Below are 72089 nucleotides of genomic sequence, written 5' to 3'. Positions count from 1 at the left end.
ATGAATCTATTTCCTGTCAAATTTACTGTGGAAAATCCCTGGGCAAGGTGAACTAAATAAATATATTTGCATAAGCCATATCAGGGTTCCCTATGACTTCCATGTGATGTTTATTCAGCAAACAGGCCCAGTATCTTTTCTGCATTATCAGCAGCAGAGATGCACCCAGTCTGTGAAGCTCACTTTGTAACCTTTCATCAGGATGCAGTGCTCCAGGTTTCCTGTGACTTTGGACAGATTTTTATGTCTGCTTTTAGCTTTGGCTCTCCAACCCTTGCCCTGCTGTAAGCCTAGTTAAACAGCTACAAAAGGTACTTGAAAAAAGGCAAAAATTGCATAACAAAATTTATTGCCAACGTGTAAAGTCTGAGAGTAAAGCTGCAGTCATCAATGAATGGGTCACAGCTGGAACCATACACTCAGGGAACTGAGGCCAAGGAGGTTTAAACTTGTTACAGTTGTCTGAAAGGTGGGTAATATTGCAGAGGAGAGAAACTTGTGGAACAGACCTAGGCATCAGAATATTTCCTGGTTTTATGGGCTACATGAAATCAGAGATTCAGTAGTAATGAGGATAGAACCAATAGTCACATCATTAAAATCACAGATGTCTTACACAGGTGAAAACTGGGTCATCCTTTTTGATATACCCACTGAGTTTTATTAATTTTTCAGTTCAATATGAGCTCTGAAGCTTTTTGTGGGCTCTAGCTCAGAGGCTTGCAATTCCTTTGTCTGTGTGACAGTTTGTTTTGGTATGAGAGGCTGTTGCTGATTTGCTTTATTGTTTGTCAGTCTTTGTTTTTCTTTATTTAATCCATGAGGTCATTGACAATGGATTCCAGAGTTTGTATGAGAATGAAGATCCTCAGATGCATACAGATGTAATGGAAATCCCTTTGAATTAAAGGAATTGAAACATCAGTTGCTTAGTTGAGTAGGAGTAAGAAAGAATATGAATGGAATTATAACAGTCAGGAAACAGGAACAACTGCTGGTCTGGAGGGCCGCCCAGCACTTTCCTTAGATGTTTCCCTCTTTAGGTGAGAATACCCAAAAGAGCTGTGAAGGTCTAGGACATAGTCAGTACCTAAGTGGAAGAGAGAAAACTACTTAAAATCTTATTTTTTAATGTCTTATTTGAATTACTTTTTCTTTTTTTTTCGCTATTGAAAATATTCAGGCTCATCTTTTGAACTTTGTGATTAAAACCAGAGATCATATCTGATTAAGAATTATCTCTTCTCTTTTATCAGAAAATTCTGGGGAAATAATATATTGAGTTCTCCTCTCCAAAGATCTTTTTTTTTTTCTTCAACCCTGGAATTTGAGATCCAGATGAGATGACTTTCCAGAATACAAAGGGAGAAGGAAAGCATATTCTTTCAATACACTTAAAGATGTTTCATTTATTGTGATAAAAGCACTCTGTAAACATGAGATTTTCTTGACTCACTCAGATATCTCCAATTAATACATTTTATAGCTGTAGCTGTATTGTCTGTCATTCAGACCAGATGCTGGCACAATACTGTGCACTCAGAATCTAACAAACCGGTCATTAAAGCAGTAGTTCAAATTGTTCAAGCTTGCTCTTTTCCTGAAATGAGCCTATAAACTTCCTTTTTCCTCAGTGCCTGATAATACCAGTCAAATGAATATAATTTATCTTGTATTTATTTTTTTCTGAAAACTATAATTGGCATAAAGGCAGTTAAAGGGCTTTTTTTTTTTTTTTTCCTTTCTGAGCCATACAGTCATTACCAGTTTTAAAGGAATGTATGTTTAACTTCTAATTGTTTCCAGTTTGATATGTTTATTCTCAAGGTTATAAAAACCCATATTTGTAAAGATAAAGTTGAATGTTAACAGCTGTCTTAATATGGTGAAAAACTCTGTTTTTATTACAACATAAGCCTAGGGTTCTGAAACCTAGGCAATCCATAGAAGAGCAATCCTTCCACATAAACTCCAGGAGAGGGAGGTTTCTAAATCGTGAGCTAAAATCATAGGGAGCTGACTGGAATTAGGCAGGCCTGCTCATTTCTCCTTATAAGCAAACAAGTTATAGACTTGGAAGCTTTATTTGGCATGGTGCTTATGCTTTGCATTCCTGTTGATTTCAGTAGAAATAACAGATCCTTCGCACTACGTGCAGTTGAGATTGTATCACTTAATAGGCTGAAATTCTATTGAGATTTGTATTGTTTAGTGGGATATTCTACAGACTCAGTCTTCATAGTAGCTGTAGCAACTCAGTGAAGTAACATCTCTGCTAAATTATATCAAAATAATATTTTCTGATTTTTTTTCAGTGATCACTTTACATATTTGGAATTAACATTACATAGTCATTCCTTATTATTATTGGCAGTTCTGTGAAGTATTAGAAATGGATAAATCCAAGAATGCTGAAAATCTGAAGATGCCTATTGCAAGAGCCTTTATTATTTTCTCATCATTTTCTAGCTTATTAATATCTTTGACTTTCCTGTCATGGAGAAGTCAGCTTGCCAAAAAACCAATAATACCTTTACAACACCACCTTTCTCAGTGTTTTGATGATGTTATTTTGACTTTGGTATGGGCAATTCTTTTTCTGATGTAAGTCAAGTTTGTGAAGATGGTGTGATGAATGTATATTTTAATGATCCATGCTAATAACAGCATGAATTATGGTATAGACAATATCCTCTCCTTTCTGTGTACAATAACAGTCAAACAATTGAGCCCCAAACATCATTTGGCTTTAATTCATGTTAACGGTTCCTTTTCTTAGCATAATTTTAATTGTGCTATCAGTCTAAGAAATATGAAAATAAAAACTAGGAACTCATATTATGACAACAATTACGTCTGGGTTTTTTTAAGGAAATATAAAATGGGTGTGTGAAGACTGCAAGAAAACTTGTAAAGCATCCTATTTACATTACCACATATGTTATTTTCAGAAAAGTAATTAAATGCAATTAGGTGCAATCATTTGACAGATGCAAATAGCACAGAGTTGTAAATGTTTATGGCTGACTATTATTACATTGTTAGTCAGAAAACAGGCATGACAAAGTTCTTCTGCTACTTACAGAAATTAATATAAAAAAGGTATAAATCTGTTTTAGTTCCTAGTAACACAGGTAAATAAGTTTCTAGACAATGCCCTAGAGTTTTGGCCAGAACTGATTTTTTGTGATAGAATGGAATACAACAGTGAACTCTTGAAGAGCCTGCTCTTCAAGTGAGCAACTATATATCTCACAAGTAAATGGCATCACTTACAAGTAATTCAAATAAATAGTGTTAGCTTTCCGGCACCTCCTTCTACATTTCCACATAGGGTTTCTTGTAACTTCAGTGAAACTAAGAGGGGAGCAGTCTGCTGAGGAAGCACTAGAAATGAGAAGTTCATAATAGTACAAACTTTATGAGAAATATAGAGAGAAGAAAATACAAAAGATAAAGTCTAAAGGAGCAAAAAAAATGTTTAAGCCTGTTCCTGTTTTCAGTCAACTTGTTAAAAACAATAAGCAAAACTGACAAAAAATGCTGAAGGTATTTGATAAAAACTGTAGCGATACTGAAATGGAAAATGTTAGCACTCCATTTTTATGTATAAAATTAATCTTTGTTTCTCAGTCAAGTATATAAAAAAAATATAGTCCCTGCAATTAAAGCCAATTTTCTAGTGAGATTTTCAGTCTCCTCTGGACTCCACCGAATGATTTAACTGTGGGATCCAAGCTGAGTCAAACTCTTCCCATAGTTGTGGGATTTTCTGGAACTTTCCAAAGATGCTGCATACCCCTGCCAAGAAAAGGATAAATGATGTTGTTATTAGAGATCTTTTTCTAGTTTTAGATCACAAATATAGTTCTGAAGATCTTTGTTATTTATTTTGCTAGTATGTTGTTCAAATGAATTATGGCTGAAAGTACTATCTATAAAGAATGGCTGCTCTCAAAGCAAAGATGACACAGCAAACAAAGGTCCAAATTATTCTCAAAGAGTTATAAGAATGTCATTTTGTAAGGATCTGACAGTAAAATTGTAACTTCCTATTATATTATTGCTCACCATCTGGGTCAATGTAACTGGATGATAACCTTCCTTTTCTCAGGGCAAACCTCTGAACGTTAATTGAGCAGTACATCAGGGATGAGCTCACACTTCGTATGAGCATGAGATGAAATTAATCTCAAATAAAAGGCAGACTTAATCAAAGTAATTAAGGCTCCCTTCAGAGAGAGTCAGCACAGAGAGAGAGGCACCCTTGCCATCATTCATCTCATCTTAGCCTGCTGTCCTAGTATAAGCATGATGAACACAATCTGGAAAATTTCATGGTGGGCTCCAGTAAGTCATTCATGTCCTTGAGTCCTGAAGCAGTTCTTCAAACTGGTCTGCAGCCTGCAGGATGGATAATGCCACCAGAACACCTTATATGTCATACAACTAGTCTGATGCTCTGTCCTCCATGTGTCCCTTCAACATTGTATTGGAGTGAACAGAGGTTGTTTAATGAGTTATTTCTGGCATCTGATGTTCTTCCTGATGTCCTCTACCCTGTTATGTGACTGAAATTCTTGCATTTCTGTCATATGGTAGGTACAACCAGACGTTTGAAAGGAGGTATTAATCTTCCCAATACATATGTACTGTCTCATTATGTATTGAACTTCTGTCTCTTGGTTCATCTGTTCTCCTTTGTCTTTGTCTGATTACAATAAGGAAAACAATGTTTTGCCTGCCCACCTTATGCCCAAAGTATTTAATCTTTGTCTCTGGCAATTCTTTTTTCACAATGTATTACCAAGGCCATTCTGGAAAAGTCACAGGACAAGTTCTGATATTTATCAACCTCCCTTTTAAAGTGAAGATGAGTAGCTATTCACGCAGTGAGAAGCAGCGTTGACATATTAGAAAAGCTAACTTGAGAAAAAAAATTCTTCACTCTATAACACATAACTGCAGTGAGAGATTTAAAGCTTGATGAAGAACCTGATGCAGCAGTCAGTGGATGATGTTTTACATTGTGCAGCAGGTCAAACTACATGATCATTGTGATCTCTTCAGGTCTCAAAATCTAGACATCTTTATTCCACTTATTCTTCTCTATTGAAAGTGGATTTCTCTATAAGTGCTTAACCTACCAGACTAATTGAGGTTTAGGTTCATCAAGGAGTTTGAGCTGGTACTGGAAATGGAAGATCAAAGTGATTGTGGCAGCTTGAAGGAAGTTACTCTCAGAAAGAAAGAGAAAAAATATATGAAAAAAAAAGTGAATCACAAGGAATATGTAAAGAAGAGGGAAAAGAAGTCTGACAAGAGAAAGAAATGGAAAAGGGAAAGAGCAGATATTTATTTAGCTGTAGTACAGAGCTTTCTGTGTCAGTCAGACACAATCATGGCTGCACAAGCCTGAAGGAAGTTGATGTTCTGAGTGCTGGACTATGATTTATAATTGATATATATTATTTCTATAATTATTATAGTTCTGGTCTTTATGAAAGGAAGATTTTTTTTTTTCAAACCTGGAAATGTTAGAGATTTTTAGCCTCATATATTTTGTTTTAGTTTCTGAAGATCCAGAAGGAAAATGGTAAGAAAAGCCATTAATCTATCCTCTGAATTTAGCTCTGGTTGCCTGTGAAAAATGTTAGAAATATCCAATAATGTTTGCTAAGAGTCTAGTGTGTGTTTGATTTCTTTCTGCCACACTGATAGCAAGAGTTAACTTAGCCTTGAGAAGCAGCTTTACATATCACTAGGTCAGTAATTGGCTGACGATAGTCTAAACACTGATATCTGTGGAGCACAGGAGTGCCAAGAACTGGTCTTGTCCATTTGAAAAGGGAACACATACCCACAAGATGCAAGATGGAGCTCAGCTTCTACCAGCTTTTCGAACCAAGGAACTGAATTATTGATGAACAGAGCCTGAAGCATTTAAAGTTAAAATATGTGCTATAAATCATTCACCAACAGTGACCCCAAACTGAATATACAGCTGAATTAATTTTGGTTTCATGTGACGTCAGCATGGCCCATTGGATGAGTTACAGCCTTGCATTCATTCTGGGGCTATCTATTATCTAATATATCTTACTTGATTTTCAGTTTCGGGCAGGCAAATTGACCATGTATACTTGCTTGTGTCAGTAGCTAATTTTAGGTAGCTAGTCTAATTGAAGATGTTATGCTCCTTTAGCTTGTCAAATAGAAATTCACACTTTCTGATTAATGTGATTCATTTATATTAGATTTGACTTGACGGGATGACAATGTGTAATATAGAATACAAGGATAACAGGGTTCTCCATCTCCTCCATCACATTTCATTATGAATAGTCTAGTCAAGGCTGCGGCCTACAGTATCTTATCTGCAATATGACAGAATCTGAAGAGTATTGTGGCCATATATGGTCTACACAATATGTTCTTACAGGTGGCGATATACTTTCAGAAGGGTGACAAGTTAAACAGCTTCTTACATTTGTAGCCCTTATATGTAACTGGCTTTGTGACATCCTGATGTGATTGAAAAATTGCTGAGCAAAGGTGGAAGAAAAAGAGAAAATCCTTGAAAGAAAGCTAAATAAACTTTAACTGACACAAAATAAGAAAAGTATTTTGGAGGGGGGAAATACAGAAGGAAAGGAAATACTAAAAACTGACACATTGGTTGGTGGCAGAGAGAATGGGTTAGGTGGAGAAAATGGAACAGTAGCCAGAAATTGAAAAATGTGTCAAGAAATATAAACATGACATCAAATAAAAAGGTGTCAGTAGCTTCAGCATAAAAATATTGGTAAAAGGAGTAGATAATAGGGAAATGGTCCACAACTGGGTCCAAGGAGTAGTAGCATACATAAGCTCACTGGGAACAAGCAGCAGCATGTCAGAGATGCAGAGGTGATCTGTCAGTCCAGCATTTCTTAACTCAGGCAGCAGAGGGAGGCAGAAAGTAAAGGGCAGCATCTCTCCAAGATCACAGATGGTATTAAATGTGTGTTTCTAAGTGGAAAATTGTATATTCTGTTGCTTCTATAGGTCAAGTGCCTTGTACACATACAGCACATGCTAAGTACTCAGTTTTGTGTGCCACTCAATTTCCTTTCTAACCATGTAGGCGATCTCACTACTGTCTTGATAATTGTGGTAAGGATAGGACTCCACCTGCTTTAACAGATTGATCTGCACAGCCAGTCCAGCTTCCCTGGGCCCGTTGGTGCTGCAGCACTCCCATTGCAGATCTGCACATGTACAGCTGTCGTTGACTTACAGCAAGATTCATTTTGGGAGGAGCTTGGAGAAATCTCTAGTCCAATTTCCTGCTCAAATTAGGTTCAACACTGAGTTCAGACCAGGTTTTTGGGGGCTTTGTACAGTTGGGTCTTTAAAGGACAAACTGTGTCTCCAAGGACAGAAATCCACAACTTCTGAGTTGTCCAGGTTAAAAGCCCCTTTCTCCCCTCTATTGTAAGAATTCACTTCAAGCCTCTTCCCTATCCCGTGCCAAACTGGATGTTCTTCCTAGTCCCATGCTTACCCAGCCCTCCTTCTCGTACTAGGAGCGTGTATTCTTATTTCTGCTGGTCATTCCCTCATTCCGTAAGTATTTTTGTTCCCTGCATTTTTGTACTGCCTCTGAGAAGGATGTGATGACCAGGGCAGTAATGTCTGTTGTTTCATAGAGGCAACTGAGTTGGCATAGCTGCTACTGCAGTTTCCAGCCTCGCTCATGCAGATCTCATCTGGCTGACAGTAACAGGGCATGACCAATTGTTTCATGTATTGCATTGAGGAGAACAGATATTTAAGTTTCCAGTGCAGCAGTTTAATAAATGTTTTATTGTCGAGCACAGACTTAAACTATTTTCAAAAGCAGGTAAAAAGACATTTTTGTCCAGTAGAGGAGATTTATAGAAGCTGCTCTGGAAACAGAACCGTTTTTGGCTACACCATCTTATGATGGAGCACCTGGAGCAGCACCTCTGTCAGTGTGGTATCCCCAGTGGCTTTGCACAAACTCCGTTTTCTGCTGCTGTTAACAGAGGTGTTGCAGAGTGGCAGTCCTAGGGACTTGGTGACCATCTTATTACAGCTCCAAAGACAGATGACATTTCTGGCCAGTACAGAAGTTTTGCATTGGCTGACATCTCAGTGATCATGTTATCTGCAGAGAAGAGAAGTTACTGTTTTTCATGGAGTTGTTTCACTTGGACATGAAATGGCAGATAGAAAGGAGCATGTATCTGTCTTTCCTTCCTTGTTCGTTTCTAAGGTCCACAATAAAGCATCCTAACGTAATAAAATGCAAGCAGAATAATAGGCTTGAGGCTTCTTTTATTATTTTTTATATCAAACTTTTAAGACATTTTAGGAGGCAAAATAGATCTAAAATAAGAAAGTTCTATCCCCAGTTCCTCTTCCCTAAGGTGCAAGGTGAGCAGGACTGCTGAGTGGAGTTTTTAAACATTTCAAAATGTTTGAATGTTCAAAATCACCCTTTGGCATTCAGCCTTTTGCAGTGAGCCACAGAGATTTCCGTGTATTTGTGGATAAATTGGAATTATTACAGTAATAATATAGTTGCATATGTCTATAGGTAGGTTATGCTTCTCTGATAAAAGGACACTGTACCAAACTGTACCAAAATTCAAGCTTCAACCTTTATACATTCAAGTTCTGGGTGGCTGAAAGAAAACGAAAAAAAAAAAAAAGTGTAGATCCTTTATCAAGATGAAATTGCAATAACATCTTACAAAGTTACAAGTATAGTAAAAGATATAGAATACAGAAAACAGGAGGAACAATGAAATGAAGCTCAGTCAAGGTGAAGGCTATATTCAAAAAGTAACAGCATTGTTACAGCCACTATGGATAAAAGCAAGGCATAGTATAAGTACTAAAGGAAAAGAATTTACTAAAACCAACTGGGATGTTTGGAAAAATAAATAAGCTTTTAAGTACACTTTCCTGTCAACCAGCATAACACATATATAAAATATGTCCTTCAGAAATAAGATGCTTGATTCAGATTCTTTGTTTTTTATGCACATTCTTGGACTTCCATGTTTGCAATTTTGCTGTTGTAATGTTGTTGCAGCTGTAATGATCTAAGAAAATTTTCTGCAATTATGTTACATTTGAGAATTTTATTTTTGAATAACCATACACTTTTTCCAGCTGTTCTAGCAAAAGATGTCCCCTCTCCCTGTGAACCTTGCCCTTTCTCTACTATGAGTATAGAGAAACAAGTTGTACTTAAAAAGCTAAGACCCATAGCTACCAACTGCAAAAACAAAAAAAAAAAGAAACCTGTATTGTTTTATATGGTGCAGTAGAGAGAATACTGGTGTTTAAAGGATGAAAGATGCTTAAAAATAGACAAATATGTGAAAGTGAGGGACAGCTGCACCACATGCTCCATGCAGTGTGAAGACTGAAGAAGCAAGAAGAGGCTGTTGGGGACCTTTTTAAAAACAAATTAAAACATTTTTTGCATTATCATTTTTTTTTCCAAATAGTAAGACTTGCTATTGCCCGTCCCCATGCTTAATTTTAAAGTCAGTTTAGAAGAAAAGAGGAAAAAGATGTAGGCATGTTTAAAAATAAGTATTTTGTATTTGGTGTATGTTATTTTTCAAAGAAACATTACCCACATTTTAGACAGATATTTCAGTTGGCCTGGGCTGATATTTGTGAATGGTAATAAAGATCTACAGTTGGCTTAAATGCTATTGGCAGTAAACGTTATTTGTGCTTCTGTTTATTTAGAAATAGAGCAAAATGTTGTCTCTGTCTTTTGTGAGTAATATATATGACAGTACACATAGAACTATAGATACAAATATAAGAATAATGTCAGTTGTGTGAAAGACTGAGAGCTGTGTTTTGATGGGTCAAGTATGAGTGGAATCCACTGTTCAGGAATCCATGCATGGGGATCAAGGTAGGTTTGATGTTCAGTGTTTCGCTGTTGCTAAACAAAAGATGCTCCTCTTTCATGAATCCTTCTTGAGTTCTTCGTTGCTAAAAGTACATTTTCCAAAGAGCTGTGATTCAGCCTGATCTTAAGAGCACTTCTCCTGTTACCTGCTCTCAGCTTGTCTAATCAGGGTCCTTGCAGCTTGAGTGGCAAGGACAGTCCAATTTTATCCCTCTATAAAGCTATAGCACAGGTAGAATTATCCCAATTTCACCCTTGAGGTTAACCTTTCTTTAATTTCTGGTGCTTGTATCTTTTTTGACCGTTAACTAAATATGTACCTCACTACATACTGTAGCTTTAGCACTGATTGTATTTATTTGAGAATTCCTGAGTCAACAATCTTATTCCTTCCATAGATATCACTGTGGCACTTGATACAGATTTGGAGGTGAAGATAATGGAACCAGAAAGAGTTTATGGTAATAATAGATCTCTTTCTCTTCATTACATGAGGCATTCTAATTCACGTAATGTTCCTTATTCAGTGGAGAACTGCAGCAGATTGCTCATTCTTGAGCTCAGTATTAATTATGCTTACTGGTGCTTCTGTAGTTGAAGGTCCCATGATAAACTCCTATTTTATTTTTAGGGGTTTATAATTCATCTTTAAAAGCCCACTTTGGACTGAAATATGCCACCACCATCTAACACCGACTTTTCTGACCCAGCAGTAATATATGACAGATCTGGAAGGAAGAAGCTGCACTTTGAATAATTCAAGGTGATTACCTCATGTGAAAAATCATTCTTTTCATGTGCATGTCATCAGGATGGCCATATAAGTATGCACCTAACATTGACAGGCTATATCTCATCATAGCACTATGTCAATAAACATAGGCCAGTACTCTTCCCTACTTTTTCTTCCTGATACATTTTGCATTACAAGAACTGAATTAGGTATTTTTCAAAAGTCAACAGTGGAAAAACCTAAATTTATCAGTCTTTTGACATTCTCAATGCAAGGATACATGGTAGTATGATTTTTAATAGGGTATCTTAATTTGTATGTCACCAAAGGAGAAATCATCTCTATTGATACTTGTATTAATGGCTCTTAATTAATTATGCGGTTATTCAATTTGAGAGCAGAGTTACAGCTTTAGAGGGCAGGTGTGTGCATGACAAGGCCCATGACACTAATGAATCTCTAGCTGAACCAAATCATCAGACGTAGCTCAGTACTCTTTCCAAACTGTAGACTCAATTCAAAATTGAGTATCAAATTCTTTCTACCAAAGTATACAAGTAAAATATGAGTCAATGGAGCACGTAGCTGTCAAAGAAGAGTCATCAGAACAATGATTAAGCTACCCTTTGTATAAAGGAAATTAAGCTCCTACTTAATCAATCTCTATCCCAAGTGATTATGAAGTAATGCCCTCTGTTTTTTTCCAAAGTTCAGTAATGATGGGGAGTAGACCAGGTGCTCACTGAGAGTCAAGAGCCATCAACTCAACATATGATCTACGATATAACAGACCACATAAGATATACATACTCATTTTATTGGTGTATTCCTCTGTACTTATCTGCTAAACTTCCCCCAAAAAAATCATACTATCCACTAGGAAAAGCTCAGCCCTCCAAAAATGCAGGAATGGAAATATGCATGTAGTTATAGCAGTGCAAATAACCATTCTACAGAGAAATAGAGATCTTTTCTCAATTAGAAACAACACATTTTTGCTGTTCCATTTCCTAGCCTTTACTTCACTTAAAATAAGGTAATTTTTGAGTAAAATTTGAATTCAGAATGAAAGTATTTGCAAACACTGCTGCAATATCCATCTCTATCACCCTTTTTCCTATTATAATCTTCACTTCCAATATTTTTTCTGACATTAGTGGACAGGAATACTTCAGTTAGATAAGGCATTTTATATATTGGCTGACCATTTAGTATTGATCTCCCTTTTAAAGTGTACAATGTACTTTGTTCATTTCAGAGTACAACTGTTAGCACCTTACCTTAATCTGTACATATTGCATATCTTTCCCATGTAATTTGCTTTTCAGCTATTCATTGCTCTGATTAACTAGGCCATCAATAAATCTAAACTTTCTTAGAATTTTGGTATAGAAATACTGGGTAGATCTGTAAGTGAGATCTGACACAGTATATTTCACTTCCAAAGCTTTCTGTAGCATAACTGTTGAAACTATAGCACTAACATTTTAAATGTAGCCCCGTAGTATCAGCCTTCAAATAGATGAGGAGGATCTCCCAAAGAAACAATAATGGTAGAAATTTTGCCTGTCCAAAAGAACAGTACGTGTGTGTTAATACCTTTCTGATCAATAGATAGCCATATATTTCCATTTTAAATCCTAGCTTGAGCTGCTGTTGCTCAAAAGTACAACTCCAGTTCCTCAAACTTAACTATGATGAAACACCAGGGAAGGGAGTCTGTATCTCAGCCAGGCACTATTGCTTAAAATATTTTTAAAATGTGTGGACAAAAATTATCTTAAAGGGAGATGCTTCATGATGCTGTAGTTTGCTGGAGTCATATGCAATGTGTACTATTGCATGGCTTCTACTTGAGCCAGTATGGCCCTCATAAACTCTTCTTTAGAATTTAACTTGAAATAGTTGAAGAATATTGAAGAACATTTAAAGAAAAGAAGCTTTAATTTGTATGGAACTGAGGATGAAAGATCCTTCTTTATAATGAGATACTTATATATTGCCAGTAAAATGTGTTTGATTTTCCATGAAGTCTTTCCTTTAATAAATAATTCCTAATTGGTCTTCAAAATGTGAATTTAAGAACATATAGACTAATATACTATAATGTCTTCCTGAAAATATTTCATTATCTCTTTCTACAAAGCTCACTTTTAAATCTTTCTCTGTTTTTTATTTTTTGTGACATTTTTTCACCTTCTGTTCTCATGGAAATGAAGATACAGGAAAATGAGGAAATTGGTTTGTTTTTCAAAACCTGTACCTATAGTGCACAGCTGAGATGACACCATCAAAATATATATTCCTTGATGTTGTGATATACACTGTTCTTTTCACAGCAGCAGATTCTCAAAATGAAAAAACAACACACATCAGACATATACATTCACTTCTGTCTCATATCTAGAGATTCTCAGTATTTCTTCCTGGTTTGTATTTATAAATCTGATTTGTTATTTGTTTCTTTTTCTGAAGTTCTTTTAGTGAACAGTCTAAAAAATGTACTTCAGTCCTTTGGTTTTGTCCTTCAGTCTGATATGCAATGAGGAAAACATAACTTTTAATAAAAAGTACTAACTTAACTTCTCCTATCATTTTTAAACCATAGCTTACAAAACAAACGGTTAGAAATCCTTGGTTATCCCCTACTGTTCTTGGATGATGTACAGAATAGAATCTCAAAAGCCAACAACAACATGTGTTTAACAGTCTGAATTGGTGCAATTTCCTCAGGAATAAAAATAATAGAAATCATTACCATCACATTTTAAAACATTACTGTGAATTACAGTCTAAATATACTTAAAATATTTTAAATAATTCCAGGATCCTGAGTAAACTTAAGAATCACAAATTAATTAACATTTTAAGCCCCTCTCGCCACACTAAATCTGAAAGCTGCGTCTCATTTACTTATTTTTGAAAGGGTGAGTTTATATTTCTGAAAAAAAAAATTATCAGAAACACTGAACAGTACTGAAAAATTCTCTTCAAAAGAGTCCATCATCTCTCTTTGAGATAACACTGCAAACTCATGTATCTTGATTTGTGCTCTTTTAAAGACAGCCTAAATGTATGAAAAGTCACTCTGTTAAAATACAGCTAGATTAGCTGTAAAAAGGACAAATGTCTTGTGACTTCTGTAAGAAATAGTTGGTAGCATTACTATCACTATTATATATTTCTCTGACCCTTTCTCTCTCTTTTTCTATCTGTTTGAAGATAGCTATGTAAAAAAAGCAATAGCAAGGAAACCCACCACTGCTCTCATAAGACAGCTCTTGTTTCCTCTATACATGGAATGAAGAATTACTAGTTCAGTGCGGTGACTTTTCTGACTTAACGAAGATGATAATGGGAAAGCATTCAAAGGGAAAGAAGTTCAGTTAATTAAAAAGCTTATATTAACAGTGCATATATTCTAGCTGTCTATGTCTCTTACATGTTTTGCTTTTAAGGAAATCATGTACGTTTAATGTCGCTCAATGTCATTTTACTGAAAGTGGTATTTGAGAAACTGGTTGAGAAAATTAAAAGTGATGAAGTAGCCTAAGGAGGTAATGTCAGAGTGAATAGGAGATTCTGATGTGAAGACCTAGCTTCCTAATTGTTATTGTGCTTACAAGGACACCGTTAAAAGAAAATGAATGCCTTGCTTCACACCTGCTGTAAAAGGTGCTGCAACTCTGGAGCTTGTTTAAATCATTCTTCCTGAAACAAACTACAGAATGAAACTCAGGCCATTTAATTTCCAAATACTAGTAATTAAAATAAGTCACATCATCAGAGTTTGGCAGGTCTACAGCCTTCTTTTATTTTTTCATTTTCACATAAATTTCAGTGAAGGTCAGATTTGTTGGGGGGAGGAGAAGAACCTGCCTGCTTTTGTGCTCACGGGAGGTTAAAATATGACTTGTTCACAGTGTCCCTCATAGTTCAGAACTTAATGGTCCTTGACGGGGATAACCTAGAAGTTAATTTTACTTTGTGTCCCAAAAGCAGTCACTGCCACTCTAATCCTTCTTGCAGGCTGAAGGGTATCTTCACCACCTGATCAGACTTTCAATAGCGATTGATGAGGAATATCACCAACTAGGAAACACTTCGCTAGAGCTTTCTGGTAAAAGACAAAAAGAAAAAGAAGGAATACTGCTAGCTTACCTTTTCATAACTTTAAGCCTTTCCAGGATTCCTTAGTTTAAATGTCAGCTTTTGCTATTTGTAGAAGTCAAATACAAATACTGCAAAATTAGGAACTGTTTCTTTTTTATTTTCCTCCATATTGCTCGAGTTCTGCCAGGGAGAAGGATGAGTACATAATGGAGATATACACCCTCTTTCCAGTTTTATCCAGAGCAGAGGCATATTTGAAGGCAGAGGCAAGCACTATCAGGAAGGCCTGTGCTCTGGTCTATGGGCAGCAGTGTGTCCCATGTGCAAAGAAACCTCGAAAAAATATATAATTTACAGACTCTGATAATCTCTAACAAAGTCAATTTGGCTAACACATCTTTGAAACACATACACATGTGATTTCTTTTTTGTTTATACTTACCTAGATTGGGGAATACTATACATGGTAGGCAAAGCTTTGACAGCAGAGCTGCCTTCCAGACCCGTTTAAAATCACAATTCTAAGACACAAACAGTACATCTTCTTAAGTAAACAGCTGTAAAAGTATTTTAATATAGGCACAACAGTATTCTTTTTCTCTTCCCTGACTTTTGTACTGAAACAGAAAAATCTAGTTGTTAATTCTTCAAGGCAGGGGGGAATATCCATCATTAAACCATTTATATTTATTGAAAAACAGCTAATGAGAGAAAATGTAAGGTTGTCTTACCAAGTACTACAACTGTAGAAAATAATTTCAGTTCTACTGCTAGAGAAGTTAAACTTGCCTTCTTTTTCCTAGCAGGGCCAGTCTTACCTACTTAAGCAGGCTGGTAACACCAACTTCTTCAGGAATTCAGCAGAGCCCCTGCAGATAGCAGATCATTTGCAAAGCCTGCCAGACCAGTCCTGAACCTGCGCTGGCATTTGAGGAGGGACCCACCTGGCAAATTTTGCACAATAAGAATTGAATGCACACCAGAATTATGTGTTTTTAAAAGCCATTTAATGTTAAAGAAAAATCAATGATAAATATATACAAATGAGTGGAATAGTTTTAAATACATCCTATACTACAAGTCCTCATCACAGCTGATGTCATTACAATAAAAGCTGTATTCTTATGTGTAATTAATAGTAAACATTCAAATCATAATTCAGATTATTTTCTGTTACGGACAGCAGAAGTTTTAGGTTAGTGTAACATTGTCTCCTAACTGTGATAAAACCTTTTGGCCTTGAAAGACAAGTAAATATGTTTCCTGATCCGTGTTACCTTAGTAACTGATAATGTCGCCTCATGAGTATTAGTGACTGGAAAGGTGAAAGCAGTTTGTGTATTTCAAGTGGAAATAGATAGCTTTTTTCCAATTGTATGAAAATAGCATCTTCTGTACTATGATCAGTTTGTATTGTGGGGACTAGCCTCTCTCAATAAGCATCAAGTTACTTGTCAAACAGCATGTGTAATTAGAAAAGTTTTGTATGATAAAAAGAGTAAGCAAACAAAATAACTTGTATACAAAGCAAAAAAAAAGTACTTGAATAGTCAGCTGTTAGAAAATTTCTCTTCACTGAGACTGCTCACAGGAGTAAGGATTATTCAGTTTCAGAGGCCGTGTCCTTGTATTATTTTTTACTGGAATCATCTCTTGTAGAAGGTTAACACAAAGAAGCACGCAGCAGTACCAGGAATAATCAAGTATATTGCCTAAGCTGAAATTTCACAGTAGTAAGAATAACAGACAGAAGGTGAAAAGAATAAAAAAGAAGTACAAAATATTCCTTAAGGATACATATAGGGAACACAGAGACCATTATCATCCTTTTTGACCTCCTCTAGTACTTCTAGTTTGGCTCTTGTTGAACAATATAGATGTCTCCATTTGGACCCTTTTTAGTCTCCTGAACACCCAGAATAGAATTAATATTATTATTACAGAATAAACAGAATAGAATATATTTATTGTAAAGATGAAAAATACCTTCTGGTTTGATCTAAAATAAATGTACACTTATGAGGTAGGACTCATTTCTAGAGGTGGTTTAACACCTCCTACCACGCATTAAACATAAACTCATTTCGTAACAGAGTGCTTCTGCTGCACTGACACTGTCCCCATTGTAGCTACTTGGTTTTATACAATTGCTGGCAGATTCCTGATTCTGGCACTAACAAGGAGCAAATTCAGTAGCAGGCACAATGACAAAGTGTGCCTGCACGGCTGTGATTTCCTCGCGGCTGGCACCGTTACTATGCTGGGCTGCAGAGCTGCCCAGTGCCCCCGAGAGCTGCTCTGGTCTCACTTTCTGCTAGAAGCAAGGAAGTTGGCCATGTGGGACTGGTAGAGTGGGGTCATCTTGTTAGATTAAAGGAATTCACAAGGAACTGGACAATAGGTGGATTTGGCCCCTCACTGCACAGCAGAAAGCCAAAAGACAAAACTTCAAAAGCTAAATAAGGTGAAGAAAAGGGAAAATACAAGTATTTTTCCAGTACGTGCTGGCAGTTCCTTCTTCTTTCTCAGTTAGGCCCCTCATTAAAGACAGGTACTTCCATGAGGTCCTGGTAACCGTCTGCAGGTGGGTATCCAAGCTCCTCTGAAGGAGACTTTCCCAGGAGCACTCTCAAGCCCTGTCAGGTGTAAGTTCTCTGATGTCTGCTGAAGTGAGGTCACATTGCTACCTTTTCTTAAGCACTTGTTTAGAAGTTATTTATAGGAAACTAATTGTCTTTGAGACCTCTGTCCCCAGACAAATTTAGATAAAATTGGTCAGCGAATTCAATGCTGTTACAAATTGACATGTAAGGGTATATAGACATCTACAGAGAAAGAGAGTGCACATGCAAGCCTTAAGAAACTGAGAAAAAAAAAAAAAAGTAAAATGAGTCTGTGGGATGATGAACAGAAATGAAAGGGACATGTTTGCCTGTTTAAAACAAGATAAACAAGATTAATTATTCAGTTTGGGAAAAGAAAGCACAAAATAGATATGATCCAGTTATACAACAGAATGAAGAGAACAGAGAGGGCCAACTGAACCTTCCTGTTTTGAAGGACAAGAGGGCACTTTGTGAAAACGCAAGGTAACGAGCAGAAAATAGAAAATACTTGAGGCAAATGACTTAGATTTTTAAAAGGCTCCAGTGTACAAAGAACAGCATCTGCAATCGCTGTAATTGAGACAGCAATTACAGTAACTATTCATCTTAATACTTTGTGGAATAAACTAATTGCCATGATCCAAAAAGTCAGCCTTCTCACTATGATACATTGTAGGCTAACATTAGCCATATTACAGAATAAAGCACTGGACCTTCACCTCAAGCACTTCTGGAGCGAGCTATCGTCAGAGCCAGCACACTGGTAACGAGGGGGAGAGCTGCACGTTGCCATGCTTTGCAGCTCCTCTAGTTCGGCTGCCGTCCTAATCGACAGCAGCACTCAACAGTAAATTTTAGGAAACACCATCTCCTTTCTTAGTTTGTTTGTTAACACCAGTAGGCACATCCTGAAACAGTATAGTAGCAGCAGTGCTTAGTAAAGAATTTGAAAGATTTGAAAAAAACAGCATTTCTCCTTTCCAAGGAAGGGAGGCTAGGTTTGATTGCTTAAATAATAAATATTTATTATTCTTAGAACTGCAACTAAAAACTTGGTTTTATTATGGATAATACATACCCTTAAAGATAGCAGAGAAATATTGTTCCAACCTCTCACAGGAGAGGAGCATTTTGGAAAAGTCATTATAATATTTTAACTAGCCTCTAAAATGTTCTTGTATTTACACTAGGATTGGTATTATCTTATTTCATGCTTTAGTTTGACCTTGTTCACCTAGATACCATGAAAACAAGCTTATTATTTTTTTCTTCCTGGCAAATATGCTAAGGCCGTATTTAATCAATTACAAGTGCTAGCAGAACTCCTTCAAATGAAATTGTCTCTAAAACAAACCGTGATTCTTCAGTATATTGTGTCATTTGTTTTATGCTTCTGCATTGAGGCCTCATTTTTATGTAATCTGCTGTTCATTAGTCTCCTGTGATACTCCAGACTTTGCTGTGTACTACTTGAAGGAATAAATAAACTGACTTTTGTATTCCATTCTGCACATTCATCCAACCCAGATTTACCTTCTAACATGTACGAGTTTATTTTATCACGACACAAGTCCAAATTCATTTTAAATTACCTGTGGTGTTACAGAAAACCTTACTTTAGAAAACTGAAATTGTATTAAGCTCCTTCTAAATCTTGATAATTATTTTTAAATTGCAATAAAGCCATCTTTCACATTTTATAGGGATGAGGGAAAGAAAAAAAAAAGGTATCTTTTTTCCACAGGTTTGAAAACCCAAACCTGTTGTCTTTTTATGGAATTTGTGCTCCCAATTTCTTTACATGAAGTTGAAACTGTGAAACTGAGGTTCATTGATTTATTAGGTAATCACCTCAGTGCTTTTAAAGAGTTAGTTTCCTCCTTAGAAAACAAGATATAAATTCACCTGCCAGTTTACCTTCATTACCCATATAATCTCTGTCCACTTGAAGCATCTCAAAATATTTAATGTATTCATTCTCACAACATTCTGTGAGCTACAGAGTGCTATTATCTTCATTCTACAAGAGCCTAAGGTCACAGAAGAAGTGTGTTTCAGAGCAAGCAACTGAATGAGTCTCCAAATCACAGGCTAGCCTACTGCCTCAAACATTTGTATCTGTATGATTTTTTGTCCTCTCTTAAGATGAATAAAAACTGTGAAGCAGAACAAACAAAAAAAAGCCACCTGATTAACACTGTTATCAATTCGGCTTTGGTATTTCTGTTCATTCACTTCTGGTTAATCTTGTAAGAAGCAGGAGATAATTAAAACTGAACAGCTTAGCATAAGTGGTAGAAGGAGCTGATAATGCATGAACCTTTTACTTTTTACTCACAATTTAAACCAAAGCAAATGTTATTCTGAAGGAATTCTAAGGTCACTAAATAAAACATTATTTTTTTTAAAAAAAAAGAGGAAAGTCAGTCTAACATCCATGTCATTTTGCTTCCAGTACTAAGATATTGTGAAGCTGCTGTTAAGTTGCCATAAGGTGAGGGGAGCTATGCAAATGTATATAGCTATTGACATGAACACCAATAGTCTGCGTGTGCTTCTGTTCAGCTTCTTTCAGTATTGAACTGTAAAATGTAGAATTTATTTGCATCTAACAAAATCATTGTTAGTGTTTAGTTTAATAATAGATGACAAAAAAGAAATTCATGGTCTAAATAGCCACGTCCTATCTTCCTATTCTTTAAAAGTTCTACTCACAGAAAGCGTAAGATAAATACAAGCCACTAAATATGAACCTGGATTTCAAGATGCAATCTGATGGATTTCAGCATGGGATCAAGGTCCTCAGATAGTATAAGGCAGCTTTTCTCATCCCAGCTCCATCCTTTCCAATATCAGTGATGTGCACAGTTTAAGCTTAAGGCTCTTTTTATTTGAGTTTTTGTAAAAATAGGGATTGTTTATCATTCTTAGATACAGCTTTGATTTTAAATATGCACAAAATTCAAGAGTATTGGACCTGGGAAAAAGGGAAAGAGTTTCAGGTCCATCTCTGCCTATACTTCTTTTTAAAAATATGTAAGTGCAAAACAGAAACAAACAAAACAAAAGAAAACAAAACCGCTTAATTCATCACTGTATTTCCATCTCCAGAGAAAGACTGGACACACTGAAAAATCAGAAAGAACATTTTGTTATTATCTAACTATACACTTAGCCTCCCACCTGCTTCTACTGGCCTACATGGTAATCGGAGTGACAAAGGACAAGATAGGATATAACAGCGTCTATCGCAGAGAGGAGAACATATGTCTACCAGAGTATAACAGTGCGGCATGACCCACAGCACGTTATCTCAGAAAAATGCATCCCACTCGTGCAGTGACATCACGGGCATTTTCAACACCTTTTAAAGTGTACACAGATCCTCTGACCTTTGACTTTGTGTGCTGCAAGGAAGAAGATTTAACTTGGCAGACAGACAAATATAAAAATTTTTTGTTGGACATACCTTGAAGTCGGGGAAGCACTTCAGAGACTTTTCCAGAAGCTGCAGGAGAGACCTTCAGATCCAGAACTAGAGTAGTCTTTAAGCATGTTAAACGTTTCTTAAGGCAGGCAAAAGGACTGAAGTAAAACAACCTTAAGTTATGCCTCAGATTCAGTCTGAGTCATGGTTCAGCATGTGAAATTCTAAAGAAAAAAAGACCAAGATCAGAAGGTACTGATTTTAATTCATAAAAACTGCCAAAGATGTCTTAAAACCTTACACAAAGTTAGAGGATCTATTTAATTTCTTAGGTACTTGAGAGCGTGAAAGAGCACATTGCTATTTCCTAACTTGCCATGGAAGATCACCTGAATATTGGACTTCCAAGTCTTGGTCTCACAAAAGTGAGATGAGGTGAAATCATATTGTCCCATTCCATTATCACGCTGACAGGAAAAAGAAGTCACTCCCAACATCCAGCAGTCAAGCCTCAAGAAGTCTTTCCCAGACAAATGACTCTCAACAAAAACAGAAAATAGCAATAGTAGAATGCCAAAAATGCTTCAAATCAGCAGCAGTAAGAAAAATGTTTCTGGGACAGGATGACCCAGCTATCACCTTTATTTATAACTGCATAGATTAGGCTAAATGGTGATTATTTATATCGCTTATTGCTAGGCTCTGCAAACACTGGACTCCAAAATAGTTCTCATCCCAAAGAGTTTGCAGGCTAAGAGCAAGTAATTTATAAAAAAAACCACAAGATGATTGGGTCAAACCTACATGTGTCAAGTCCCTATAATTAAAATTAATAATTCTTGCAAAAGGCATGCCTCTCTTAGAGGTAATGACTGAAAAAGTTTAAACATATTCATTATGTTCACACTTTGATTTCTTAGAGATAATCATTAAATTATTTTCTTCTTAATTTTCTTGAATTTACTTTTTTTTTTTTTTTTTTTTTTTTTTTGTGTAGTAGCACTAAGCAAAACAATCTGGACTGCCTAGAATCATAGAATCATAGAATCATAGAATGGTTAGGGTTGGAAGGGACCTTCAAAGGTCATCTAGTCCAACCCCCCTGCAAGGAGCAGGGACATCCCCAACTAGATCAGGTTGCTCAGAGCCCCATCCAGCCTGGCCTTGAACATTTCCAGGGATGGGGCCTCCACCACCTTTCTGGGCAACCTGTTCCAGTGTTCTATAACTCGCATCATAAAAAATTTTTTCCTAATTTCCAATCTAAATCTAACCCCCTTTATTTTAAAACGATTACTCTTTGTCCTATCGCAACAGGCCCTACTGAGCAGTCTCTCCCCATCTTTCTTATAGGCCCCCTTGAGGTACTGGAAGACCGCTATCAGGTCTCCCTGGAGCCTTCTCCATTTTTTTTCTTTCCTAAAGACTTGAATTGTAATAAGATGGGAGAATAAACAGGTGAAATAATAACTTTTTTTTCTGAGGTTTAAATCAAGACTTCTGATTTGTTAATTTTACAAAGCTCTATTTATGTTCAGTAGAGAAAATACATTATTCAAGATTCAGCCACACACAAGATAGAGCTATGAGTCTACCACCCTAATAGAACATTAATCCTATTCACGTAAGTGATATATCTTTTTTCCCACATAATAGTTGGAAAAAAATATTATCACTGAGGGTTTTTATTGCTATTTTCATGCCCAGAGGACCAAGCTTAAGATGCTAACGGTTGTCCAAAAATGCATTTTGAGACAGTCCCTTTCTTGAAAATCTTACCATTTAAGTAGACAAGACAGAAATTGGAAGGGGACATCTGCCAATAAAGACTTATTTGCCCAGAGTTTTGCCAAATTTTTTGGTAGTGTTTAATTATTATATTTATTGGTATCTAATCACAACAGCAGCTCTGATCTAAAAACAGGGACACTAATAATTAAATCATATATTTTACATTTCACTGAACACTGAAAATAACTCGAACAATGTGTGTGTGTGTAAGTGTGTGTTTGTGAGTATGAATGTCCAAAATTTAAAAAATTATGCCGAGAGTCTTACAGAATAGCACATGTGTGGGACTTTTCTTTTTTGGTCTCATTTTAGGAAGAAATGTTATAGGAATGTCATTTCTTGGCCCATATCCTGCTTGAGACCAGTCAGAAATAATAGCTTGGAACAACAAAATATGCTGGCCAGAGACAGAAATGGAGCCATTAAATCCCTATCAATGTTGTCGAAATTGTCCAACATTTTAAAAATTATTAAGAGGGACTAATAGATGGTAAACTCACAAAAGCTTTGTTTATCTAGGAAACTACGCTGGAGAATTTAAACGATGTACCAAACTCTAGTGTCATGAATGATGGCTATTTTTCCTTTGGTTTGAGTTTCAATTTAAGATGTGATAGGAGCTCAGATCTCACTCAAGTCAGTTAGCTCATTCTTAATCAGTTTATAATCCCTGCATGGGACAGCTTTTAGAGGTTTGCATATCACAGTTGAGATTATGTTGGGCTCCATAGTGCATATCTTAAGAAGTTGCAAATGACTCAGTCTGCTAATCATTCTTCAAAAATTTTAAAAAATACTATTTTTAAAATCTTTTTGCATTCAGAGCCATGCACCAGGCACAGCCTCGTGGCTGACAGGCGTGAACTTCAAATAAAGCACTAGCTCATCTTAATAATTTTGCATGCTGTGGAATTGTCTCCTGAAATTTTAGCAGTACATTTGAAATGCCTAAAGGGTATGATATACATAATTTCAATAAGCCGGTACTATTGTAGAGCTTGAATTGGAAAGTGATTCACTCCTGGATACCATTACTGTACAGCACACTGCTGATAAATCAGACATGAAAGAATTTGTGATTCAAATTAAAACTTGTTTCAAGTAAAAGATACACTTTATTGTTGCTAAAACCTGAAGATTGGTAGTTTAGCTATGGCAAGCCAGCCAGATTGTGTTCTAAAACATATGCAATAATATTAAATAAATTATGGACTCATGCTGTGTATTCCTGGTTCTATAATAGAAGTGAGGGAGGGAAGGGAGGCAGGGGAGCAGATACACATTTAGCAGGCATATACCGCCTCCTGCAAAACAGGATGCACACCAACAAGCTCCCAGAATAGGAAAGGCCAAGAAATTCAAGCATGCCTAATCAAACATCAAAGGAAAACATCTAATGTCAAAGATTTTTTCTCTCTCCTCGTACCTCTCAGGCAAACAGCTAAGGAGAAGATATGAGGGTGAAATGTCATTAAGATCAATGCACCACCAGAGTTTGCTAGTGGATTCTCTGCTCACTTTTTAAAAACCTACATGGACAGAATTGCCTTGATTTCCCAAGGCAATGTGCTTTACTGCTGCAGTTCTCCATCTTGTCTTTCCACCATTTTTTGGGACAATTTAAGCCTGTGACTTCTTGTCATTTCCAGGATGGACAATAATGCTCCCATTTGCTGTGTTTTTCCTTACCAGCAAGGTAAGAACCACTTTGATCATCCTGTTACTCTTCTGCACACACTCTATACTTCTGGCACAGTGGTCAGAGCTGAATACAGCTGAGTCCTCATTATGCTGAAAAAAGAGGAAAGAGTATTTGACATGCCTTAAAAACAATAGCCTCGTTTATGCATCCTAATTTGTAGTGTGCCTTTTTCACAAAAACAGGACATTGCTGACTCACATTCAGTTTGTCACCCAGTGTAGTCCCCAGATCCTTTTTGAAGGACTGGTACTAGCCAGGTGTTCCTCATGTGAAACATGGTCTCTTCTCTCTTTCTTCCTCTCTCTCTCCATTTTGGGTTTGGTTTTTTTTGGGAGGGAGGGGCAGGAGTCATAGAGGGTCACAGGGGATGCCACAGTGTTTGATTTCAAAGATTAGAAGTTCAGTTCTTCAACAGAAATTTCAGATTGTGGAACACAAATGACTAAGACACCTCTATACGCTGGAAGTCAGGAATTACTTACCAAGGTCTCTGTAATTGTAATGCTTCTCTCACACCACTGTGTTTTGAAAATAAAAACTTCAAAGGGTCTGGAGACCCAAAGGCTTTGCTGAAGCATTTGGTGCCCTTTGTGTAAATCACCATTTCCGAAATCACAAAGACTGGACTTAGTTATCTGCTCCTATAAGGATAAGACATATTGTATCCTATAGGGATAAGAAAACATGTGAGTTGTTTTCAACTCTGTTCACTGAAACTTTACTGGCACAAAGAGAATTGCCAAAGGTGAAGGTCAGAAGAAAACCTGCATTTAAAAGAAAAAAATATATACACAAAATCTTCTGGATCGTCTGACATTTCCCTTTGAAAGAGCCACATTTGACTCACTATGAATGCTAGTAACAGATGCCTAGTTGTAATGAATGGTAAGTGCCCTGTTTGTCTTTGACGTGAAAGTAAAATAGACTTTGAAGTGTTAGGAAGCAAGCAACATCAAATGGCCTGAGAGTTAAATACCTTACTGCAATGGCCTGAAATGAATGTGACCCAGCAAGGCTTTGTCAAGAGCCAGAGGGTTTTTTTGAAATTATAGAGCTATTCTTGTGCACAGTATGCACACTGTGTGAGAACCTTGCTACCCAAAAAAAAAGCCGTCTGGAAGCGCCTTTGTTAGCTTTTTACAGCACGCTTTCTTTAAATACTAACTGGAGAAGCTCTTATCCTAGCAAGGGGCATGCCTGGGTGAGGACACTGACAGTTTCACTCTTTCCCAGGCACGGGGACAGAAGGGGACAAGCAGGAGACAGGTCCTGTCCGGGTGAGGTTGGGAGGATGGCCGGATACTGCCCCAGGAGGGCGTCCCTGCGGGTGAAAGGATGGCAGGAATCACCCATCTTTTCCCTGGGCTTCTCTCTGCCTTCGGCCTCCAATGTTACCACACAACAGAGAAGCAGAAAGGATGTAGAGCACATTGGTCTGGCCCTGGTTTTGAAGGCACTGGAGTGACTTATTTTGGTAAATCTCTGGTGTTTTGGAGTTTGGGCGCTCTGACAGCAGCTCTGAGGTGCGCTGGCACAGCTCACAGCAGGTCTCCTCCATGCTCCCTGCCTCTCCCAGGTCACACCCCTCCTGAAGGCACCCAGTCAAAATAAAGCAGCAGGTTTTTGGGTTTTGGGTTTTTTTTGTTTTGTTTTCTTTTTAAATGAAGCCAAGAGCTACGGTGATGTGAGAAACTGAGTGGGGACTGAGCCATGATTTAATTAAAAGAGTGAGGAACAGTGTACAGAGCGGACATAAAGGCTTCAGCAGTCGCAAGCTCTAACTGAGTCAGCATTCCCTGGAAAAACATTTACCAAAAGGAATAGAGATTGTTTAGAAAATTAGGCCAGTGAAGGAGCATGCCAGTAACTTAGGGTAAACCAGCACACATATAAGAAGAAAGTGGAAACAGGAGCTAAAACACTAAGGCACATGGCTCAGTTTGCACATCCATGGGGCAGCAGGGCCAGGGGGCTGCAGGGTGCTCGGGTAGGAGGAGGCCGTGAGAGGCCTTGTGCTGGTTCTAGCCAATTCCAGCCAATTCCAGCTGGCTCCAAGACCCACAGGGGCGGCCGATGCCAGCTGGGGAGCACATAGGTCTGTACAGGCACTGCTGGGGTGAGGAGAAATGGGGGAGGTGGGTGGAGGAGACGTTGCTGGGGACACGGCCAGAGGTACACACTTTTACAGGGCAAGGCACTGGGGCCAGGCACTGCCCTCACATCCTGCTGAAGGGAGTCACTTCACACGCAGTTCAAGTGAGGGTGCTGTTGGTCCAAGTCAGGATACTTTTTTCTCACAGGCCACAGTAATTTGGGTGTGTTAAAGCTGTGATCATGTTTGAATAAAGTTTTTGAACAATCCTACCCAGAAGCAGGATGCTGGCCACAACTTTGTTGTCAGTGTAGAGCTGAACACAGTGAGTTTTCTTATGATTCAGTCATTGAAAGTTCAAAGAAACATCCCAAATTTTAGCATTTATCAATGTTGAATAAAACCTCTAAAATTTTTCAGTCTTCTATCTCTAGATACATGCAAAGGGACCCACTGGAGTCTTCAACTGGTTACTAATTATTGGTGAGAATGTGAGCAGTAACACTAACTGCTTTAAAGTTGCTGGGAGCAGGAAGGAGAAGGGGAAAGAAGACCAAGGGTTTCCATGATGTCTCATGCACTTTCATATACACCAGAAAAAATTAAATACTGAATGCTGTAAATCCTGCCATAGTCCCATGAGGTACTCCTGTTACATCCATATTGCCAGCTGATACTGTAGAAAGAGTTAATATTTTTTCTGTATCTCAAAGTATCGTGACAGTCCAAAAAGTGACCACAATTATTAGCCAACTGGCATGATGCTAATGCAAGTTCTCCAACTGTGCAGCTGCTGCCTTGGCATCCTCTGCTATTTAGATAGCAATACTTGCATATATTAATTACACCAGCAGGGAGACCGCCAGTTTATGACAGTGCTTAGAGGAAATCTGAATGCACATGGCATTTACACAGAAGAGCAGAAAAGGTAGTGTGCAATGATGCTGCCTTTTTACTGGTAATTTAAACAGTTACTTTTGCAAGTTGGGCACTCTGGCATATGATGAGGCGAGTGGAAATGTATTTTTAAGTTAATGAATAGGTTTAATGCCTTTAAATGGTTTTAATTATCTCCCTTTAAAGGTTTTTGGCATGTGTCAGCTTGCATAAATAATTTCTGCAATGTCTCGCTTGCTTGCATCTCTGTTATCCTGAGAGGATGTTGTGCAGATTTCCAGACCTGGCTCTTCGGCTGTCATAGACCGGCAGTGACTACCTAGAGTACACGTAGCAAGAGACTGATTAATATTGACTGCAGGTAGCGCTCCCCGCCGCACCACTGCTGTGGAGGCCTTGACAGCTCCATGACCCTCGTCCCCGCACCATTCCCTCCCTCCAGCTCCCTCCAGTTTTGCTACTTGAACAAAGCATCACATCAGCATTGTTTACTGCAGGAACTCAGCCAAGGAAGTCATAACAAGACAATAGACATATAATCTGATAACCTTGTTAGCTTGGTTGAATCAGAGCTCCTAACAAGTAGAAGAGTTTACTAAAGTGGAATAAAAACATTACAATATTTGTTGCCAATGGCTTTTCAGCTCTGTCTTTGAAAACGTAGGATTTCTTGTGCTTTTATTTAAGATTAAAGCTAAGCTCAAGGACACTAAACAAAACAACATGAACAAGGTCAGACATGACTTAAAAAAAAAAAACCCACAACAAATGCTAACTAGAGCAGGCAGGCAGACTTCTTCATTGTGTTCAAATAGCAGCAAGTAAAACTATATAAAAAGATATGAATATACCAAAAATTTCAGCGCAGTAACAATCTACGATTCACTTACATATTTTCTTAGGACTAGGTTGTAACAGTGCCAAAAATCCTAAATGAAGAGCAACATGTATTAGCATTTCCATGTTAGCAACCGAAGAGGAAATCAATGACCCCAATCATGACAAAGCAGCTGTGGCATCACCCACTGCTCCTCTGGGAAAATAGTGTGAATTTCCCAAATACCTCCTTCCGACAGCAGCTCCCCTGATCTGACTGGTGCCCTGTAGCGGGAAGGAAACAGAAGGCAGCATTTCCCACACTGCTGCCAGTCCTGGGCCATGCTTCCCACTTGAGAATATGTGTGTGTGTGTACTGGTTAGTTATCAACCAACAAATCATAAATAATATTTTTCTTCTTCTGACTACTAATCTTCTCTCCATTACCTAGCCATAATGATTGTAACTTTCATTTTAGAGCATTCTGGGTTAAGGTTAATTGAAGAGATTTATAAATACTTGAAGAAAAAGTTGTATGCAGTACTAAATAATGCCTATAATAGACAGAAAGGGAGAGTGTATTATCTGTGATCTCGACTTTCTTTCCCTGGAGGAATAATATATCACATGGAATAGGAATATCATTTCGATTGTACCATTTCCCAGATGCTAGAGAAGAGTCATAATGTCAGGTGCTGTTTCTTAAAAGTGTGGGAGTTTTGTTTTGTTTTGTTTTTTTTTAATTAAAGGAATGAAAATTAATGAAATTGGTAGCACTTATTCTATTTTTAGGCAAGATGAACAGAAAAAAAAATACCATGTGTAAATAGTTGGAGGAAACCCTGCAACCCAGATTCTTCTGTCCTGCAGTATTTCTGAAAGTGGCAGTAGTGACTAAAAAGTGAACTGTTTCCTGGAGAATCTGCTGAGCGTTGAGCACTTCTGAAACTCATGTCACTCGTCTATATGCCAGAAAATAGATTAGGGATCTAACTTCAGGCAACCAGTCTTGAAAGTACAGTGAAGAATCAATTTTGAGGAAACTTCCCACTCCATCGGTACAATTATATCAGTGTAATCTCTTTTCCTAGAGTAAATTATCTTGTTTATCTCAGGGAAGCTATCTTAGGAGCTGCTTTCCCTAGCAGAAAACAGCTGCACTTATACTGGTAGATCTGTGTATTGTTTCTATTAGAACAGCCAGCACAGTAGAGCCATGAATTTTGAGTACAAGGAGCTATATTTTTACACAGCAGTTTTGGCAGTGTAAGCATAACTCACTAGGAAGTCCTGCTGGCATGACTGCATTGGAAATCTCATTTTTTACCATTTCAAGCTGTGCTGCATGCGAGTGGCAGGACAGGGTCCTCCGCTGCGTCAGATGGGGAGGGGATGAGGCGCTCCAATCTCTGTTTCACACAGCCAGCAGAGACAGAGGAAATATCCTATATGAAGCTGTAAGGGGTGGAGACTTTGTCTTAAACACTTAAACTTCTCTGACCCTTCTAGGAAAGGGTCCCTATACATTTCCTGAGAGGCTCCTTCAGAGACAGCCTGGGGCTATGGTTAAGAGAGGCTGAGTGCTTGCCCCACTCCGTCCCTGGTGGTGCTGGAAGGCAGGTGCCTGGGGACACAGTGAAATGGGCACTCACAATTGGACCAGACAAGGCTTGAGCAACCTGGCCTAACATCAAAATCGGTCTGCTTTAAGCAGGAGTTTGGATCAGGTGGCCTCTGGAGGGCCCTTACAGCTTAGTGTACTTTAGGACTGTGTAGAGACCCAGTTCTAGAGAAAGAAAGAAGGGAATCAGCTAGTTCCTTCTTCTTCCCCTCTCCTCCATCATATGAAAGCTACGCCAATGTGCAAGCAATTATTTAAGGCTCAGGAGATTATTCTGACGTATAAAAAAACCCAGTTACATAGTAAGCATTTTCCTTCACATATTTCTTCCTCAGCCTCATAAACAAGGCCTGAATGCTCTTCACATCTTTAAAAAATCTTATTGTTTAACAGTAACCTTTTAGTCTTTTTAGTTATGTCTAGTGGAATACTCAGAATGTTCTACGCTGAATACATTACTGAAGCCTTATTTAAAATCACAGTACCTGGGGCTACCAAGAAAAAGACTCTTGGAGGAGATTTCTGGGACTTTTTTTTTTTCAAAGATCACAAAAGACTTTAACAGTTTTGTTTTTTTTTTAATAACTACAACCGCCACAAATTTGATACTACTTCACTGGCACCCACTTCATCTTATAACTGCAGGTAGTTTGCTGCTATTCAAGACAACAAAAGGTTTTACTTTTTAATTTACATTACTTTTCTTCTGTGTAGAAGTATGGCTGTGGCCTTGAGAGCCATCCAAATGTGCTGCAGTGGGTGAGATATTAAGGGTAGCACAGCGTAAATAGGAATTAGCACTAATTCCTGGTTGCTGTGGTTTTCCACAGAAACGTGAAAGCATGACTGACTGTGAAAGTGATAAATAGGATTGTAGGGACTCATGCTGCTCTTGCAGCATTTTGCTGCAGGCATCTTGGAATACCTTTCCTGAAGGCTGAACTCCTCACCGCCTCTTGTGCTGTAGTAAACAATTTTATAAAACAGCTAAATAAACAGTTTACTGTTTTATATTTGAAACACATAGCATCATGCTCTTGTTTCAAGCTACCTTCGTAGCTACAGCACTGTTCTGACAGTGCCATGCCCCGTGTGTAAAGCTTTAGGTGCACTGTGCTCCTTAGCAATTGCAGAAATGCACAATACGTACAGAAAGAGCATTACTTACAGAAAGCATATTTCTATGAACTCCGTGACATGCTGAAAACACACCTTCTTCCTTTAAAATGGTGTGTGGTATCTTATCATACTGTCATTTAACATTTGTAGTGGTTATTTTCATGTCTTTGTTGATTCCAGGAATTATATAATTTATTTAAATATTTTTCTTTAATTTGAGAAGTTTATAATCTTTCCAACTGAGGTAATTTTAGAAATAACTCTTCATTAGGGAAGGATAGTGTTCTCTTCTGCTAAGCAGTGCAAAAAGTGGGCTTGATTTTTTATCATTTGTGGGATTTTGTTAAACTTTTAAGCTCAATGAAGAGAATTTTTGCATGTTGCATGCATTGCTGCTTGCTTTTTCTTGCTTTTTCTCAGTCCATAGTAACATGGGTTCGCAACCATGGCACAGCTTTCCTCTTTCTCATAACCAAACCACAATTAGCTGAATTGGAGATGGTGTGCAGTCCTCGGTTGTTTCCGTCACTACCATATTTCTGAAGCCATTTCCTCTGAAATCTCTTCTGACTGGAACAGGCTTTCACAGCACAAGTCTTCCTATCTGAATCTAAATGTGCCTCTGAGCAATAATCCTCTGCTGAAGACCAAGAAACCCAACCATGGTCCTGATCCAGCAAACAATGTAAGTACAGGTCTAAAGTGAGTGTTATTTGCTAGTGTCTGAAACAGAAAGGATTAAATTTCTGTTCTAGTTAGCAACCTTTTGAATAGCAGAGTTGAGATCTGTCTGAAACCATGCAGCTTAATTTCTGCTGCTGGAAGGTGTGCTCTGGGTCTTCTACCACTGTGCTCCAAAACCTTGTAGAAAATGAGAGGTTTTAGTTCTGCTAATGATGCATGATATGAAAGATTAATGTTTGGATAGCTTTTAATCCCCTGAAATTTCTATTGAGAAAGAATAATTTTTCACTGAAGTGTATTAAATAGTATCAAAATAGTTTCACCTTTTAGAAAAATCTCATAGAATTAAAAGAAAATAAGCTTTTTTTCCCAAGTAATTCTTTAATAGAGCTACAATGTTCTATGACATTGTAGTATATATTTTTAAGATTACAAAAAGTATGATTTATTATCCAGTTCAATAATATTTGTCATCCTTTGTTTAATACTAGCAAAGAAACAAGACTATTTCTAACCTCTTTTTTCCAGTTAGGGAAGACATGTGGTGACTTGTGGTATACCTATGTGATTTTCACGAGTTCTGTCTTATTGTAGTCTCTGGTATTTGCAAATCCTGTGTGATTTGAGGAAATTGTTGGTTTTTTCCAAGGTGAAACTTGAATAAAATAACATTTACTATGTCCTTGTTTAATGAGCTATGTTTGATCTGTTAATTAGCATCTTAATGAATTTGAGATGAAGAAAAAAAGTTATTTTCAGCCTTGAATAGAATTACTGAAGCTGTAAAGGTAGATTTTGGAAAGCATTTTAGAGTTACTTTACATCACCAGAAGTCTATTGCAGGTTGTGTCATCCCCTCTGGACTTCAGAAAGGTGCTGAGCACTTAAATATTTGGTGGATTTAAAGAGGAGTTGGACATACTTTGCACAATCTCTTGCCTCAAGACATGCAAGCTGATCTTGTTACCACCTTCTTAGGAAGCATGTAAATATGATTTTTGCATACAGTAGCCATTTGCCCCATTAATCATATTCAGAGGGAGCTGATATTTTGTAGTTTCTCCTTGACATTTCTTCACATTATTTTCGCCCAAGGTAAAAAATCAGGCAGTCCAGAATTAGCTGAGATTTCACACAGGTAGATGCTACTCTAGTCATTACCAGAGAAACACATGTCAGCTTTTGACACTATTGCTTCTACTAGTCTGAGCAATGTTACAGGTACTTCTGCTTAAGATAAATACAGGAGCTCTAACCATCTCCTCATCTGTCAATATCTATCAGTGCCTCCTTGAGTGCTTCTCAAGGCCCTGTAGCTCCTGCGTGCCTCAATCTCACAATGTTCTGGTTTACCTTCTAGATATCTTACCATCGCAAGCCATTGAACTTCCTCTGTCAATTGCATCCTCAGATCCTCTGCACTTCATACGGTTCTGAGCTCTAGATCTTCACTCTGACTTTCTGTTTGCTAGAAATTGATCATGTCTGCCGCTGCAGATTTCACATAACAGTGTGATCTTTCTGTTGGTGCCTATATGCAGTCTTCAGACACACCTAGAAAATAGCATAGGTCGGTCTGTCTCACTAATAATAATGCTACTGGCTTCCAAAAGTGGAAAGCAGATTCACTCTCCCCGTGCGGGAATCCTGACTTTTCTCTTTGTTTCAGATTTTTTTTTTGTCTTAGAGAAGTCTATCTTTGATAGAAGCAGCTCCAGCCTGAGGTGCCTTTTACATTCACAATATATGTATACACCTAAGCATCATGACAGCTCTATTGCAGCATAAATAAGAACTGCTTACTCTGCCTGAGCTTTGAAGGGTTCACAATTGTTATGTCTGCTTACAGCCACATAGCAAGTCAAATAGGGCAATAGGAACCGACCCATAGAGTGAAACCATTACAACTGGAGATTTGGCGTTCACCCTCTGGGTGCAGAGTGTGCTTTCTTGAGACAAACTGTAGTCTAGCCCATTAATGCCCGTTACTGGTTGGAGCATAGTGAGTGTGCTCTTGGACCACTCCTTTGGGTTTGGTTTCAACTGACAGGAATCCAGTCCACACAGTCTGAGACTGTCCCATGCTGCACACCAAAACACTACAGGCGAGAAGGGCTGAGAGAACCACTTCAAAAGTTTACTCCAGATCTAAATTATAATGCTAATTTAAGCACATCCAGTAGGCTAGATGAAAGGTGACATCCCTTTACTCTTTCCCACAAATTAGAGTTCCTAAATTTATATTTAAACTGCAGCGCTACAGGACATGCATTTTCTGCACTGAGAACTTGTTACTTTCCCACCTCTGAAAGTATTTGTCTTGTCACTTGCTACTCCTTTCTGGGCAATCCATCAAAGCAGCAGGAAAAGGATAAAAGCAAGCAGATTAAAGGCAAGAAAGCTATTTGCAAATCTTCTGATTAATTGAAGGACTACTAAGAAGGTTATAGTAACTCAGTTTAGGGATATGTAATCGTGTTGTAGCCCACGCTAAAAGGGAAGGAGCCATGTTTGCCAGCCACTTTAATGGCTAGGGTCTGTGGTTCAAACCAAGATAGAAATTTTCTGAGTTAGCAGGAAATCAATTATTTTTCTCCATCAAAATTTTCCTCAGGATATCCTTATTTGGACTTGCAGGAGACACCACTGAAACAGAATGCAGCTGAGGGAGCAGCTGGTAACCCAAGGAGCAGCAACGTGATCCATGCCTCCCACACCTCAGCCCACTTCTACAGAGGTTCGGCCCAGCTCCCACTCCTGGTTATTGTGGTGAGAAAATAAGGCCATAACAAGTACTAGAAAATAATGAAGCAAGGGATAGAGAATTTAACAATGCTCTTCCTTGGCTGCAGTTGCAGAGATAAGTCCACACTAGCTAGTATCCCACTCAGTCACTCATTGTCTCTCACTAGAATATGAGTAAAACTTATCACTGTCGTAAATTCCCATGAATTTCCCTAAATACTTACAAGTAGGCTCTGAAATCTTAGTGGAATCACACTTTAGGTAAACACTGAACAAAGCATTATCTTATCTGAAAGAATATGGGGAAGTACAAAGAATTTGGCCTGCTAGGACTTACGTTTGCTACTGAATATTCATCCCAAATTACCAGTCTTGCTACGGCATCTCCAGCATACTACAGATAAAGCAAATACAACAGGTATTTTTATTCTCCATGAAGAACGCCTAAACCAAAGTATTCAAAAAGGGGCAAGGCAGACTTTTAACCTGCTACTGAATCTCTCCTTTATTAATAATCTGGAGACCTGAATGTGTCTTTGGCCTATAGTATCTTCTGCTGCTTTTTTCAGTATGATACACAGTTTCCTTGTGTAGTGAAAGGAGGCTAGGGCAGGTTGAAAGACAGTTTCTAATCTCTTTGTCTTTGCATTAGTGAAATGCTATGCATAAAGATTATCAGCAGGAAGCACAAGAAAATCTTACCTAGAAAAAAAGCAGTGTCCCTGGAGCACGTTGCTGGTTTTCCCCTATCCAGTGCTGTTTGGTATGTATTTGACCATAGATTTTACTGTAGAGTTGCATTCTGTCACATTTCAGTAAAAACTGTGATACATTCAATGTTCATTTGAGGAAAATGCATGGCTTGCTTACACTTTCCAAACAGAAAATTAGGTTTTAAGTATCTATGATGAATCTGAGATATTTATGCCATAATTAAAAATGAAAACCAAGATTTTATCATTGTAAGCACATTAAGTAAACCCATTGTTAAAACTTAAGAGTAGCAAAAATCTGTAATTGGCTTCCTAAAAATAGATTGAAGGGTTTAATAAGAGGGGCCTTTAGGAAAAAATCTTGGCCTTTATTTAAAGCAATCCATTCTTCTGTGGTAGAAAACTAAATGTTACCATATTTGTAACATCAATTCTTTAATTTAAATGGATAAAATAGCTAATATTGTTGTTGTTGCTGTAGACGATCTTATTATTACAACAATTGCAAGTATATAGTTATTATGATCATTACAATTGCAGCCATAATAGCAATAAGAGCAACATTCATATCTTGGAGAAGTTAAGATAATATTGTCTAAGATCTTAGAAACAAATAAAGACAATTGTTCCTTCTAACTAGTTTTAGGCACCTACTGTATGCAGCTCCACTGGAGGCACAGCTTCCAAATCGCTGTAGGTGAGGTGTCAGTTGCTCTCAGAGGAACCTAAGGAGAACATGCCACTTTAGATGGCTGAAAATGGTTGGCTTGAAAAGATCTCTTGGTGACCATCTGAGAATCAAATGGGGTGGGGGGGGTGTCAGAGGACTTTGGAAGCATCCATAGCAGAGCTGAGCAGGAAGGAGAATAAGCAGTGATGGGCAAGGCCTGCCAGGGACAGTGAGCAGCAGCCACTGACATGAAGGAGCCGGTGGGAGCTGGAAGCTCCCTGACAGCACTGGGATGGTCACAAGCAAATATAACAGCAAGATAGTGGGAGAACAAGATACCAAAGAAAAAGCTGTGAATGGGTCATCCCTGCATCCTGGACAGACGAACAGCAGGTAAGGAATATCACCACTCCTCACATGCCAGGGAACAGGGAAAGAAAAGGGAGATCTCACCGAGCCATAAATAGTAAGGTCTATGTTTCCTGTGCATAGTAAATTCTCAATAGTGATCCTAGGATTTCCATACCCTTCTGAAAACAAATAGATTCCTTCCAAAGGGTGAAAATAACCAAAAGATATATTGAAAAAAAAATATATTTAAAGATTATATATGGTAAATTCCCACGATCTTTTTATTAATATGATGTTTGACTGGTGAGGATTAGCACCCCCATATCATATTCTTCAATAGCTTCTCTTTTTTGAAATAGCATAGGACATTTTGTTTGCCATAGAATATGGTTTTGTAAAGTCATATGGTTTGTAAACCCATAGCATAAACTATTGATATGTCTGAAATATACTTCAGGGCTCCTTTACCTCTCCACAGCTACTGTTATTTCACTAGACTCCATATAAAATACATAGAGGGTAGGGAAGGTGTCTCAGTGCAAAGAGATTAAAGTCATTCCTGACACATTCTCAAATCTATTGTGATTTATAGCTTAATTGCTTTTGAAAAAAAAAGAACTATTCAATCTACTGAGATGAAATCCAGTAAACCAGGATGGTTTTATAATATGGCAAAAAATAGCCTATTTTACCCCTGTCTATACAGACATTTTTGTATTATTATCTAGCAAGTATGTCAAGGGCACACATGCAACATTCATAATAAAGGGGAACATTCATATTAAGCATTCAGATTAAAGGGGAACCCTTATTAAAAACCAGGCAAGTGAACTTACTTTCCATACAGAAGTCACCAAAGTTTATCTGGTGGTGCAATGTTGCTGTGCTCAACAGCATATATTAAGCAATAAGATGTGACAGAGAGTACAGTGCTGAAGGTCAAAATATGACTAAAGGTGCATTATGACTCACAAGGCTGAGGGAATAGAGATTTCAGTCTGGGGACCAAGGCAGTCATCTCCTGAAAATGGACTGCCCAAAGTGACTTATGACTATTGTATAAATACAGAACAAACGTAATGCTACAGTTAACTATGGATTCTCAGATCTCAAGTCACTTTATTACCTGGTTGGAGGTAAGCACCGACAAGGGAGGCAGCTGCCTGAGGTCTCTGAAGCTCTGTAAGCTGCTAGCTCGATCTCAGGCCATGATTATACACAACAGCTTTGGAAACTGGATTGGCAGTGTTTCATGGCTAGCGATATCCAGAGGCATGTCTTACACCATAATAAAGCTTACTGGAGATGCAACCAATAAAGCTGTCAAGCAGTGTAATGGCTCCACAGCACGTCTCACATGCTGGAGTCCCAGGAGCTGCCTGGCAAGGACCGGCACAGATGCCACCACAAGCCAAGCAGAGAGAAGGAGGGAAGGGGACTCCGTTCTCTGCAACAAGCCCACTCAGTAGCTTTCAGCCAGCCTCCATGCAGTTTCTGACTCAGCTGCCGCTACAGTTTCAACAGACTTGCACCGTCAGTAAAGAGGTATGACAAAGTCCATATGTACATATTGACTAAGAAGTATAGATTTGAGTTCTTAATTTCTTAAAAATTTCTAAATGCTTGAAGTCCAACTCACTGAACAACCTAACTCAGTTGATAAGCAGGAGCCTCATGCTCTGCCCCATATTTTCAGGTATTACATAAATTGTACTATTTTGGAAGCAAAGTTAATATTTATTAATGTTTAAACAGTAGTTTGAATGTATTCATTTCATAAATATAAAAAAAATAAATTCAATTTCTGGCTTAAGATCTGGAACAAAGCCAAAGATGAAGTCTTATTTTATTTCACTGTAACATATGACTTATTATAGACCCTCATTTAAAAAAGAAAAAACAACCTGTTATTAAATTATAATCTAGAAGATGTCAGTAAAATGAAGCTGTTAGCTGTTACTTTGAAAATCAGAGGTTTTGTTCTTTTCCTTTTGAATCAAGCCTTTTGAGAATGTTCTTCTAAGCTCTAAATTGATAGAGAAATCTAATTAAGACAGTGTCTGGTATGTATTTCAATATTCTGAAGTCCATTTCTTGTTTCTCAGTGATCAGTATATGTTTCGGAGTGTATGAATAGTTGGTCTTTTTATTTATAGAGTTGTCAGTGCTTTGTGTTTGCTTATAAGAGCTGTAGGTTAATTCAAAGCTGAAACAGACTCCCTGAGATACGCTACTTCAAAAGATAAGAAGCTGACACCTGCCCCATTCATGACTAGTTCTTCAAAAACAACAGAAGCAGCTTCCGAGGGGAAATTTCTACTTATGATTAAGCAGCTTAAAGAAGTACTCTGAAACTAAAACTTAAAACAAAAGTTTTGCCAAGTGCGTAAGCTTGTAAAGACCAGTTCACATTAAAAAAAAAAAAAAACCAAAACTCTACCTCATTTCATTGTTTTAAAGGGTGAAATAGATCATGTGCTAATTAATTTATGGTGCTTCAGTACAGGTAGAAGTAATAACACAACCTAACCAGCATCACAATAACCCCTGGTGAAGAGACTGGTCCCTAGGCTTTGTTCCAGCAACCTAATGGTAGAAAACAACTCTTAAACAGCAACGAATTTCCCAAGAGATATTTGTCCTTGCATAACAAAAATCTCTTGCTTTAACCTTTTCCCAACGCTGTGAACTGCAAATCCCGCACAATAATGTAGAAATGTAATTTATAAAAAATGTTGATCTTTGTTCTTCTCTTCCTATGATCAACTGACTTTCCCTTTAACTGCACTGTCTTAGCTGAAGTCCGCAATGCACCATTTCTTAGGCTGCTTTGATGAAAAGACCTCGGGCTCCTCTTACTCATCTCTCAGGTTAGGAGCTTATTTTGCCTTCAAAAACATCCTATAGGGCATTTATAGTTTTACAGACAAAATGGTCTTAACTAAAAGTTAATTTAATTTAAAATGATTAACTACAAAAAGAAATAGAAGAGCGAAACAGTAAGTATAACAATTCATAGAAATATTTCCTACCTCTGCATACGTTCACCCTTGTAGTTACATGCAATGGATAAAATTAGGTTAAATACAATCTATTGTTCAGAGTCAATAACATGCTTCCAGGCCTGTGTGCACATTTCCAGGATTTTTTCTGCCTTTCTGTCTTTATTCTCTTATCTGTCTTGCTTCTCCTCTCATTGTTCTTGTCATTATCAGACATTTTGTGCTTAAAGCTCTCACTATTATCCGCACTTTTTCCCACAGAAAAGTTCAATTTATAAAGAAGAAAATAGAAAAAAAAAAAAGGCTGTGTATAGTAGCACAGCAGACAAGCCTCCTATTCAACTATAGATTACCATATTCCTAGGATAAATCAAGCATTTTCTCTCCTAAATTTTACTTAGCTTTACAATCAGACATTTTTGAGCTTCAGAAATATCCAGGTATGGATGTGAATGTATGTTGTGTATGTGTGTACGTAGGAGTGGAAACAAAGGTGAAAAACAGCTTACTAAAACAGGTATGACAAAGACTCTCTGGCTATACCTGAAGACAGTGATCCCTAAGGAAATGGAAAATTAAAGTTTTTGTTTTCATATTAAAAGGCAAAAGAAGAAATTTGTTCTGTGCTGAACTGGGAGACCAGTCATGATGTGGTGATGCCTGAAAACACCAGAAGGAAGCATGAAACATCAGGCAATTCTTGCATTTTTCTGAATTACAGGGCTAAAACTATCACCAAGGTAGCACTGAATTGGACAAACAGAAAAACTGAGAAAGAGTGGTTTCAAAAGAGACCACATCAGTGATTTGAGGTCCATTACAGAAAAGAAAACGGTGTGCTATTTAATGTGTGATGAAGAAACTTCTGGAAGCCTCTGTGCTGGTTCTATGTAATCCACAGAAGGGAGTAAGTTCAGAAATTCTTTAACTACCTTTCTAAAAGGTTGTGCATGTGCACTGAAAAATGGTTATATGTCCACAAACTGAGAAAGGTTGAGCCATGGATTACGAGATTCTACAATGCTTACCCATGTAAAAGGAAGAAATACTCCTTTCTGTTGCAGAAATGTCTTGTGGCATGACAGAAAGAAAGATTCAATTGTCCTAGTGATCCATTCCACTAAATTTTTCAACTTGTTAGCCGTCTTTTACTTTGTCAAAGAATGATCCATTGTTATTGTTATATTGAGTCTTCAACTATCTGTGGAATGTAGTTAATTTTCATGTGCCTCTAAAAATCAGATGTGCACATTATGATTCTTTAAATTACCCAAATCCTTAGGAAGGTTTTCCTGTCTTTAGAAACCATCTCTACGTACTCTTATGAAGAATAGACTTTGGATGTGTACACTGCATTCTGGTATTGTCCCTACAGATGCCATTATAAGTATCTTTTTCTACTCTTAGTATGTCCTCACTTTTTTCATCGAAATATAATGCTAGTCCTTTTTACTATTATTCTAAGTTAATTCTTTTAAGTGTTGCTGCTTCCCAGGGTAACCTCATAAACATTGTCGTATATTCTTTGTTCCTATGCCCTAGCTGAATTAAGACATTCTTTCTTGGGCACTAGCAGCTTAAGCAATCCAGGAAGCTTTGTACGAGTGATCTGCCTCTTTTCATTATTTAAGGATCACTTTCATGTTTGTGACATTGACAACCAACATCAGTGAAGGTTTATATTTTCTTCCCGATAAAAGCACTGAATAACACAGTGGCAAGCAGTCATCCCAGTGGGAAGACCTGAGGCAGACTGCTGCTATTCAGGGGTCATTTCCAATGGACAAGTGTGACTGGAGAGCCAGGCATGGTTTTGTCCAATTCATATGGACTCACACTGCCGTTAGGTGACATGATCTCAAGTTCCCCACTTTGTAAAGATATTGTGTTCATTCCCTTTCTGAAAACAAGAAGCCTATTAAGCCCTACCTAAGATTAGCTGTTTTGAGACAGAACATAAAATGGAAAAGTAATGTAAGACAAAAGCAGTATCTTTAAGGTCACATCACTGTGTATCATCTGTCTGTATTGCAGCCTCGTAGCCTCCCTGTCCAAACATCATGAAATAAAATGCTTCAGGAATCTTTCATTAGGAAGGCTCATCGTAAGGCCATAGCCCTTTGTTACGTTACTTCCGCAGGTAGTATGTGTTCTTCTGCTACCGTGTCTAAGGGGAGGAATCATGTAGGCATCGTTATAGTTATTGTAGTTACAATGTTATCCAATCCAAATGTAACTGGAGTATTAAAGCCTACACTACTTGTGTGAAGGACAGTCTGTACCTTAGGATTTTTTTAAGAACTAGTAATAGTCAGGCTGTTTAAAAAAAGATTAAAATTAAATGTGTATTTTTCTCTATTGTGCGGCATCTGTTTTCTGTCAGAATGAATCCTGCTGATCTTGGTTTCAAGGTTTCCATTCCGTGTGTTTTTAAACCAAGGTCAAGCAGTAGGCAGCAGAGGGACCTTGAAGGTGTCATTGGCTAGAAATACATAAGCTTTATAGCTACACCACTAATTATTTATCATTCATAGAAAGAAATATAGATGGGCAAAATTATATAGATACTGATGCTTCTGCAGTTATATGAGCATCAGAATGGCAAAAGACAGATGCTTAAGATTATTTGGCAGGGCATATGAGTATACATGTATGTTTATGAGTCAGTACAAATGTCTGTATGGTGATATGTGTTCCTACCTCTTTTTCTGTGTCCAGAATGAAATTGTTTTCTGTATGTGCTGTATTGCTTGTACATACAGTCTAAGAAGCCCGAGAAATCTATGAAGGGAAAAATCATTTAACAAAGCTGTCTGTCTACTATGATTATATACTACTATGTGTTTTTTCAAGGCTAACCTTGAGGTGGTTTCTTTTCATTAAAAATAAAGCCCTTGGAATGAGGTCTTACACCTGAGAAGGCAGACATTTTATTTGAGTGAAAAAAAAAAAAAGAAAATATTATTTTAGTAAATTGAGTCCTTACCTGTATTCTCTGATGCGTTTTTCCTTAATTTTGTGATTGCCTTGAAGAAGGTACAACATTCTTGTACACATTACCAGTAATTTATGGCTTCTCATACATTACCTATTTAATTCAAATTTAAAGCAGAGTTTATAGGAGCGGTCAATGTACGTTCAGAACAGATACCCTATTTGTCTAAGGCAGCTGTGACTTGTGAAGAGCAGCAGGCACAGAGCTTTACATTTGTCAGACAGAAACCATGCAGAATGACAGGTGGGACTCTCAGGAGAAATACTTTCACATAAAGACAAACCTTCTGGCCCCAAATAACTCATTCTCTGTGTCTCCAGCTCAGCGTAGGAGCAGTTATTTCTCATCAGCTGTGGCTATGCCTCTGGACAGGGGGTCTCTGTTAGCATAGTATACCAAACCGTCTTGACTCTTGTGTTTTCCAACCCAGGTACTTGCTGAGGTATACTAGACTTCAGCCCCTGGCCGTGGGTCCAGATCTCCCCGTGACGTTGCACATTGAGGTCTCAACGTGACACACAGAACAAATAGGACCAGAGTGGGCATCCAAACCTGGGAACTGGGAAATGCACTTTAGCCCCATGGGTTAGATGTTCCCTCAAGCACTGGGTGCTTGCACTTTTAAGCTATGTCTACACTAGCAAGTAATGCAAACCAATAGGAGCGGATATGCTGATTGAAGCAGTTGATGCCAAGCACCTGTCATACGTAGCATAAGCATTTCAGAAGGGGTTATGCCAGACTAGCTTTACTCTGGCTTTATGGATTAATTGCTCATTAGCAGCTGAAGTGCCTCATGTACACACTAGGACAGTATCTGCCAGTTCACTTTGATCAAGGAAGCTAGTTTGTGTCCTCCAAGAGAGTCCTCTGATGTGAGGTGCAGTAAGCAAAGACAAAAATGCAATCTTGGTTCAAACTAAAATACTAAAGTGGACACATAGTCATTTCATGAGTGTGGCACATTGATCTCCCAGATCTGCATGGCTTTCTGCACTTCCTGTAGTCAAAATATGGAAAAGTACTCAGGCTTCACAGATATAGATGCTTTTCATAGGAAAAACACTCAGTGTTTGAAAGAGAATATGAGTTTGATTCATACAGTATAGGGCTTTTTTACTTAAACTGACACAAAACTTTGAATATATGTTGACTAAGTAAAAAAGCTGGAAGAAAAATTCCTTTAATGAACTTCCTTCTCTTCTTTAATAAATGATTGAAAAGCTTTCAGTTCATCTATCAAAATCATCACTGATCTTGGCAAACTCATATTTCGTGGATTTTCCAGGGAACCATGACATTCCCTGATTAGGAAATAAAAATTCAGAAATACATTTTCTCAAAGAAAAAAAAAGGATACTCAATTTAGGCCACATTACAGCACACTGCTTTTCGTTCTGTTATTGCCTTGTGTCTTCCAAACAACTTTGTGAGACAAAGATCGCCTCCAAAAGTTTCTCCTTGTATAGGAGAAACACCTACATCTACATTAGCCCACCATTAGTGCTGTGTCATGCTTTAGTACCTTTCTCAGTTTCCCCAGGTTCTTCCCCTCAGATGAGGATGACATTTCCTCTCCCTGCTCCGCCCACCCCCCCCCCCCGCCCCCGGCTTTTTTTTTTTCATGATTACTTCCCATTTTTTTATGCTTTAGCTGTTTGCTGCTTGATTTCCTCCCACTTTTCCAGAGCAGTGAGATGCTGAAGTAACATTCCCATTGTTGATAAGGACAATAAACCCTCATTTTTTTAAAGATTGATATATGATGCCTGCATGAAGGTGACAAAGGACACAGTTTTTGCAGACAGGCATGATGCTACTTTGCCCCTTTTTTGTCACAAGCCAAAAGCTGTATCATCTGTCACCTTCATCCAGCCATCAGTGTGGCAGTGACCCTTCCAGCAGGCAGGCTTGTTAGCTTAGGGACACTGGTGGACCCAATGGAGCCACACAGTTCCCAAACTCCAGAGCGCATTTTCAGAGCACCCTTATGTCTACCTGTAGAAGGCCACAATGTCTTATCTGCAAAAATACAGGAATCAAAACGCATTATTTCTACTACCAGCCTTGGAAAGGCTTTAAAACAGAACATCACCAATACTATTTGTTCTTTCCTTTCTCTTTTTCACATCAGAGTCAAAGGCAGAGTTTTCTGTCTTCCTTCAGCCCCTTTCTATTTCTCTGGCCACAATAGCAGTTTTGAAGTGCATCACCTTCTCTGCCAGATGACAGGAGGTGAATCTGGCAGAACAACTGTAATCAGTCCTAGGCCTGCCCAAATGTGAAGACTGCACATGAAGTAATGCTGCACTCCCCACATCTTCTGGATCATGGGAATCAGAAAGAAGAAGCAGTTCTGGTCTGGTGTCATGGGAGGAAATGGATATTTCTTTACAGACACTACACAAAATAAAAGACAAATTTTACCACTCAGGCTGTTCTGCATCAATCACAGCAAAGCAGTTGGGACTTCAGTTTCTGGCTCAAACTCTGAAAATAAAATATTTTGGATCATAGTAAAGAAATAAAAAATTGGAAAAAATAGATTTAAGTGACTCTACAGAAATATTTTTCAGTATTCTTCCTGAAGTAAGGAAGATTGCATTTGAGATTAAACATTTGCTTTTATTTTCAGGGTATTTACCTGTGGTGCATATGGGGGTCACGATGAGACAGAAGGAGAGATCCATTTAATCTCAAAACATCATTTGACACAAAAAAAGTTAGGAAGTTTTATTTAGATTCTAATGCCATGGGGACTGGAACTAATGAAATTTGGTTTCTAAAGGATTAATTTCTTATAGTTGAGTCTCTGATGACTAAGGTGATGAGGCATTAACTCCCCCTGAAATGTTTCTCTCCTTTGGGACATACATTCTGTTTTGTCTGTGTATGAAGCCTCAGATATTTTACACAAAGTGAATATTTACTTCAGTCTTTTTTCAAAGTGAGCCTGTGCAGAATTTTCCTTACCTAGCCAGCTCCCTAATATGTTAAAATACAGCAACTGAGATTTCCACAGCATAGGCAATCTGAAATATCCAAACAGATCCAGGTTTATGGTGGGAGAAGATCCAGGTAAAAATAGATTTTTAAAAATTGCAATTTGGTGTACAAGTTAGGGCGGAAGGAAGATGTGGAAGGCTAAACCACTTAGAAACACAGCACACACTGACAAATTATTTTGATTTATCTATAGACTCATTTCAAGAGAGTAATTTATTAATTTGAAAAATTCCACATAGCTCCATTTGTGATTGCGAAGCTTCCTGAGCGGACCCCGTACTTGGGCCTTCCCCCAGCAGTGCCACAGCTTCTCGCAGCACGCCAAGTGCTGGGCACCATATACTTCCTATACTGCGGCCAAACTGCAGCATGGTTTTGCATAAGATTCTTTATAAAGGAAAAATAACTCAAATAGCATGTTTTATCAGAAATGGTTTTTGAGCACTCCGCAGGGAGCACATCTAATGCGGAGCTTTCTCCACAGGCTCTCTCCTTTTATGCATCAACAGCATCTAAAATGGAAATGAGATTCCTCAACTGCTACTTTTAGGTGGAGAAAATGGGAGGGGAAAATTAAACCGCAAGGCAGTTTCATTAGTCAAAAGGCAAATGGATGTATATAGGCTTTCTATAACTTTTTAAAACTGATCATTGAGCTTGTTAATGCCTTGTACTACTAAGTGGATGTAGATATACGACATCGGTGTTGCTTTAAATGTTTTGGGAGCTTCTGAGTATTGGTTCTGCCACCGTTAACACTGCTGGCAAATTGTTGCTGATATGAGGTCATCATAATCCTGGATATAAATGTCAATACTTGGGATTACTTGTATTTCGTGGGAATAGCACCACCTGGACAACTCTTAGGGTGGGCCTGTTCCCTGACACGCTTTAGTTCACAAAAATTTATTTGCTTGTTTGTTGTGATTTTTTTCCCCGACAATTAGAGTGAACACACTCCTTTCTTTTATTGTCTTTTATATCATCTTACGAACTAGCAGCATGTCAAGGTTGCTGCATTGTGCAAAGAGAGAGAGAGAAGTTAATCTATTTCTTGTCAGGAGAAGTGTGGTAGCTGTGAGGGATCCCAGCTTCTGTCCCCTTCGTGGGCACTGGTGCTGGTACACTCTTCCAGCTGGAATTCCCTCCTTCCTGTTCCTTCCTGGTGCCACTTCCTCCTCCTGCTGCAAGTACCTCCTTGTTCACTCTGTTTCTCTACCACTAAATCAAATTACGCTTCTTGAATAAATGGAAAGTTAAATACAATCATCTGTAGCAAATAATTTCTCTGTCGTTAGCCCATTTGTATGGGCTTTTTCCCAGTCATACTGAAATAAAGAGCAGTCCGGCCACTGAAATTGCTGCAGGCCCCTTACATCTAGCTTTGTGTTATTATTTCTACTGTGGGAACTGCAATTTCTGTAGAATTTCACTCTATAAAACAGATTGCTGGGTTTTTTCAGTACAGGGGAACCAATGAATGACTGAACTATGAACCACAGACCCAGCTAGGATGGTATCTGACTGCTGCAGATGTGTGCTGGAAAATTATTGCAGCTGAGTTGAGCCAGGCAAAGATTCATATATTTTAATCCATGCTGATTAAATAAATATTTTTCCAGTGACATTTTACATTGCACAGGCAATTCGGTCTCTTCGAAGTTCCGAGAAACACTAATTGTGAAGGGGCTGTAAGAGTCTTTATTAACAATTTAATTTCTCTAGGGTATTTAATTCAGAGGTTTTTAATACTGTGTTTGACCTTTCCTTTCCTTTCTTGCAAAGTTATTTAATACTGCTCCTAAAACTGATTTTTGGGACACTGCACTCTTAACATTTTTTTTTTCTGACTGTGGAAGGCAGCTTATTCTCATTCTTTGTTTCCAGAAGCCATCTTGGACTTCACAGACAAGAGCCTCAAATCTTCAGAATTCTCTCCAGTTTACTAATGTAGATACTTAAGCTCCAGTCTGCCTAGAGAAATACAGTCAGAGTGAACTAAAACACACAAATGAAATTACCTACCATTTGACATTCCCTATGCCTGGTGTTTAAATGAGGTCATGTGAAATTTAAGCTGTAGTAAAATGTCTATTTATATAATAAACAGAAAAAAAATTACATTTTCTCCTCCAGATTTGTTTCCAATAAATTTCATGTTTTTACAACACCTTGCAAAAAAATTGTATTTTATACCATTCTGTGCTGGTTTTAGTACAAAGAATTTTGCTTAGCAAATGAGCCTCCATTTCCTCTTATATTGTAATATACTGTGGGGAGAAAAAAAAAAAGGAAAAAGCTAATATTCAAATAGACAGTAAAATGTTAAAAATATCTGTCAGTTTTCATACACTAAGTTGTGCTGTGACTATTTTATCCCTCCTGTATTTTAGCATGAGTTCTGCCTCCTGGTTCACTCTCCAGGCAAGTAACAAGCTGGACACTCCCAAATCCAGGACCAGTTCCCAAGCCAGAAGCCAGGCTGGAATCTAAATCCATCAGCACGCCAGAGCATCGAGGCATCCCCTCCCACCTCCTGCTCCTCTCTATCCCTCTCCATCTCCAATATAAATTGTGATCCCCTGTTTTTCTCTTGAAGCGAGGTACCCCAGGGAGCCCCGAGCTGTCCCCTGGGGCAATCCTCAGCTTCCAGTCATATTTTTTCTGCTGTACCACGCTCTGCAGGGCCCGGGTCCTTGAGTTCCAACTATTATTTCTTAACCCTTCAAGTAGCAAATCTCTGAAATCATCATTGTTTCCAAATGCAGACAAGCATTTCTCTACTTATCTCCTTCCTTTCACACAGTGAAATGTATCCCTTTTATTACAAATAAATGCAAATATTTATTAGTAATGTGTGCAGCCATTATTATTGTTCTCCTGATTAATGCTGTCTCTGAGGCAATGGCATGTGAAATATTGCTTATAGCACCCCCAAGTAGAAGTAAAACTGCTCTTAAAATGTTCTTTGCAGAGTTTAATACAAAGAACGAAAATAAATAATGTCAGGCCCTTGCCAGGATCTGCCCATTTTAAACTTTTCAATGGCACAAATCATCATTAATGAAGCACTTAACATTACACTCCCGACAGCACAGTATAAAAATTACTGCAGTCATCCAAAGGATAAGAAGAAACATGGCAGATAACTTCTGGAGGGGAAAGATTTACACTCTTTTAACGAAATTTTATGAGTTCAAGTTTACATTAGAATAAAGGAGGGGGAAAATGTTTATCTCTTAAAAGCTTTTGGGGGAGACATTTGGAAGGAATTTTTTTATTTTTTTCCCCAAATGAATGGACAAAAGATCAGAGAGCAAGGTCTCAGCAGTAGTGAAATCTGGTCTGCATTATCAGCTCTTTTTATATAAGATACTGTGGCTGGAGTCATAGGACATAGAGATTTACATTATAATGCAGAATGAAGAGAATTCTATTATGCAAGTCCCCCTGTTACATAGCTTTAGTCACAGTTTGTTCCAAAAGTAGCTGATGGTAAGCTCAACAGCTGATACCTAATGCTTAATTTCTTTCCTGTTTATTTGTAATAGCAGAATACCTTGCTCCTTGTATTAAATTATGCACAGAAAATAATCTCAAGTTCCTATGCCTGTAAGACATGGATCAGAACAAGGATTGTTGGTTGTGATACAGGATATGAGGAGAGTCCGGGTAAGAGTTTGTGAGAAGCAAGAGGTTTCACCCACCTCCACTCAGCCTGATGGCAGCACTTCTATGGAGCTGGGATGGTGACTGAGCAGGTCTCAGTGTTGGAGGGGGACGTGCCTTGTGGCACCAGTTACTCAGTGCCATAAGAGAGGACCACTCAGTCCAGACTGCTCCCTGACGGGAAGCAGGTTTTAAGCCAGTACTCAGCCAAAGGGGAGAAGGAAGAACTCTGCAGACGATAAGTAGTGTTTGTTGTCAGAGGACAGAGAAGTGTAGAAAGGACAGAGCAAATATTTAGGAAAAAAAAAAAAAACAAACCGAAACTAAAATTTCAAAGTCCCATTTCTTGTGCAATGACTTTGAACAGAACCAGCAGAAAAAAAAAAGAGGTAATCTTTGGCTTTGTTTCATAATACATGTAACTGGAAAGAAAAGACTTGGGTATGATGATGCCTTCCAGACAGAAAAAAAAAAAGAAAGAAAACCAAACCAAACCATTATTCGATAGTGCTTCACACTATTCAGTGCAGTGAATGCAGAAGCAGCTAACGTTTCAAAAATTAGAAACTCGACAGAGGACATTTGGTTGTGTTCTCATACGGGAAATGTTTTGAGGAAAACTGAAGCAATATGCTATATGGAGAGAAGAGTTTTGCTCTCCTGAGCTTATAAAGATAGCTCCTATGTTCTGAAATTCAATCTGTTAGCTTATCAAGAGGAACAGTTACTCTCCTCATTGAACTCAATAGATTGCAATCAATCTCTACTCAAGTAGCAATGTTAAACCTGTATATTTTTCAAGCTTGATCTACTCAGTTGAAAATTTGGGATTTACCTTTGATTTATTAACCAAAGTATTTCTAAACTTTCTGTCTAGAATAATTCACCGATATATTTAGCTTACCCTTTGCAAAGAACAGACTGGCTTTGGGGAAGGACCATAACTATCTTTAAAAATCTTCTCTGCTCTCTCTCTCTTCTATACAGTAGTTCTCTAGAGCATCACAGATTCTCTCAAATGCTTCTGTGATGAAATAGCAACAAGAAAAGCAATAGAAAGCTGTAAGGTATTCACATGTTACTAACCAAAGATAATGTTAAAGAAGGCTGGCCTAAAATTAAATTCCTATCGTTGCTAAATCCACATTTTGCTGTTGTCTGCACTGTAGGTTGTTTTTAACTGTCATGTTTATACTCTTTATGACAATGCCCCAACCAGGAAAATCAGAATTAGTTTTGGGCATGTTTCTAGAAACTACAGCCATCTTCCAGAAATAAGACTATGATACTTCTGCCTACTATTTTGCTGTATAAGTTTTCATTTTAGCCATTTTCCTTGAGGATTCCTGATGGTTGCTGTGGGAAACCAAGACAATCTTGAGCTTCTGTTAAGTTGAAAAGTGTCCCTGTGGTTATTAATTTTTTGAAATATAGCGCTAACACTTGTCAGCACAGAAGCTGGAGAATATAGGGATTATTGGGGATGTGATAAATGCTGAGCATGAAGGACTGCTGGAAATGTATTAGCTATCATGGGAGGGAGATTTTCAAAGGCAAAAATAGGAGTTAGGTCCCTTTGAACATTAGTGAGAAGTTGGTAGATGGGCATCTGTATTTCTTTTGATTAACGTAAGGACAGTGGGAAAGAACGAAAAATAATTTGGTCACTAGACATCTATTTTTAAGTGGTCTTCAGAAACAGCCTCTTTATACTTGAGATGAGTTATTCTAAAGGGTCACCTAATTTTCTCTTTATCTTTTCCAGATTAAAATTGCCCACTTGACACACCTCTCCAGTTAAGGAATACAGCCTGGCTGGAGCTGAAAAAGCAGGTTATATCTAGTGAGTGCAAAACTTGACTATTAGGGCAATCCCCTCTAGTCTTACTTACTTTATCTTCCACATGTTGAATTTAGCTTGTATCCCACATGTTTCTGCACTCAGTGTCCACACAGATCTTTTCTAATATTTTGCATGACGTGATGAATGGAGTACCCAAATTGGGCAGATCCACTGCTCCAATATTTCTGTTGTCGTGCCACTGTGACTCCTGCCAGCCCTCGCCATGGTCAGCAGTAATGGTACATGGATACGTATTTCAAGAGCAAGATCTGACTGAGCCCTGCGTGTTGTCGTTGTGTGGCGCTGGAGGCAGCCTGTTTAGCCTGGAAGGACTTTGAAAAGACAAGTAATACATTGATTTTTTATTTTTTTTTTGTCCTTTCTTTGATGCGTGACAGCTTGACTGTACTCAGTGAATCTACTGAATATCCACTGTGTAAAAAGCAGGCTATACAAACCGAGTACACGATAACACACTGCCTGGAAGGTATTCAGGGACCAAGCTGTGCCTGCATAAACAGCTCCTGATCAGCTACTGTAAATCTGGCAAATGCAAAAAGCTTTTACGAAATGAGGCTTGTCAAACCCTGAAAGCAGCGCGAGCAGTTCTTTGCCTTGCTGCTCTGAATGCCAAAGAAATGTTTCCAGCAAGGCTGAAGCAGCCCTTGGGCGCTTGGGCTGTTCTCCCCAGGGCTGCAGGGGAAGAAGGGCCGTGCTGCGACCTTCGGCCAGCCTCAGACAGTGTCACCGGGAAGGGTGCGACTGTGCAGCTCTCTGAGGTCCCACTCCAGACATCCCCACCACACCGGCACAGCCACAGCTGCAAATGGTGGTCAGAGCCACCACTGCCACATCTGCACTGGCACATGAGGAGCCAAAAGGACAGGCTGTAGTTTCACCTCTTTCTAGGCCGAACAAATAAAGTGCATGGTAGAAGCTCCTGGTTTGGTGGGGTTTTTTTACAATGGATGAGACATTGTCTTTGTAACTACCAGATGACGTTTTGAGCCCTTTTGTGGAAGGCAGTTCCTGTCAGAAATGTTATTGCTATTTATTATTTTCCACTTGGTTTGAGGTGCAGTCTATTCAACAAAGCAAGCTATCTACCTTAAGGGAAATAGAGGGCCATGGCTCGTGTTTTGGACTGAGAAGAGATCATTAACACAGTGGCATTTGGGGAATCATTAGCAAAGGTGACAGGCACCTCTGACAGCCTGGGAAAAGATTTTACACAGCTCAGAAAGATCCTGTGTTACCTCCCATCGCAGAGACATGAATCATGCTCTGTCTGCCAGTACGAGATTGAACTACCGCTACTGTAAACACTGTTTTTTGTGGAGACTGATTTGCAGTTTAAATGCTTAATAGAATACATGAGTTCACTAGTGAAACCTAATGAAAGCAGCAGTAAAAGCAGGGTGAAATAGCTAAACACACGGGAACCTGCCTGAGAAGATGTGCACCTGTGTGAGCTGAAAGCAGGACCAGGTGAGATGGATGCCACACTGTTCACCGCTGCTGTCAGCAAGCACTGCATGACAACACCCGCAGAACCTCCTGATAAGAGATACTGCTTAAAGAAGTGTGGTTTGTTGTGTGTATGACACCAAAGACAAAAAAAATGTTTGGTACATTCACTGGTAAGAAAAGAAAAAGCAGGAGTCACAGGGAGAAGAATCTGTGTGCTTTTTTTACTACTGACTTTTTTTGCCATCAATACTGAATTACAGAAAGGATCCTCAGTAAGAGCTTAGCTCTCTGGCTGCTCAATAAAATCTATCTCTCACTAACCAGGGCTAAAATTCACAAGAAAAGTTGAGGCAACAGAGCCATATTTTCCTTTCCCTCTGGCAATCTGAGTGATACTGAGAACATAGCCTAATGTCTTTCTATAATCCAGCAAACTCCTGGAGATAAATTCCTTCTTTTCCACACTTGAATGCTCTTCAGAGAGTGTCACCCTTTATGCACAGAAAAGATAATGATTGAGACAGCAATTGCCAGCAAGCTTTTCACATGCCATTCTGTCAGGAATCTTCATCCCAGGGTGAAGAAATGTTTCCAATGGTTTTGAAGTTTTGGAAGGTCCACTGAGATTTCCAAGACAGATTACAAATGAAGGATCTGCTCACCATCTTTAACATCCATTTTCAGTTAACAGTGATATGATTTAATGCCTAGGATATCTGTTTTATTTTATTTTATTTTATTTTATTACAGCAATAGGTTGCTAGCTTTGTAATCTATGGATACACACAGGATGGCTGTATCTGACCTTCTTAACTCACAGCTCATCATCTTTGGTCTCAACAGTGAACGCCTGTGTAATATACCAACAGGTTCCTAATAACACATCAAAGTTTTTTATTCAATCATTTCATGTAAGGAATCTCAAATGTCCTTTCCAAGGTCATAAGTACCTGGGCAAAAATTCCAAGCAGTATCTTCTCATCCACTGTGCAACGTTCCCTTACAACTGCCTTGCTATATCCCCTTTTGCAGTGCTTCTTCCAGCCTTGCAAGCAAATGCCAGGTCTCTCCTGCAGGATCTGTGAGCCAGCTCATCTTGCTCCCTCCTTTTCCCTTTCTCTTTCATCCCCTAGCTTTTCTGAAGGTTTTTACGTAATGAAATTGCCTTGAAACAGTGTTTCTGACTGCCCTGAGCACAGAACAGAGTGATGGCTGAGCAGCTCCCTTTGTGGTTCTGATTCAGAAGAGAGGGGAACTCCTTGCTGAGCAGCCAGCTCCCAGCACTGCACGAGGCAAGCCCTGAAGAAGTGATGGATATCCCTCCATAGGCTTCCTCTGAGAAATTTAGCTGTGATTTGCCAGGTAGGTATGTATCTGCAAAATTTCCTGAATAGATAAATATTTTAGGGGTTTTATGTGACTGATGCTCTTGTAAAAAAAAATATTGTAGCACTAATGCTCAAGCCCATTTCCTTCCTATAGATGCTTAATAGTAGCATTTCTTCTTTACAGTATCCTACCTGATGTCTGTGTAACAGGCTCAGAGTCATACAAAGCACTGTGTTAGCAATACCAGTACAACTACACAGGTGCTGGCATCAAGCTCACCCTCTCAGGGAAAGCAGCCAGGCGATGGGGAAGCAGCAGCTGTGAACCTGACCTTCGCCTGAGAGGGACAGAAACCTGGGTTTGTCAAAAGGCCACGTGTCATCCTCCCAGCCATGGAAATAGAATTAAAATAAAATTCCTCACCACATACTGAGTTAAGAATGGCCACACGGCATGCCTTTACACAAGGGAGGAAAAAACAAACCAGCCTGAAGGCCTTGAAACTCGCTGGTACATTAATAGGTGTCAAGGAGATCTTTCTGATTTAGTCTTTGACAGGTTGCCATTTTCTACATTCTTCAAGCTGCTAAAAACTAGATAATTATCTGTATATGTTTCCAAGTTCTTAAAACGCCAGCCGAAGGAATTTTACATTTTTTTCCTGTAATGTGGATGTTCATGTGGATGCTTGGTAAAACAATGACACCTTGTGGCACAGAAGGGCAACCAATACATTCAACCATACAGCCACACAGCTTTAGATAAAGCATCGCCAATAAATAGATGGCATTCCCCAGAACTAGTTTGAATTATTGATGAGTTAAGTTTCCAGCTACCAATTTTTCCTTAGATCTTTAACCTAAAATTGTTCTTGATGTTTACAACGTTTGTAAGCATCTTTCCAATGACGGGAATAATTTAGACAATCGTTATTCAGGAATATAGCCAATGTCCAAGTTAGTTCTGTAACTGTTCTTGCAATGAAAAAATAAATGTTTTCACTTATCTAATACGTTTGTATTGTTATAAAAGCACACAGCATAATTGTTCATATTTTCAGTCTTCCTGTCTTTACTTCAGGCAACCAGGTGCTTTAAATTGCACTGGCAGGAGAAGTACTATGCAGAATTGCTAACAAGAAAGATGCGATGCCTGTTAGTTTTATGCAGGTTAAAGGGAAGACTCCAGCTGTCCATAGTTTTATCAGCAAGGAGGAATTTCTACTATAATTATTTTAAATAGGCATAATTGAATGGAACAGATGTGGAGCAATGTCATTTTAGAGCTCTGATCAGATTTTGGAAGGTTTGAAAACACTGACTTTATATGAACTGTATTACCTCAAACTGGAGAGCTAACGATTTGAAGATAGCTCTTCCTTTAATTTGTGGATCTGTTCAAATCAGAAAGCATTAAGGAGTGCAAGTGGATGAGAATTCACAGGGACAAAAAAAAAGACCCCAAGATTGTAGCAGCCTCTCATACAAAGTATTTCAAGCTTTCTATAGTTCGTAATTATTGTCCCTTCTACTGAGTGCCAGCTTTCAGCATCAGCACTAACTGCTGACCTTACCAGTATCTTCTCTGACCTCCATCAGACTGGAGGTATACTGCAAATTATTGGGATTTTGAGTGAATGATGATCTGATTAACATGACTGGTGAGCTATTCCTGGTATTACATTATGCAACTAAAACATTATGCCTGTATTCATATATTTTATAACTGTCTAAAAGTTAAAATCTTTTTGTCAGCATAATAACACTGCTGGGACAGCACTCCTCAGTTTCAAGGGTATTCTGGGGACAAGAATGAAACCCACAATGTTATATAAAAAGCACATCATAGTCAAAGAAGTGATACACAGGAACAAGGTATATTTGGTGCCTCTGTCATTTATCACTAGGAAGTTTCAAATCTTGACACCCTTTTTGCATCAAGAGGAAATTTTTTTTCCAACCTGATGGCAACAAACTATATGTTTTACATTGGCATAGTGAAAATTACAAAATAAATCTTAAATAGTATCCACTTCAAACATTATACAACAAACAAGTCAAATAGACCAGCAACGGCATATGACTAATTGCACACTTATATAAAATGTGATGCCAGAAAATCACTTCTCCTCTTGTAGAGGAGCCCGTACTAGTCAATTATTGCAAAACCTAATGGTGCATTAAGTGGTTGCTGCTGTGGGCAGCACACATCCAAAAAATCACAGGGCTTGTCTAACACACATTAAACCAAAAACACCACCCTCACGCAGTGCTCGGGACAGCAGTACGGGCCTTGGCATGTGCTCAGCCACGTGTCCTGCCTTTCAAACCTCACAGCCTGACATGGGGTATCCTATACCTAATCACCAACGTGGGGCCAGTAGGTAGAGCACTGCTGGGAGATTTCTTGTCTGGCAGGAGTGGTACTACTGGTCAGCCAGGCAAAGATGTGACAATTTACACCTCCCATTTTCAGTCCCTGTAAACTTGCTCCCCAGATAGAGTCTAAGCCAGTCCTCAGTGATATCCCTGCTTTGCTAGCTCTGCTGTAGGTGCAGAAGAGCCAAGGGCAAATTCATCACAGCCAAGCCTCTTCTCATCTCCCACTTATTTATGCCCACTCTTGCCCCACCTCCATCCCAGCTCTCCCGAGTGCTGGAATATTTCTTGCATCCAGCAGTGCTACAAAGTTCACAGGCAGGAGAGTTTTCCCGCAATCACGGTACACGTGCCTTACGGCCATTCTGTAGCACCCTGTATCTTGGGTCTTCAAGTTGTTTATGCTCTGTATTTATCTTGATTTACACCAGTTCACTGACTTCAGCGGACATTTCCGGATTTGCACTTGCAGTAGAAAAAATGGAGCTCAATTGTCTGCATGCCTGTGTTAAGAGAACACAAAAACACTGGAAAATGACAGAAAATAACAGTTATTACGCTTATGTGCAGTAAAAGAGCCAGGCAACTCCAAAGAAAGAGATGTGCAATGCCTCTTTCTTATAGTGGCATGGAGATAGCATATTTATGTCCTGATCTGCAGAGCAATTGAGATGCTTTTACTTTCTTGCTGTCTCAATGAGTCCATGAGAGAAAATGAGTTGATGAACATTAATTTCTACAGAGGAAAAAACCAAACAAATGAGTCTTTCTTTCTTCGCTTGTTCTCTCCTTCTGTTTGTAAAGTCCTAGGAATGAATAAAACCTGGCACTTTCACAGCTCACAAATTAGAATCAACCGCCCCTGCTGTGAGTTTGGAGACTAATTTAGCCTCCCTTTGACCCTGCTGTGAACTACATCTGTGGCATTTTTAATGTTTTACCACCTTAAAAACAGGAGTAGATAAAGAAATCCTGAACACGTTAAAATCCCTTAAATGTATTTTTTCCCATTTCTGAGAAGCACCCAGATACTTCTGTTTCTTCTGACCTTTTGCTTCCTTGGGTTCTGTATCTTTTTACTTGCAGACACTTCAACCCTATGGGTAGCGCTCCACCACATAAACCGAGGGTTCAGGGAGGGCTGGGTTTGGAAACATCTGGAAGCTGCAAGCTTTAGGCATCAGTGAAACTGTACGTCATCCATTCAGAAAGCCTCAAAATCTGTCTGCCTAGTAAAACTCCTTTTTAACATAAGCAATGTGTGACCTGCATGTCAGGATGATGATGTGCCCTTTTACCAGCCTTTTACAATTCATTTGCTACCGCTCCTGCCAAATGTGGAATCCTGAAGAAAAATAATGAGATCTTTCCTCTCCATGGGCTCCCTAGCACTAATATTTGAACTAGAATTAAGAGCTGCTAGAGCTCAGAAATCCTCACATCAAAATACAGCCACAGGAAAAGCTCCGGAAAATTATACTGGATGAAATTAGGTGGCATGGGCTCAGATTTCCCATCTTGAAGTGGGACAGAGAAATTGTTCAAAATGTAATGGGCACTTTTTTTTCTCCTCCGTTTCCACACTTTTATGTTCAAACAGTCATTCCTGTTTAAGCAGTCACCTTGCCCGCCACCCTGAGATGACCACAGAGCACGTGCAGCCAGACACCCTTCTGCTGATCAAGTGATACTGTGAGTTACCTGGACCTTGTTGAGGTGAAACTAGTAAGAAACAAAGGTGGGTATGCTGCTAACAGATTGGAAATGTGGACTAGGGCAGCTGGTGGAGGTACTGCCTGAACCTCCACGTAGCAGCAGCACTAAAGCTGGGCTGGCTTCTCCAGGTTTGAAACAGCAACAGAAGAGATTTTGTTTTGCTGATCTCCTTCTTCCCCTCTTTTTTCTTCTGTTCTACACATCAAAAATGAGTTTCGCAAATGGCTTACACTTGGCAAGTGTAGCACTGGCTTCTTTGCTCAGAGCCGTTGTTTCAGACTCTCTGCAGACGCAGAGAGATTAAGAAAATGAAGATTATGGTCACATCCAGTTTCAAACTTTCCTTCTGTCGTAGTTCAGCCCCACTCAGGACCAAGCTACGCAGTCTCTCGTTCACTCCCCCCACCCTCCAAGAGAATACAGAGAGATATTGCAACAAAAAAGGACAGGGGGAAATCCTTAAAGTTACCGTTATGGGCAACACAGGCTCGACTTGGGGAAAACTATTTATTTATTTATTTTTAAAACCAAAGCAGGATAATGAGAAAGAGGACAAAATAATTTCCCCCCACTCCTTCCTCTTCCGAGGCTTAACTTTACCTCCTTCCCCTCCCCCCAGCGGCACAAGGCAGGAAGAGGGAATGGGGGTTATGGTCAGTCCATCACAATTTACTTGACGTCACTTCTTCCTCCTCGGGGGAAGAACTCCTTACATTCCTCCCCTGTTCTAGTGTGGGGTCCCTCCCACGGGCTACAGTCTTTCGTCAACTGCTCCGGCGTGGGTCATCTACTCCACGGGTGCAGTCCCTCCAGAACGGCTGCCCCAGTGAGCCCTCCACAGGCCACAGCCTCCCTCCGGGATCCTCCTGTCCCAGCGTGGGGTCCTCCACGGGCTGCAGGGGAATCTCTGCCAGGAGCAGCATTAGTCCTCCCCCTCCTTCTTCACTGACCTTGGTGTCTGCAGCCATTCCTCTCACAAGAAATTCTTCACAACAGGTAGGCAGACACCTCTCAGGATCTCTTCTCATCTCCTCTCCACTTCTTGCAGCCGGGCTGGGCCGAGTTGGGCCCAGTCGGCTGCCCAGTGGGAGGCCAGAGGGTGAGGCCTGCAAGGCCCACAAGGCTCGCGCCTCCCCCTCTCTGCCCCTGCTCCAGCTTCTTCACGTCTTCTCTTCTTTTTTATTTTGTTTTGTTTTTATTTTTCCCCTTCTTAAATACATTATCGCAGAGGCATTAACAGGGAATATTCTGCTAGCAATTGGATGGGCCCTGGCCAGCAGTGGGTCCACCCTACGCCCGGCCAAGTCCACTGGACAAAGGGGGAACTTCTAGCAGCTTCTTACAGAAGCATCCACTGTAGCCTCTCCTCACTAAACAAACTCAACACACCTTCACAACTAAGTTGTACAAAAAATTACTTTTTCAATTACCTAGCTGTAATTCTTGCATGATCACATCAGGGGCTAAGATGTGTTCCTGTGTCTCTCGTTCTACATTCACTTCAACCACTTACTGCTCATTTTCAAACATTTATTTTAGTTTCAGTTAAACTTACACATTAATCAATAAATAAATCATAGCAAAATGCCCATTTCTGTACTTTACAAACTTGTGCATAATGAAAAGCTATGTCAATTCACACGGCTCTTTGGGAGAATGAGAGGTTTGTTTTAAAAGTGTGATCTAACTGAGATTAAAGCTCCTGAAGGAAATTGCTTTGAATCAGATCTTACAATCAGGACATGTCTAAGCCAAGAAATATTCCATCTTTAAAACCGTGTTATGCAATGTGTTTCAATTACATGAGCTGTGGACTAACATTACCACTGTACAGGTCAATTTAGCCAAGACGTTCCTAAATGCATTATGGCTTAAACCTTATAAAAGGAATTTAAAACCAAATTGCTTGAACCATGAGAACTAATACATTTTTAGCTATACATTGAGATATATTTTCACTCCTCTAAGTATAACCACAATATTAAATCAGACTGTTAATGTGAGGAAGATTATTTACATATTTCCTCAGAATTAGTCATTTTGCTCTCAAATTCAATTGGGGCTGTTGCATATATTAATGCTAAAATCCCTTAAATATATTTTTCCCAATTCTGAGAAAATTCAAATATCTTTGCTTCTTATTAATATTAATCCCCTTTGTTGAACTTGTTCACCAGGCACAAATGTTAAAAGATCAAATAAAGAAATCTCCCAAATCTGAAAAAAAAAAATCAAACTATTTTAAATACTCTGATGAAAAGACTTTTCATTTTGCTTTGCTTAGCCTTCAATCTTTCACAGACTAAATGCTCACTACTTCTCCAGTCACTCATAAAATGGGAAAGATAAATAACTTCAGTTGTTTTGCTTTTGTATTTCTTTTCATAAATATTATTTAGATTTTTACACAGAATTCAGTCATTTAATGTCTTGTGTGCAATGATACCTCTACCATTGCAACAGTGTGTACACTGAAGTAAAACTGGATCTAAAACTAGCTTTTTTGATGCAAATTTGGGTGCTTTTGACTTGCAGGTGAAGCAGGCATATAGCAAGTGAAGACTCGCTCTACAGCTTATAGACACCAAATGCAAATGAAAAGGAAGCAGACGAGGTTGAATAAATGAAATGTGTCCATTGGACCTACCAGTCTTTCAGAGTTCATTCATGCTGTTTTGCTTCTGCACCATGACTTCATACGCAGCACCATATTTTCTGTTCATAGATGTCTTAACATATAGTTGTTCACTAGTAATGAAAACCTTCATGAATATAAAGCTTTTATTGAGAATGTGTTTATTTCAAGGCTAATATCTAGCTACTAGAAGAAGAAAAACTAACTCCAAAAGCTCCTATTTGCTCATTTTTAAAATTATCTTACACTGTCTGTGCTTGATCCTTTTTATTTTAGTTTTCTGCAAACATCAATGGTTTTTCACACAAATATTTGTGGAAAGCGAGTTGTCTGTTCCTATGTTCAACCATTCCCATAAGAAAGAACGTAACTGGTATGACATAGGACACTGCTTAGTACATTTTTGAAGCCCCTCAAAGCCCTCGATAGTTAAATCACACTCCATTGAGCCCACCCTTGCATGCCTGTATCACTGAAGATGTTGAGTAGGCTCATTGAGTTTAAGGTTTTGTGGAAGCTGGAAACCCTAGAGGGGGAAGCAGCCCAGCCACTTCTATGGGAATTCCTTTCCTTTAGGTGGAAGGGGCAGAGGAAAATTAAACCTAAACTCTGCATCCAGTCAATAAATCTTGACTCTAATTTGTTTCTTTCTAGGAAAGATACTTCACACAAGGCTTGCGTGGCCAGAAGAGATTTGAAATATTCTAAACTTGCCTAATCCAATCTAGCTGGTAGATCACAGCTGAGTGATTTGATGTCCTGATAGCTTAAGGAAAGCCTCCAAACAGGGCAAGAAATCAATGCTGTCTGACTCCATTTATATGGCCAATTGGCATGCATAGCTTGAATTTCAGCAGAGTACTCACAGTGAGCTATTCAGAGTCAATTCACAAAGGAATGGGGCCAATAGGAATTCATTAAGATATATTTTTAAAGGAATAAGTGCAAGAAAATAACATTATCCTCCCTGGATTTTCTGCAAGCATAAACAGAAACAGGAATAGCCAAGATCGTTATTTATGGTGACTATGGGATACATTTTTATTGGTTCAGACACTGAATACTGTCAAAGAAAATATATCTATACTTCTCTAAAAACTCTTAACTCAAAAAATACAATTTAAAGGTCTAGTCTTCACAGGTTATTTTACTCCTTGATGTATACTTGCCGTAGATGTGAAATTCAGCTTCTGTCTCTCATTTCACTTGCAATATTTGTTTAAAAATTCACCTGGGTCTGAATCAAAAGCTATGCAAGGTATACACACATTTTATTGTACAGACCCATCTGTGAATAAATAATCATAATAAAATAAGTTATTTCTCATCCTTTCAACCATGCTTTGCACATCAACTTAACAATTAGTCTAGCTGTTTGTAAATAATCATAGAGTCTATATTTTCTGGCTTTAAAATGGAAAATAAATTCAACATGTAAGACTGAAAAGTTCAAGAAGATATTTTTTGCTTAATCTGCATGTGGAGGGGTTCTGATGGCAACTTGCTAGATTTTTTTTTCCATCTGTGTTTCCTCTGCATTACTTAAATATCACTCACTTTTAATTTCATTTGAGGATTTAAGCCTGTTTTCATTTCTGTGATTAGGCAAAAAAAAATACTTAATGGTTACTGCCCATTCACATTCTTCACCTTATAATCATTTTTTTTAGATTGTTGTCCCTCCTTATTTCTTGTAAAACAAAACTTCACTCATGACTAAATTTAACGAGAGTCAGAAAAAAACATGGAGGTCAGTTAATTTAAATTATGCACTTTCCATACTGCAATACACGTCTGAAGAACTGCTTAACAGAATGGAAGGCTGTCAAAGCCCTCTTGTGGTATTCCCATACCATCTTGTATTTAACTTGTATGAACAATTTAATTGATACTTCTAAAATAATTATTTTTTAATGAGGAGTTATCTATCCTTTTTTTCATAGGGAGAGCTGGAACAGGAATATACAATTAAGAGACGACAGTTCAGTGATCCAAAGTCTTTTTATTCCCCAAGATTCTGTGGATCAGTTCGAGTTCCTACTTGTTTCTATAGACACTCTAACAGGTCTTCTTTTTCTAGAGAGTATTTTTGAAAAGTTAATTCCATTCTGAAGAACTGAGAAGCTTTCCAGTTGACATTTTACACTCATCAAAGTATGTCATGCTACATGTGGTAGGGCTTTCTTCTGTTAATTTGCAGACAAACTGAATGGGGATACAAAATTAATTCAAATTAGATCTAAAGATGTGCCTCAGGAAGTCTTCAAAAATTAAGGCTTAGGTCAAGACATGGAGAAGGACCAGTATTAAATATGGCTTCAGTATACTGTTCATATTACACAGCTTCTCTGGAGCTTACATAAAAATGTATCCAGCTACAAATTCAGATCAGGGAGAAAAAAAAAGGCAAGATTCAGTAACTTCTACATACTCTCTGCCTACAGTGCTGCATACCTATTCTTTTCCCTTAGAGCTCACAGCTCAAAGGCAGTGAACTGTCTTGTTTTCCTTCTTCAGTATCTACATAAGGTATTTGCCAAGGTAGGGAGCAACCATGGCTTCTAGTTTTATTAAAATGCAGAAGTACTCAGCAAAATATCTGTTCCCCTTTCAAGGCTTGGCATAGAAGGAACACCAACATTATGACCTTTCTTTCTGTCAAAGATACTGATCTTTATTTATCAAGTGCTGTGAAATCTCAAAATGAGGTTAACTCATCATTCAGTCGGAACAATGAAAGAATATCGCGTCAGTCTTCAGTTCTATCTACCTTACAAGCAAATTCAATTCTTCCTTTTGCAAATGGATCTGGACATAGTGCCTTTCATTTTGTTGCCTCCAGACTGCATTGCAACAGCTGTCTATAATGTCAAAATTAAGTCAGATACAAAATATATTCTTTAAGTAAATCTGTTCCTTCAAAGGCTGCAAAACAGCATGCAGTCACAGAAGACTGTAAGGACCTCATGTACGCTGGATTAGGTTTCATTAAATTGGATACCAAGACCTCTGTGGTAGCATGCCCTAAATCAGGACAAGCTGCTCTGAAGCATTTTTGGTTTTTTGTTTGTTTCTCCGTGCCCTACTCCCATAGCCAGCTGAAATCTAGAGGCCTGATTTTCAAAAGCATTCCTATTTCTGGCTCCCACTACAGCAGATGTAAGCAATGCTACAGCTGTGTTCATGTGGGCCAAGCCAGGTCACCCAGGCCAAGGTGAGATAATTGAGCAGAGAAGTCAGGCATGGTATGTAGTGAACACAAAAGAAATCTAACTAATTCCAAGTTGTTAAAAATAGTCTCCAGGGCATTCTACCTCGGAAAAGATTTCCCACCAGCATGACTGTTCTCTTTAAGTGCAAGTAAGGAATGAGAAATAACTACTTATTTCTGTTCTCTTCTCCATCTTAATTTTTAAGAGGAAAGGGAAGAGACACCCAGGAAAATGAAGCTGGCAGGAAAGTTGCCCGCTGTCCCTGTACACAGGGAAACTGAGAGTCAGCTGTCAGGGCTAGGCAGACTTCCATTGTCAAACCATAGCTCAGATTCAAAAATCTATTTAAACTTTCCAGAAAATCCCCATCCTAGAATATCAATTTTTTTCCACATATTAGTATGCTTCCCAAACAAATTCCTTTATCTTTATTATTATTTCACTCTATAAACCAAAATTGGAATACTAATATAAAATTGAAAGTATGACTTCATGTTCTCGGTAGCTCAGAAGAATCTTGGCATGATATCATGACCTCTTTACTCTGCTTGCTGTAAGTCTCTCTGATATTTGGACTCCACAGTAGGAAAATCTCTAGAGGAAATACTGAAAGGTGGTAATCTGTATTTTAGCCAAAAAGAGGAAGCTGTATATGAGGAATGACAAGCTACCTCAGAACCATTACATCTCTTCATTACTGTTTCCTCCCATTTTCTTACCATCTGTGGAATGACCACTCAATTTTTAAAGGGTAGGATGCATCTGGAGCCTCTACACATTTCCTTCAGCTCTTAACTGTCTCAAGGAACTATACCTTTCAAATTGGTACTACTCACGTATCTTCCTTTCCTTCCAGATTTACATTGTGCATCAAAGCACTTCTCGGGCTTCTCTCTTTTATTCAACACTTCCAGTCTCTCTCTTTGCACTCTTTCTCCTCATCTGAATGCAACTTTTTAAGCTCTTCTCTCCTCATACCTCCCAATCCCTGAGATCTGAATCCATCAGTCTTTTTCTCTAATTTCATTCTAGTTTCACTTTTTTTCTCTCCACAGTTTCATCTGTGCCTACAGCTCCCATGGTAATTACACTATCCCTTTGCTGTCAGCTCTCCAGGGCTGTTTTCACCAAACACTGATCCTCCTCTCATCTCTCACCATTTGTGTTTTTCCAGTCGAGGCTTTGCCTGGGCTTCTTTCCCACTTGTCCCTAGCCAATAGCACTACAAGCTTTTCTATGGCCACCCAGTTCTTCCAGTTCAATTACATTTTTTCATCTTAAATATCTCCTTCCTACCCTCTCCTTCCTTTCTACTATGAGCGTAATTGTTTATTTTCCCTGTGCTTCAGTCATGTCTCTTCAGTGTTCCTAGCTAAATGACTCTGCTTTTGCAACTCATCTGATCACAGCTTCAGACCCTTTCACATCTTTTACTTGCCATCACACTTTTTCCTATTTACCTCTCCATTTTTTCCTTTGTAAAAGAACTGTTGAGCACTCCAAATTAAAATTACATTTCAACCTTTCCATTCCAGGACTATACCTTTTCTTGCTCTCATTGCTCTCCTACAATTTTTCTTCCTTTTAAAGTTTGTTCTCCTCTGTTTGTTTCCATGGCTTCATGTCCCCAGTATAATTTCTTTTGCTTTTCTCCTGAACTTCTCTGTGTCTTTACTGTCACAGTACAAAGATGTTTTATTCTCTTCTGTCTAAACATCAATTAAAAACCCATAAATTCAGTTTGTTTTCCCAACAACTACATCTTTCGCTTCTCCTTTTACCTTCAGTTTATTCTGTATGCCATTTACAATTGCTATCCATCAACAGATACAGATGGTTCTTGTCCAAGTTCTCAGCTTCTGCATTCTCTAGCACTATAACATCCTTGACATATTCAGTCCTGTCTTCCTTATCCTTCTACAGAGATTGCTTTGCTAATTCCTTATTTTGACCACATCATTATTCTCTCTTCTTTCTCTCCTATCTCCAACTCATCAAATATGAATAAAAAATAATAGGGTTACATCTCCTCACAGCAACAACAATAGATGCATGGAAACATGCTGCCTCCAAAATTATCAGATTTGATGTCCCATTTTCGGAACTTCAATCTAAGTAGAAGAACCTGAACAGATAGTTTCTCTCCAAGTTACGATCATATCACTGAAGTTACTGTTAGTATATTTTGGAGAAATTTTCCTTCTTTGTTTATTAAAAGCTTGCATCTGCTGCCTTTATTTAAACTGAATAATACTTTGTTTCATGACTCAGTCCATTGAGCTAATGACTTGGAAAGAAAAGTGCTATTTAATTAGAGTAAAGATGATACGATTTGCCTATAACAAAAAAAAATGTCTTTTAAATATATTTTTAAATTTGTGTTTGAATGATCATACATTCTTTTTACTCTTCTTTTGCTTTACTGCAGTTTAAAATATGCTGGTCACATCTAATAGACAAGGATCAGAAGCTGTATGACTTAATTAGATGAAAGAATATGTCGTGGATTTTTCCAATATGCTGCTGATCATGGTGTGAGCAGAATAAAGAAACAGGTCACTACAGAACTTCATTTCACAGCATACAAGAGTTGGCATGCAAAGTGAATGTAATCTCAAACTGTTTTTTCTTCTTACAACTGCCTTTGAATGCAATAGAACATTTTGTATACATAAACAGTTCAATAGCCCTTATAGTGTATGTAATGACAACTGACATCAGATTAATTGATTTTTACACAAATAGCTTAGATATATGATGAAATCATTAGGAAATAATCATGTTCCCACTGGAAAAGTAATACATTATTTTACAAAAGGATGAATTCCTTATTTTAATCGTTTCAAGTTGATTTAATGAATGTGATTCTATCAGGTACCCTTCTCCCTTGCTCCAGTCTTCAGAAGTATATTTATAATCAGACTTTATGTTGTCCAGAGGGGTCCTCTGGACTATGTGTCCAGTCTGGAAAATTTTTTGCAATAGACTATAGCCTAACAGAAACAAAGAATCTTTACCCTATATATTCTAAGAACTGCATGTTGTTCTAATAGATCAATTTTAATTGGTTTTACAATGACTAAATCTCTAGCTTCTTTTCTAAGTTTAGCTGGTCAAGGCCTGAATTAAAAGAAGGGAGAAGAAAAAAAAATGCCTTAGGGCTGCTCAGTATATCACCATTGATTCAACTGTCTAATGTACTTGTGATATCCTTGTTTCAAAGAAGAGCGCATTAAAAGTTGCCAAGGCCAAAGGGGTATATCCAAAAGGCAAAGTAAAAGAAGAAGAAAACAGCAAGACCAGAGGAAAGAAAATTAAATTAGACATGTGTTGACAGATCAAGGCTGCTAAGAGAAGTTGATAAAACAAATGTTTACTAAGAGCTGGTAGCCTCATTGCATTTAAAACTATAAACTTGTCTCTATGGGTTTTAGAAAATAGTTAGAAGCAAAATAAAAGTAGTTGTGTGAAATAAAAAACAACCTCCCCCAGTTCTTTTTTTCTACTAATAAATGCCTCTTTACCATTCCACCTTTAGTGGAATAGCCGTCTGTTATGAACTGTGCAGCTTCACATTAAATTGTAGGTCTTTATAGCAATCTGAGTTGTATACTTCCACATAATTTGCATAAGGCCTGAGAGTACAGTTTTTGTGACATGGGCTGGAATAGGTCCAGATAAAATTTGACTACTGTGAGACTGAAGGTAGAGATGTCTGAATTCTCTGCAGAAGGAAGATGAAGCACTTCTGATATATGCATGGAGTAGCAAGGATAAGGGGATGTGGTAGTGACATGTGCAGTGTCTGGTAAACATGGACTATGAATATTAGAGTGAAGTTGTCCTGAGCTACAAATATGCCAAGTATGGAAATTTCTCCTTTTGCCTGGAAGATACTAAGATGACTAAAAGATGGTGTCACCTGGGAAGAGGCACTGGAAGCAGGAACCTGGAATTTCAGTGGGATCATAGTTATAGGACCTAGTTATGGTTACAGTTATGAGGCCTAGTTATAAAGAAGAGGATTTGGAGAAAATAGATGTATATCCAAAAAGCAGGCTAGTAAGAGAGTCAGAATATGCTGGAGAGAATGAGAAGTAATGCTGTTTGTCTCACTAGCTGTTTGCTTCTGCTGGTTCATCTTGCCTCTCAGATGCTGCTGCCTGTTCCTTCCCTGTTTATTATTAAACCCATCTCTCAATTTGGGAGCCAGAGACAACAAGAGTGATGCCACTTCTTAGGAATACACCATGAATATTTGGCTACTCATGTCTTAAAGTTCAAGATTGCTGGGACTGAGAATCACAGCCATCAGTATTTCCCAGTGCCTGGGACTGCTAAGGTGGCAAAGCACCTTGAGGGAAAGGGGCTGTGCGTGCAGGGCAGGGTGGCCAGGACGAAGGACGGTGGATGAGGGGAGCATGCATGGAGCAGGGGGCTCTCCACAAGGACTTTCAGTGAGGCACACAGACAAGGGAGAACACAGCACCCCAGGAGGCCTCTCTGCAGATGTGCTTGAGTGAGCCAGTAGCGCAGGGGCTCACTACCAAAAACTGGCTGTGGTCTGTGAACACCGAAGGGACGTTAGCTGCCACACGCTGATGAGATAAGGCATCTTTGGTTCATTTCCTGAAGTAGTGAGAAGTTGGGGTGGATATACAATTTAGAAGCTTCTCACATGTGAAGTAGCAAAAATTAATCTTTGAGGCACAGTAAGAGCTGTTACCCCTCCACCAGCTCCTGATTAATTTTTCTCTTGCAAAGATGGATGCAAAAGCAGGGACCACTTCCAAAACTATGCTGCATACTTTGCGATGCTCAGCCCCTCCTTCACACTGATTTATGATTCCCTAGACCCTCTCACATCAGTTGTTGGTTTCATTTTTGGAAAATATCTTTTAATAGACTACTATTTCCCTACCTGTTAGATTATCCTTTTTTAACATAATAAATTCTAGATGCATATAATCAAATAATCAAATTTCTGCTTGAATCCTCCAGACTTTAAAGAACATGGCTGTGCATTTTTAATATGACCTTATTAATGGAAAAACTGACTGCTCAGTAGATTTTTTTTTTTAACTTCTCAGTTGTACCTCTTTAGTCAAGCATTATGCTTCTGAAGTGACACTTCAGCCAGTTGTTGCTAAATAGGTCAACAACACCTTGAGATTAATTGGTTTAAAGTGCTGGAACCTCTCTTTCTTAAAACTGGTGACCCTACTGTTGTTAAGCCTATCTCTAACATGGTTAATATGCTTCTTTCTTTTGAGAAATAGTTTCCATGTGGAAATGCATTGAAATTTGTCACCTGTGTTAGAATGCTGCTGTTCAAATGATTACTGCTTTCTTCCTGTTCTACCTCTACCCTCCAAGCAGGATCCACTTTCAGGCAAGGGAGCTTGCACATAAAGATGAAAACTGGAGAATTGCATCAATGAAAATACTTAAGTCAGCTCTGTCTTCTACAATTTTACTCTCATAGTTCTAGCTCTGGTTACACAAGAGTGAATCTGGAAAAAAGCCATTGCAGGGCCTGGCTCTGTGCCTCATGCCTTTTGCATTCCCATTGTTTGCTCATAAGAGAGCTCTCCAATTCCCCTTAGTGCTTAGCAAGCAAAGTTCAGCAAAGGAGCGAAATATCTGGCGGTCAGCGCTGGGTCAGCTGGCGCAGGGGTCCAGATGAAGGTTGCGGAGTGACTGGGCGGCTCCTGTTACGGCTGCAGCGGGGGCAGCTGCCCTGGCCCCCGGTCCCTGCTGTCACCCCCTGGGAGCGGGAGCCTGTGCTGGCACACGGCTGTAAGGGCACCAGTCTGGCCGTTGGCCCCTCACCTCTCCTGCTCAGCCACAGCTGCAGAGGGAGTGAAAGAAACACCATATCAAATGCTACAACTCTAAGTTTGAAAAATGCCATGGGTGGAGCTGGCAAGATTGCTGTCTCTCTGCTTCCAGTCAGGGAGTGCTGGAAACGCTATCACCCCTCAGATTTGCCTTCATGGGGAAAATTGTGAAACCACTTTCCTCAGCTCCCCGCCGTCCCTGAGCATGTTTCACAAACCCTGCTTTGCAAGGGCTTGCTCTGCCTCCACAGAGGTCCCTCACCTCAGCCACAGGGACTCTGTGACCACCCCCACCCCCAGCCTTCCTCATGTCTCCCCATCATCCTCACCCTTCACCTGTGCTTCCCTCCAGAGGTCCAGTATCCTGCTGCGCCATCCTCTCGGTCCTCCTCCTGGGCGTCAGGGGTGCCAGGATCATCTTCTGCAAGGGGAGTTAGAGGAGCAAGGAGAGGTTCGAGAGTACAGGAGCAGGGCCACAGCAGCCTGTAAAACCACCAAACGGGGTAGCATGGCAGGAGGAGGGAGGGAAACCTCGGGAGAGTCCTGGAGGTTTTGATGTGGCGGAAGTGCAGGAGCCAGCAGTGACCAGCCTTGTGGAAAGATAAAGTGGGAGTGTAATGCTGGGGGAAACGGCAGCACGGAGTTCAGTAATAATCAGATCTTAACTCAAAATGAGGCACTGCTAATATTCCTTCCGGGGATTTCCACTTCAGGCAAGGTAGTTCACCCAACATTTGCTTTGACAGAGATATAAGAAGGTCTGAGAATGAGCCTTGGGAACACTGTTCCCTTCAGCCCTTAGAGAGCCTGCTTAATATTCTGAAAAGTCATCCTAATCCTATCGGCTTTAATGTCGGGGAGATGGGAAGCCAGCTCTTCCTGGTACAGGAGAAGCAGAAGTAAAGCTGCAATGCACAGAATAATTCTGGTTTGACTTAAAATTCTGTTCCTTTACATGTTAGTCATTTTTTGCTACACATTTCTAAACCATAAATGGTTTAGCGATGGTTTTTCCCAGCACCACGCGGTTCAGGAGCCGGGTCTTGGTCCGTGTTAGCTGCCGTGGCCCCACCAACTGGAGGTCAGCTCCACCGATTTACACCAGTGGCCGTCAGTGCACCTATTTAAGCCGCCCCTTGTGTCCATGTTGTGTCCAGCTGGAGAAATCGCTGCCCCTTCTGAGCACCGTCCATAACTGTTGTATCACTCTGTCAGAGGCGGTTTGCTTCCACGAACATGGAGACGGTATGTGGGCACCCACCAGCTGTCGTAGGCACACAGCTGCCTTTCGGAGCCCAACGGGCTGCGTTTAACTCGGTGTGTGGCAAGTCACTGCCTCCAGCAATTAGCAAAAGTGCAGCAGGCCTTTCCTATCTCGGCAGTGGTTTAAAATCTGTAGTAAGTCATCACTGAAATGTGGGGATCTCCCTAAATTGGTAATCATCCCTAAATTGGTAATCACCCCTCCTGAATCTGTGAGAACAGGGGTGCTTCCCCTGTCCACACCAGCAACAAAGATATTTCACAGCAATTCTGACTGACAAACATGGTAACAAAACCTGCAGCCCTTTACCGTCCTCCTGCCCAAGGCATTTGTAGTGGCAGCTGGTTACATCCTCAGCAGGTCCTGTCTCCGAGAGAAAGCCACAGTAGAAAGAAACTCAGGGAAGGGATAGTCTGAAATAACTCTCCATTGCTTCAGCCCTTAAGAGGACAGTAGAAGGGGAACGAGCTGAACCTCGGGGTACTGAACCTCGGGGTGCTCCATCGAACCCATGAGTGCCAGGAGGTCCCAGTCTGCTCCTGCCTTGAGGTGAAACCTCAGCAATATGCCTGGCGGAGTCAGCGCTGCAGAGCTTCATTTATTTCAGTTTTAGGTGCTTAGCTTTTTGCCTTCATCTGAACACAGCAATGGGAGCATGAAATGCTGACTTTCATGTTCAGCACAAAGCCCAGCCTGCACTTTATACCCCTTTTTCTCTCCCCCACCACTTCTTGGTACGGACAAGAAGTCAGAGCCAGCAAAGGGGTTCAACCCAAATGCAGGAGCTGCCAGTTGCAACAAACCTGACAGCCTCCTCTTCCCCCTCTTTTCTGCCCCCTCGCCACGGATTTTTCTCATCACGCTGCACACCCAGCCTGCCGGGAAGCACACAGGTAAGAGCTCAGCTGCCGCGGCGATGGGCTCGGACTCTTGGGGGCACAGTTACACTGCATATAAACAATACAGCTCCTAGGTGCTATCGTCATGTTATCAGCGATGAGTGACATGTTCTGTACAAAAAGCCTAAGGGCGCTGTTAGAGTATGCTGAAGGTGGTTATAAACTATCCTTCTGAGTTTTTTGACAATTGGTCAAAATATCAACCAAACAGTTACTGAAACATTCATTGCAATTTTCTTTGCCTTCTTAAGCAATCTTAGCCATATTCAAATAGCCATTATTATTATTATGAAGTATTGTGAGGGCAGAACTCAATCTCTCCTCTCCAACACGCGCTCCCCAGCCACCAGGACTCCATCAGCATTTTGATAAGCTCATGTCAAGAGACAATGTGCCCCTGGCTAAAAACGAGTTATTTAACAGAGTTGCTATGAAATTGGGATCTCTCTCTCTTTAAACGTTTGACCCTGAGGCAGAAGAGGAGGGGAAGGAGGGAGAAGGAGAGAGAAGATGATAATCCCTTTACATAACCTCCTTCGGGCTAATAGCAGCCTAATTGCTGGCCAAGTGCTTTTAGCAGGCAACAGCCACACCTAGAGAGGCACCTGTGCAGAGGAAGATTAGTTTTAAACAGAAGAAGGACAGAGATATAAATGAACTTTCAGCTGAGCACAGTGGAAAGTAAGCAGCAGTTCTTTGTTTATGTAGAAACTGCCTTAAAACCCAGAGCTACTTGGTACTGCTTCAGATAATGGGATGTGGCTGCTATGTCATTCGTATGAGAAGTGGGTATGCCACAGG

This window comes from Chlamydotis macqueenii, chromosome 1, assembly GCF_036417535.1.
Source record: "Chlamydotis macqueenii isolate bChlMac1 chromosome 1, bChlMac1.mat, whole genome shotgun sequence".
NCBI lineage: Eukaryota > Metazoa > Chordata > Aves > Otidiformes > Otididae > Chlamydotis > Chlamydotis macqueenii.
This window is presented reverse-complemented; position numbering follows the sequence as displayed.